The 72,089-nt window shown below is 37.0% G+C and overlaps 1 protein-coding gene and 1 pseudogene across 1 annotated transcript; one reads left to right on the top strand and one right to left on the bottom strand.

The window, feature by feature from the left end:
- Positions 1–29,391: 29,391 nt before the first annotated feature.
- Positions 29,392–33,227, top strand: LOC145620414 (zinc finger protein MAGPIE-like). Its single transcript, XM_081675088.1, has 3 exons — positions 29,392–29,726; positions 29,960–30,356; positions 31,802–33,227. Exons 1-3 carry the CDS (start codon positions 29,618–29,620, stop codon positions 32,868–32,870), a joined length of 1,575 nt encoding a protein of 524 aa, XP_081531214.1. The 5' UTR covers positions 29,392–29,617; the 3' UTR covers positions 32,871–33,227.
- A 3,012-nt stretch (positions 33,228–36,239) lies between these two features.
- On the bottom strand, positions 36,240–36,338 carry LOC145621649 (small nucleolar RNA R71; annotated as a pseudogene).
- Positions 36,339–72,089: the final 35,751 nt, after the last annotated feature.

The following is a 72,089-nucleotide window of genomic DNA, read 5'->3' as shown; positions in this document are numbered from 1 at the left end:
AGGTCTATCATTAGACGAGGTCAAAGTGGTGTATCAAGAAAGGAATTATTTGAAAGGTGGGAGGTATGATATGTCTACAAGAGGTGCCTCTAATCATGGGTATACCTTGTGCTTAATTTGTTTTTTTTTTTTTTTTTTTTTGGTGTGCAATGCAATGATCATATGCAAGGAAATAAATGCTCATTTTATTAAAAGAAAAAAACTTACAAAATAAAATCTAAGGGAAATATAAGGTGCCTATTCTAGACTTATTGGGGAAAGGATAAAAAAAGATAGAAAAAAAGGTCACGAAATCTTGTCGTTGAAGCTCGCCTCGTGTTTTGTGCTTTATTATCATCACTCGGTCTTCTTGCTAGCTAGAGGTATGGGAAACTTGTTATCATCAATCAAATATTGGATGGCCTCTTTTAGCTTCCAACAGCTCTCAGTAGTATGATCTCTACTTTGATGGTACTTTTAATGTGCATCTGGATTCCAACTAAGCAATCTCTTTTCAGGTGCGGGATCTTGAATAGGCCCAATGGGAGTGATGAGTCCCTTGGCATGGAGTCGATCAAAGGCAACATCATAGCTCATCCCAATAGGAGTGAAATATTTCCTTAGTTTCTTCTTAGTCCTTGGTTATCCATGGCTAAGAATTCATTGAGGTCAAAGGTACTAACATTGTTACTAGAGTGGGCGTTTTCAAAAGAAGAAGGCTTGTCGTTCTTCTTTCCTTTCCAGCCACTGTGGTTACTATTGTTAGTACCTTTTTGCTTTCGAAGGTCATCTTCGATTTCAATACCTATGTCAAAGACAGCCTTGAAAGTATTCAAATTATGTTGATATTTTAGATGCTTTGAATATTTTTCTTAAAGGTTTCTGATAAACATCCTTACGAACTCCTTTTCAGTAGGAACTTCAATCGTATTAGCGGAAGTTTCCCTCCACTTGTTGAAGAAAGAGGTGAACCCTTCGTTTTCTTTTTGTTTTAGCATCTCAAGCTGTCTATGGTGAGTTTCAACTTAAATGTTACACTTATATCTATCAATGAAAGCGTTTATTATTCCATCCCAAGTAGAGGTTTTCTCTTTATCAAGAGAAAAGAACCAATGTTGACAAACAATTTCTAGAGATAGTGAGAACAAAGAGTGAAAATATTCTTATCAATCCCTTTAATGTTCATTACAGTTTCAAAGGCCCTTAAGTGAAAGTAAGGATTGTCTGTTAGCTTGAACTTAGGGATGTCATTGGCATTGAACTTCTGCAAAAGAAGTTCCTTGTCCACTGAGACCCCTTGTGAGCTAATGCCCCGAAACCTATAATCATTAGAGAGTTTGCTCAAGCTTTCTTGCATAAGCTCCATTTGTTGTTGCCTTACAAGGTCATTAATCTGAAGGGTCAAAGCCATCATCACCTCAGTCATGTTAGCCACCTCCTTCCTAAGTTTTTTGACTTCTTCTTAACTTGCCATTGTCTTCTTAGCTTTCTTTTTTGACTGACTGGTTTATCAAAAAGTAGTACTTGAATAAAGGTGTTATCCTTGATTAATCTCCCTTCTCTCCTTGACCAAGTGCGGTGGAAAGGGAAGTTAGGGGTGAGTTATTAATTATTTTGACTCAAACTCTATTCAACATGCAAAGGATTGGACCCCCCACTCGAATGACAAAAAAATAACTCATGCATGAACCTACGACATGGTCTAGTGGGGTTTGGTGAGTCCGACTCACCGCGGAAGAAACCCGAGCCAAGGATCTTGCTCGCAATAATTAAAATCACATAAGCATAACTAAATAAACACAAAGGGTAGAATATAAATTATACCTTTGTCGCGTGCTTCGCCCAACCACTAGGGCTCTTACTTGAAAGCGAGCCTCGATATTACGACGGCCTCCGACGAAGATCCACCCGCAACACGACCACCGACTTAAGGTCCGTTGCCTTGGGGTTAGCAAGGCCCGACCTAGCCCGAGTAATTATACGAGTTCGGCTTCCCATATGTTGCTGCAGCCTTCCTCTCGGCCCAGCCAGCCCCGCACCAAAATACGGGCTACCGCTGCTAGCTTTCTCGGCCAGCACGCCCAAGCACATGCGTGCGCGATGCTGCTGCTAGCATGCCACACACCTAGTGCGGGCTGGTAGCTGCAGCATGCTAGCACACCACGCACTTGGTGCGGATTGCTAGCCGCAGCTTGCTAGCAAGGCTCGCACTCGGTGTGAGCTGCTAGCTTGGCTATACCCCCTAGCACTCGGTATACCGATGCTAGGGGTATTTTGGTCATTGTTGATTTATTATTGTTTTCTCGTCTCGTCTTCTTATTATTTTCGACTCGACTTCCAACGCTCGGTTTCGACGCTCTAACCTCGAATTTCCGACGTCTAAATATTTATTATTCGGTTGACTCATTAATTCCTTCCGAATTAATTCGTCGTGTCGGCTCGTTAGTTGCTTGGGTGTGACCCAAAGGGTTCAGTCAAGATTAAGCTGTAATATAAATTACGCATTAACATTACTGATCGGAATCGGCCTCCACCCAGGCATTCTGATCACTTGACCTTACTGAATATATTAGCTTTCTAATAATTCTGAACCTATTATCAGAATAATACACTTGTTCGAAGGACATCATTTCTTTCATGGTCATGGTGACATATACAAAGTGTGTGGTAAGGCTAATGAGTATAGGTGACATGTTAAGACTTGTTTCATGACCACGTGGCTAGACTATGTGACTAGACTCAAGTAAAGACTAAGTTAAGACCTCACGTATGTGCACTAAACTGGACATGTTGTAGTATTTTAGTCATAACTTTTTCTATGTGACTCTGATTGGGACGACACCAATGCCAAATTAAAGATAAAACTCAGGGCTACAGATCCATAGGTTTTACGACTCGTAGTTCTTCATAGAACTCCGACTATCACCAAGACAAGTTGACGTTTGTGCAGTATACGAAAATAAAAATTTGGGTTGACTCAAAGGAACTATGATTCCATTTAAGGTATATTTATTAATTCAAATTAATTAATCAATTAATTAAGCAAAGTCCTTTAGTCATTGATTAGTTTAATTAAGCATATTTATGATCATAAGTCAAACCAAATGGTTAGTGTAAACACACATAGGTTATGCACAAGCAAAAAATGCACAAGTAGTCAAGTAGTCACAAAATGATGCAATGAGTTTGCAACCTAACCATGGCTCTAGTTCTCTAAAGTTCAAGGATATAGATTAGTCAAAGAGAGTCCATGGTTATGAGTCCGAATGCATCGCGCGGAAGCTTTACCTTTGGAAGGGTTGGCGCGTATGGATGGGAACCCGCAAGTTGAACTTGCTTCCACGGTTTGGTGGATTCACAAACTCGGACGTACCCGTCGTTGCCAGGAGTGTTCGATTGGGTAGATGGAGCGTGAATCCACAGAGGGTTATGGCCATATGTAGAACACATATGGGTTCAGATTAGAGAGAAAAACTCAATCAGGAAGTAGAATCGAGCCAATAATGCTAGAACTAGTAAAAACAAGAAGGCAGAGTTCTATCTCGGTATTGGAAGAACACGGCACGAGACAACAGAGTTTGTCGCCAGATGACATTGTTGTCGCCGAGCGACAAAGCCATTTTGCAGACGACGGGCTCTGTTTTCTCAATGCTAGTTCCTATATCCCTCAGCAGCTTTCTGTGTTCTTAGAATTTTCCAATTTTCGCAGTATTATTTCGATTCTAATTGTGAAAGATATTTCTCAAATTTCCTACGTGTAAAAATCCTATGTTTTTGACTCATTTCGGATGGTCTTTCCAACGAGGACCTTTTTTTATGCATATGTGTTGAAGCATAAAGGTTTTGATGATGAGGAACTTAAACTAAAGCAAACTCGACTAATAAAGGTTTTCAAGTGTTTGATTAGTTTAGGTGAAGTTCATCATGGTGATGGAAGAAGTAGCTGGAACTAAGAAGACATGAAGAGATCTTTATTAGAGAAGTTAAACAAATTAGAAAAAGAGTTTTCTAACAAGAACTGAGTTCCCTAACAGGAACGTTCCCTAACAGGAACTTGAAGACAACAAGCTTAAGTTCTTTGGTGGAACTTAATAAGCTTGGAGCCCAAGTAATCTACCTGAACAAAGGCGCAGCGCAGCAATTATTTTAGTTAAGGTTTTTATCTTTTAGATTATTGTTAATATGTTAAGTAGGTTATTGCACGAAATTTATTAGAAGAGTGACAAGTTGGCATGGTAAATAAAATAAAATGGAAAATAATAAAAGATAGATTTTAGGAAAAGATTTTCTAAAAGTTTTATTTCCTTTAAATCGGTTAACAAAATATCTTTCTATCTTTATTTTCCAGAAAAGATTTTACTCCACTTGATTTACATAAAACCGTGTTTTAAAGATAATTTAAGTTAACTAATTATTTGTCTTTTAGAAAACCTACTTTCTATACGAGTGTTACTTGTATAAATAGTAGAGAGCAAAATGGTTTTAGATTTTTGTGAGTTTATGCGTGGAGAAATCATTGTGCTATAATTGTGTAAGTTTACCAAGCTTCTAACTTGTCATATTAGTTTCGGATTTCGTGCATTGCTTACCTATCATACTAGGTGTCGTACACTTGCATTGGGTTAGGTTATTTGGGTGAGTTTGTTGTTTACTTTACATACAGTTTAGTAAGCTTCTTGGTGAGGCTGAGAGTTTTGTACTTAGGTGGTGCATGTAGGAGTTTATAGGTACTACGCAGCGGAAATAAACATGAATCATATTCATACAGTACCTAATCCAGGGATCTAATGCATAACACATAAAGAACAAATAATTGTACCTTTGAAGCGTGATTCCACGTGCGATCGAGCAAGAACAATGCGAGATAAAAAACCCCAAGCGTGATTCCTCTACTTGGTCCACGGGCATAAGTTAAACCTCCACTAATGCTAGTTAGTCGTGATTGAACGCTTCAAGCAACCTTCAACGGAGAAGAGAGACACGAGCTAACCACAAACCACCACGACGAACACCACGAGCCACCATGAGGGGCGCCGCACGTACGGACGTGAAGGGGAGAGAAGAGGGTCGTGAGTGAGGAGAGTGTTTAGGGTTTTGGGATTGGTTGCCTTGATGTCAAAATTCACAGTGTGTGAATTATGACTACTTACTACAAACCCTAGGCATGGATCTTATTTATAGATCTCATCTCTAAATAAGAGCCCATGTCAAAAACCCAAAACCCTTATCCTAAACACACTACTCTAGCACAACACTCTACATGGTATGTCATAATCTCATGAGGCCCATTAATGGGCCTCTTACTTGTTTAACCCAATACCCTTGTCGTGTGACCTCATAGGATCCATTCTATAAGGCTTTGGGCTATTTAACTAACCTAAAGATTAATTATCATATCTAGCACCAGATATTGACGACCCTATAGAATGAACTTATTATCTCCATAATAGTGATCCTTGATATATCTAATAATTGCACTTATCGAAGACATAACTCCTTCAATCTCCCACTTGTCTGAGACAAGTGCGCAATATTCAAATTCCTTAAGTCAATGTGTGTCGATTTGATAATATGATTGCATCTCATGTTGTGATCATATCAATCTACAAATCTTTTTTGAAATCTGAGTTAGAATTACAAAACAAATGGTTACAATGTAATCCGTTTGAGCACGGCCATGCATTTTCTGAATTCTCCCTCTGCAAGGGGCCAAGACACATTCCTAATTAAATAGGTAGACTCAATCCAATCTTATGGCAACCAAAGCTCCCACTCAACTTCTGAAATAACCAGGAAAAACACCCTTTATAATCTCCAGTTACGGGAAGACGTTTGAATGTACCACAGTTATAACATCCATTGAATGAGATCAATGTTCCACTCATGTCAAAGGAATCCACTAATATATCCGGAAGCTCTATACTTGAACTTCAAGGTAGGTCTATAGTTCGATCATGCATCATTCATGCATATCCATGTGATTGACCGAGCATCACTACGCTCCTATAGCCCATGAAACTGCGCTATCCAATCAATCTTTAACATGCTAGTCCAAATAGAAATCATTTATGTCCACTTTAATGATTCCGAACTAGGAACTTAAATAATATATGAATTTAGTTCACCTGTGGGGTTTCATTCAAAAGGTCATCAACCTAGTGAGCCCATCAATTCATAATTATTTTGGACATTTTATTTAATCTTGAAACCACGATTAAATAAGATTGAAACTTTGTTTCAATTGATAAACATAATTCTGCAAGCTAATGTATTTACTTTTGTAATATGCTTTCTCAAAACATACACAACTAAAATTACATAACTTGCTTCAATCCAAAAACCTAAGTATGACTCTCATACCTTGGTCATGGAAGGGGTTCAGTAAGTAGAGTTCATGAGACATTCTCATAAACATGAATTTTGCAATTTCTAAATCTTATAATCATTTTCATCTCCATACACTAAGAATTTTCCTTCGCCCTTTCGCAAGGAACTTAGGAATTTCTAATTTGTATTCCAACATCACATTGGATTTCGATTGAAATCTATCATCACTTGTTCTTTAAAACATGTGAATCAAATAGACGAGTATAGTCCATGGTATGCATGATGCATCCTTTGCAAATTGCATAAGGATCATCACTCAAAGTCTTAATTTCATCAATCCTTTCTCAAGGTATTGAATCATTAAGCAACGTGCCATGTCACAAGGGATTGAAACTCTTTTCAATATAATGTTGAACCTTATAAGAATCTTATCAATATAAGCTTCTTAACCAAAACTCAAACATCCTTCGAGACTTATCTCTATAGATCTTGAATCCCAAATGTACTCATCTTCTTCTTCAAGGTTTTCATACAAAATGCATTAGCCATCACTTGACCCTTCAAGAAATGAATAATTGCTCTATGTACTAGACTAAGAAGACTTCATAGCTCCCACTAAACATCTTGTACACACAAGACCTTTTCTTCATTTTACGAGAACATCAAACGATTTGATTAACTCACAAAATTAGGAACACTAACTCCCTGATGCTATGGATCTTTTATGCATCCTTAGGATTATTGGATCTCCAAACTTTTTATTGTATCATATACAAATCTTATTTCATGAACAATTTCAAGAAAGCGTTTTGAAATCCATCTACCAAATCTCATAAGGTAGAAATCACTAAAGTATCTTTAATAGATCTTTGCAACATGACTAATGTAAAGGTTTCATCGTAATCATAGTCATACTATGAATTAATTGAATCCTTTAACAAGTCTTTGCTTTAGTTAGAAAACATTTTTCTTTCTTGTCTGTTTTGCTTACAATGGTTTTCACCCAATTTAGGCAAATTATTCAAGTGTCATACACTTGCTTACAGACTTAGAATCTATTTCAGATTTCCTGGTTTTAAACCACTTGGAGTCATAACTTGTCAAATCATCTTTATTACTTGCATAAACATAATGTTCCAAAATCAATATTTTAGAACTCTTAGTCAATATGAAATCATATTTCTTTGACTAAGTTTTACATATGTTAGTTATCATTGTGGGTTCTTATGCAACAATTGAAACTCATACAACAACTTCGTTTAGTTTTCAATGAGAAACGACAGTAGAGGATTTGCACTTGGAATGTACTACCTTCGACACATGGTTATTAATCCCATTACACTTAATGAGACCACGCGTTGTCATTTGTAACATGAGGTGAATCATGCTCATATTGTTGCTTTTATTCGATAACTTCTCAAATTTCTTCGAGATTTTCGAAATCACTTTTCTTGAACTCTTTCAAGGCTCTCGAAATTTTCGAGATTCTTATACTCCCACTTGCCTTTTGAGGAGGCATATTTAGCATAGGGTGAACCAATCATGGTTTGAACCACGTTTGTTTGTTGCTTTTCTCAAACTCTTTTGAGATTTACACTACTCCCACTTGACCTTTTGGAACAATTTCCATAAGGGCACCTACTTGAGCAACAAACATTTTGTGCTAAGTATGGTTCTATAGTAGTACCCAGTGCTCTATGTAGGAATCGAAAGTGCATCAAACGGTTTAATACATGTTTTATTCCTTGCTTTGTAGAAAGACTTAATAAGAACTTTTCTTATCCATGTCACATATGAAGCTATTGCTACATTTGATTTGACGTATGTAGTTTGTTTAGTTTTGTAGCTTATCTTAAAAGTATATTATCCCTTGAACAATGGTTGGAAGATAGGTAATTTACATCCATTATCAAAATATATCTCATATAGATTGATAGCTTCCTTCATAAACACTTCACAAGGTTTGTTTTCGGAGTTTGTTGTAAAACGATTTCACGACTCTTGGATGTTTATCAAGGTCTTGGCTTAAATTCTCATTATTACGATCATATTGCAATATTTTGAATGTGTTGCCAAGTACATGTCTTGACTTAAATTTTCACAATCATATTGTAGTGTAATCATTATCTTGTCAAGTTGATACTGAACTCCATACTGAACATTTTGAATATTTCAGAATTTTCACCCTTATATTTCAACTAAGCACAAGTAGTGATCATATCACAAATGAAGTTTCATTGTCTGTCTCTAGCCTTTGAACCTTTGGTTTTCTTACATCGATATGTATTCGACCTTGAGTTCTCATCATCATTTCTCTAAATGGTGACTTTTTTAAAATTTCAAATTAGAATGATAATTACATATATCAATGGATTCATAATTCAATGATATTGAAAGTCCATCCCTTTGGATCTTCCGCATGAAATTTTCATTTTCATTCGAATTAATTGACATGTTAGAGACAACTTATATATATACAAATGATTTAACTATTTCTATCATATAGAACTTTAAACCTATTTAGCAATTCAAAACACATTATGACTCAAAGAAGCATAGAATAACATTTATTCCACGTTTTTGAATCTTCGATGCTTAGTCATTACTAACATTGAATGGTGTTTTGATAATGGCAAGAATGAATAACATTTATTTAATTCTAGCCAATTATTAGTGGTGAAATACTAGTTCTACTTGTAAAGTTGCAACTTTTGCTTCCAAACTTGTAGATTCTACTTGTGAAGTAGCAATATTTGCTTCTAAACTTGTAGATTTATTTCTCCTTTAGCAATAACTTCTTCCTTTAGTTCAATCACATTGTGCAATGAGTGATCTAAACAAGACATCATATGTCCAAGAAGTAGCAATATGCTAAATCAATTTCTATAATATAATTATTAAATTGGAACATTTCCATTCTTTTACCTTCCAACTATATGAGGTAGTGTCTAATCAATTGGAATTGGTCCATTTAATTGGAAACATTTGTTGTTCATAACAACTTTTAGCATGTAAGTAGTTCTAGGTTTGAGAAGTAGCAACTTGTTTGCATTTCTTGGCCTATAACTTCTTAATGCAATCCTCATACATTCCTAAACCTTTCCCTTTGAGCCACTTAGAACATTTCTCTTAGGTTCAAAATGATACCTTGCTCAACTACTTTAAGCAATTTTCATGATTTTGCTAAGTCTATTCTATCATTATTTATATTTGAGTTTAATAAAGTATTAAACTCTATATAAAGTAGATGAAGAATACTGTCATTTGATCAAATTTTGATCATAGAGATTTCCAATCACTTTCTTATTTTCAATCATATTGAAGATAAGAGATTTTATTGGATTTCTTTATTTGTCTTTAAGAGTGTTTGTACCTCCCATCTCATTATATCCCTTGAAACATTTTTCAAAATGAAGATGTGTTGGTATTTAACTCAAACATTTTGAATAAACCAACCTTAGACATGTGACTTGGATTTCTAAAACTTGCCTTTTAGAACAATCTTAGCAAAATTGGAATATAGGTTTATGGATTATCTTTTAAACCTTTTGAGAACGTTTCTCAACTTTATTTTCAATCGAAGAGATTATATATAATAATGAAATTAGAACGACATGTTACTTATAAGTAAACGCAAAATTCAATTATGTTTATTAAAATTTAAAGTACCATAAGCGAATTAAATTGGTAACTTTAAAGCATTTATTCAATGTTAATTGATCCCAATTGAATTAAATGATTCCAAGATCCTTTATTCGTGCAATAATTAACTAGAGTGAGGCTCTGCAATCAACCATTACATTTTCAAGGTGAGTAAACTCTTTACTGATTACAACTCTTGTAATTCTTGGTTGAATAATTAACCATCCCACTACAAGAAAAATCACTTTTCGTAGCGATTATTTCGTAGCGATTGTTCATTCGCTACAATATGCAAGTATGTTTGTGAAATAATTAAGGATGTCGTATCATTTTTACAATCGCCATGGTTTTCCCATCTAAAATCGATACGAAAAGCATAATAATACATATCCACACTATTTTTACACATTTATATAATTTTGAGAAATCGTATCATTTACAATCGCCACTAAATCCTAAAAATCGATACGAAAAGCCTTTTCAACACTAGATATATAAATATTGTTTGAAAAAGAATATATAAAATATGTCATAGCTTATTGGTGAAACATTTAATATAAGAGTTTGAGGTTGCATGTTCGAATCTTGTAAAGATCATACGCATGTTTTTTTTTTGAAGAAAATGAGTTGAACATTTATAGCGATTGTAATCGCTACAATAATCACCACGATTGGATGTAGTTTTTCGTATCGATTATTGAGGCCAACCCCAGCGATATTGAAAACCACTACTAAAGGCTAAGGCAACGGGGGATATTGTATCGAATGACCATTCGTTGGGAAAGCTTTTTGTTGCAATTACAATCGATACTAAAGGTTAAAATAATCGCTACGAAAAGGTTATTTTCTTGTAGTGCTCGCATGTTTAATTATTACTCTTAGCTTCAAGGTTCTAAACGCTTTAGGTAACCTTGTTGAATATAACCAATTAAAAGTGTAGTTATGCGGTCCTACCCCCACTTCCCCAAGATATATTATGATGCTCTGCTGAGGGCTGACCCATCACAAACGATCAAGGTTTTCGTCGGGTTTTTAATTGGAAAAGCTGCATCAATATTACTGGGATCTAGATTTATTATGTTGTGATTAAATAGTGAACTCTAGCGCATCATCACAAAACATCAATAAAATCTAATATGCATAAAATACTGAATGCATAAATAAGACATAGCATGGTCCCTAATCCTAAGAAAACTAATAAAGTAAATGCTCCCACTTGAATCATCATGGATCGCATCCACCTTGCTCCTTTGGGCCTTCACTTCATGGGCTTCTTGGATTATCTGCAACCTGTAATTCTATTCTATTCTATCTACTACTTAAATAAAATGAAATAAAATTACAAAATACTTTATCGGTACGTAGACCGTACTAAGATTACAAAAATACATCACGATGCGCAGATCGTATTTAGCAATCTACTGGGCCATACTAGTCATTATATAGCAATAAACAACATCATATATTATAAAATTGCCACATAATAAATCACTCATCATGCTTTCCTAAACTACAACATCGAATGTTCATAATTAAGGAAACATGGCATCTAAATATCTCATATTTTAATTAATGCAATTAGATAATATCATATATTATTCATGATCATCAATAAAATATCATATATTCTAAATTAGTCATGAGATAGAATCAAATCTTATTGTAATCTTAAAAGATAAATCATATTTATCCTCAAAGATTATCCTAACAAAGTTAGGAAATTCTATCCTAATTAATTACTAGCCAATCACAATATTTTAAATCAATTATATCCAAAAATAATTATGGGATAATCACATTATTTAAATCAATTATTATCCTTTTGGAATATGCTCAGAATATCCTAACAAATCTTATCCATAATTAACCACTTTAATTTAGGATAATTACTAATTTAACAACTTAAATATGGATAATATCAAATATAACAAACTTTGAATATTTGATTTTATCCTAAAATAAAAGATTTTATCCAAATAAAACCAATTTTATCTTTTAAAATAAAAGATCATATTTTGAAAATATTTTAACTTATCCAAGATAAAACCGATTTATCCCAAAATAATTCGTAATTATCTTGAAATAATTTTTCAAAACTATAATTTTTTTTTTTAAATATCGCAACCACCAACACCGGCCACCGTGGTTGGCTAGCCGAAGCTAGCCACGGTGGCTGGCTGCCGTGACAGCAGCCACTGCCGCAAAGGGCAGCAGCGTGGAGCTGCTTCCGCTGGGCTGCAGGCCACCGTGCGTGGCCAGCCGAGGCTAGCCACGGTGGCTGGCTGCTTTGTAGCAGCCACTGCCGCGCAAGGCAGCAGCAGCGCCAGCTCTGGCAGCCGCGGCAGCAGCCGTGCAACGGTTGCACGCTGCTGCCCACAGCCACCATGGACCACCGCCCTCCCTCCCCTCCCTCTTGGACCACCACCTGGTCGGCAGCCGCCGTGGCTGCGCCACCCAGCCGCGGTTGCCGGCCTTAAATAAATTTTTTTTTTTGTGTTTTCAATTTAATTAAAATAACATTTATCCTAATTAAATTAAATTAGTCCATAAGATCAAAATTAAATCACATTCAACTTTTAAAATTAGGGTTCATCATAAAATTAATCCCAATTTAATTATAACTTTTAAAATTAAATCTATGATCATACATAAAACATTTTTATGCATAAATCAACCCAATTAAAATTATAAAACATAAAACAATTCGAATTAAATCAAAATCAAGCACAAAAATCATATTTTAGGGCTATAAATTTCGAAATTATTCGAATAATTAGGGTTAGGGGTTCGAAAATTCGAACATATTAGGGCATAAATTCGGTCCTTTCATGGCTATTTGAGCATAATTAAATCGCATTTAGTCGATTCCAAAAGTTTAATCACATTAAATATAATAATCGAACCATAATTAAATTAATTTCTCCCTCTTAATTGAATTAAAATTGTGGATTGTCAAAGAATTATTGGCAATATGCGTAAATGCAATAGGCTATCTGATACCACTGTAGGAGTTTATAGGTCGCAGCGGAAATAAACATGTATCATATTCATACAGTACCTAATCCAAGGATCTAATGCGTAACACATAAAGAACAAATAATTGTACCTTTGAAGCGTGATTCCACGTGCGATCGAGCAAGAACAATGGGAGATAAAGAACCCCAAGCGTGATTCCTCTACTTGGTCCACGGGCACAAGTTAAACCTCCACTAATGCTAGTTAGTCGTGATTGAACGCTTCAAGCAACCTTCAACGGAGAAGAGAGACACGAGCTAACCACAAACCACCACGACGAACACCACGAACCACCATGAGGGGCGCCGCACGTACGGACTTGAAGGGGAGAAAAGAGGGCTGTGAGTGAGGAGAGTGTTTAGGGTTTTGGGATTGGTTACCTTGATGTCAAAATTCACAGTGTGTGAATTATGACTACTTATTGCAAACCCTAGGCATGGATCTTATTTATAGATCTCATCTCTAAATAAGAGCCCATGTCAAAAACCCAAAACCCTTATCCTAAACACACTACTCTAGCCCAACACTCTACATGGTATGTCATAATCTCATGAGGCCCATTAATGGGCCTCTTACTTGTTTAACCCAATACCCTTGTTGTGTGACCTCATAGGATCCATTCTATAAGGCTTTGGGCTATTTAACTAACCCAAAGATCAATTATCATATCTAGCACCAGATATTGACGACCCTATAGAATGAACTTATTATCTCCATAATAGTGATCCTTGATATATCTAGTAATTGCACTTATCGAAGACATAACTCCTTCAGTGCAAGCGTTTGTACTTAGGCAGTACGTGTAGTACTTTGGTGGTACGAGTGAATATAAGTGTGGTGCTTAGGTTGGGTAGGATAGGGTCCTATCAAGTAGCAAGTCCAGTGATGATCTTGTGAAACTCTTGTCCGTGTCTAATAGGTTGTAACTTGGTGTTTGCCTTATTATAGTGAAGTTTGTGTGTTTGAGATCCCTAAGGCAGGGTCGAGGTTTTACTTCTAGTTGGGCCCTAGAAGGTTTCCTCGTAAAATCTGTGTGTTCTAGCAAGTTCCTATATGCATTGTTTATTAATCCGCAAAAAGTAGTTATTAGGAACTCAATACAATTCACCCCCCTCATGTATTAATCGTCTCAACTAACAATTGGTATCAGAGTAAGGTTCTCACGTGTAAGCAGATAACTTTGCTGAGTAAGTTCATGGAGAGATGAATTACAAGGAGAAACTTGAGAAGGGTATTCCACCAACGTCCACCCATATTCAATGGTAAGTTTTACACCTACTGGAAGAACAGGATGGAGATCTTTATCAAGGCTTAAAATTACCAGGTTTGGCGTGTTATTGAAACTGGTGATTTTAAAATATGCAACCATTGACAAGAACGAGGTAGCTAGTTCCTAAACTTATTTCTAATTATGATAAGGAAGATTATCAGAAACTTGAATTAAATGCTTTAGCTATAAAGTATTTGCACTGTGGACTTGGACCTCATGAACATAATCGTATCATGGGATGCAAGTCTGCTAAACAGATTTGGGATATGCTAGAGGTAACTCATGAAGGTACTAATGAGGTAAAACGTTCTAAAATTGATTTATTGATGTCTAGATATGAAAGGTTTGAAATGCAATCAAAGAAATCAATAGAAGAAATGTTTACTAGGTTCAATGATATTATTAATGAATTGAACTCCCTTGGCAGACACATTCCTATTGAGGAACAGGCTAGAAAGATCTTAAGGAGCCTACCACAAGATGAACGATGGAGATCCAAGGTTACTGCCATGCAAGAAGCCAAGGATTTCACGAAGTTTAACATGGAACAACTAGCTAGATCATTAATGACTCATGCACTTCACTTGAGTTCCAAAACTAAAAGTTCCAAGAACAAGAACTACTACAAAAACTAGAATAAGAACGCAAGATATAGAACGGTTAACTTAGATATGCGATCTCTAGGATTATATAGAACGCCTATCTTAGTTAACCGTTCTATTTGATTTATTTATTTTATTTTAATAAATTGTGATTTGATTATATAGAACACATATCTTAGTAAACCGTTCTATTTGATATATCCAAATTTTACACTTACAATATAGATCGCCCCTGGCCTCTTAGTTAACCGCTCTATATGTTTAACATTATTTTTTTAAAAAAATAAAAAGAAAAAGCTAACATACCAAGAGGCCCGAAATTGTAACCCTGACTCCTCTTTCCTCTTAACATAGCCGTCATTCTCATTTCCTCGTTTCCTCATCTTTCACGCACTTCCCTCCTCTAAAACCCTTACTCTTTTCTCTTATACCTTCATTCCTCAATGTCTGATCCTAAAAAACTCCGAGCTGACATCCAATTATCTTCCTCTCCGTCGTCTTCTTCCTCTATTTACAACTATCCTATTCGTTTCATCTCTTTGTTTTTCAACCCCAACTCCAACTCCGATGCAGTACGGTGTGCGAAAGCTCGAAACAATGCAATCTCGGTTTTGCTCTGTTTATGGTCGTTGTTATGGTTTGAATAGAGTTTTACATTATCGAGGTAGGTGGTAGTTGCAAATGGTGGCATTGAATTGATTTTGGTGGGTCGTGTGAGGTGGTTGGAGAAGTCCATATTAATTCTCTATTATTAATTTTAGATCTATAACTCTTATCAATTGATTTTTATGTTATGATTTGGATTATATATAATTTCTGATTTTTCATCTTTCATTTGTGGGTGTTTGGTGCGGCTCACTGTTTGCGTGCACTATTGATGGAGGTGCTGCGGTGGTCGAGGTTGGTGGAGGCGTTGCGGTGGTCAAGGTTGGTGGAGGCGATGCTAGTGGTTCAAGTTGGGGAAGCGCTGCTAGTGGTCCAGGTTGTTGAAGCGCCGCTGCGGTTGAATTGCCTTTGATAATTCAAGTTGCAATTTCGAACTAGTTACTAGTTAGCAGTTAAGCACACTGATAATTATTAAGTTAGCAGTAGAATTGTATCAAATGTACTTGAGATGTAAATATTTGAATTTTTTTTTTTGAAAGATGTAAATATTTGAATATAAAGGATAATAAAAGTTCATTTTAATTTGATATTTGAGTTATACAATTTCAATTTGCTTTGATATATTAATTGATGGTGTTAATTAGTATATATGTGTTCAACCTGCAAAATTATTAAATTAATTATATTTTTTAAAAAAAATTAAAAAAAAATTAACAAAGAGAACGGTTATCTTTTGCATACAGAGCGCCTCTTATACCTGTTCTCTTTTGTCTTGCATATAGAAAGCCTCTTATACCCGTTCTGTAAGCTTTATACATCGCTTAGCAGAAGAACGCCTCTGATGAGGCGTTCTATAAGGCCTATTTCAACCATTCTCTATTCCCTTTTTTGTAGTAGTGAAGAGTCTTGCTCTTAAGGCTCAAGACTCAGAGGAATCGGAAGCTGATGAGGAAAAAATGGCAATGCTAGTTAGAAAGTTCAAAGGGATGATGAACTACAAGAAGTTCGATAGGAACAAGAAGTATGCAAGTTCCAGAAACACAACTTGTTTCAAATGTGGGTCTAAAGATCACTTCATCAAAGATTCTCCACTACCAGATGGTGAGAAAGGAAAGACAAAGGGTAAGGAGCAATCCAAAGAGTCAAGAGTCTATAAGCCTTACTTCACCAAGGATAATGTGAAGAAAGCCATGCTAGCTACTTGGGGAGATTCAGATTCAGAGGAAGAGGAAGATCAACCGTCAGAAGAAACTACACATCTATGCTTGATGGCAAAAACTGATGAAAAAGCAAAAACTGAAGGAATTATAATCTGAGGTATGGTTTTCTCTAAAAGAACTTAGACATTTCTCTAAAGAAAACTTAATATTTGCTGTTTTAGAAATTCAAGAAGAATTGAATTGCATAGAGCTAAATAGCAAAGTGATGAAGCTTTGGTAACTTTTAAAGAAAACAGTGAGTGGGTTGATAATATGAAATTTGACATTGAATATAGATTCTTTAATATGTTTGATGATAATAATTATTCAAAAGAAACTATAAGCAGGTTGAAACATGATAACCATAATGTTAAATGTGGAACTATCCTTGATGAAACTCTGTCTTGAAACTCCTGATTCTGAAGTTCCTCCAATTGCTCAATATCCGAATTTTGAAAAACTAAAATCTGATTTGGAAGATATAAAAGCGGATAGGGCAAGACTTGAGGGGGAACTTGAGAAAGCCAGGAAAGGTAAACAACCTATAGACTACAGAGTTCCAGATTGGATCACTAAAGCCCAAACTAAGAGAACAGAAGGTTTGGGTTTAAAAAAAAGTTCCAAAAGGAAAAGAAGTATGTTGACCTGCCTAGTAGTATTGTTTGTTATTTCTGTGGAAATACTGAACACAAACAGGTTAAGTGTCTAAAGAAAGAAAAGAGCACACAGAAAAATGAAAAACATGTAGAACATATTTGGATCAAGAAGAATGATGAACCTGCTGACCTAGGTTCCTGAAACTAACGTTTGGTTTCTCATGCAGGTTCCAGTGAGGGGGAACAACACTTAGTACCTCGACAGTGGTTGTTCTAAGCACATGACTGGAGACAAATCTAGATTTCTCTCACTAGATGCCTACTATGGGGGAACTGTGACCTTTGGTGATAACATGACAGGAGATATAGTTGCGATTAGCAAAGTAGGAAGGTCAAGTTCCCATGCTATTGATAATGTATTTTTGGTCGAGGGCCTTAAGCACAACTTGTTAAGTAGTTCACAATTTTGTGACAAAGAAAACTCTGTAAGCTTTACTTCCAATAAGTGCAGAATCATTCACAATGACACTGGGAACATTATTTTAGAAGGAACTCGTAAAGGGAATACATATGTTGTGGATCTTAACGAGGTTCCTAACAGTAGTCTAACATGTCTTAGTGTCATTGAGGATGATCCTCTATTATGGCACAAGAGATTTGGCCATGCAAGCTTTACTTTACTTGATAAATTGAGATCTAAGGAACTAGTGGAAGGACTTCCTTGCATTAAGTTTCTGTATGACAAAGTGTGTGATGCTTGTGTTAGAGGAAAAGAAACTCGAATTTCTTTTAAGTCCAAGAAGATGGTAAGTACCAAAAGAACTATGGAACTCATTCATATGGATCTATGTGGTCCTATGAGAATCCAAAGTAGAAGTGGTAAGAGATATGTTATGGTTATTGTTGATGACTTTTCAAGGTTTACTTGGGTTTTCTTTCTTGTCAGTAAAGATGAAACGTTTGATGAATTTGTAGCTTTTGTAAAGATAGAACATAGAAGAACAGGTAATCCACTGATTCACCTCTGATCAGATCATGGAACTGAATTTGAAAACTCAAAATTTGATGATTTTTGCACTGAGCACGGAATGGATCACAACTTCTCCGCCCCAAGAACTCCACAACAAAATGGAGTGGTGGAACGCATGAACAGAAGCCTTGAAGACATGGCTAGAACAATGCTGATCTCAAGTGGTCTGCCTAGGAACTTCTGGGCAGAAGCAGTGAATACAGCATGTTATATTCTGAATAGAGTATCAGTTAGAGCCATCACCAACAAAACTCTTTATGAGCTGATAAAAGGGAGAAAGCATAATATTTCTTACTTAAGATCTTTTGGTTGTAAATGTTTTGTTCATAATAATGGTAAAAGGAACTTAGAAAAGTTTGATGAACGTAGTGATGACGCTGTATTCTTAGGATATGCCTCTAATAGTAAAGCACGCATATAGAGTTTATAATAAAAGAACAATGTGTGTTGAGGAATATGTACATATTATATTTGATGAAACTGAACAATTGAATGATGTACAGGATTGTGATGATGATTTTGAAATTGGACTTGTACGCAGGAGCAGCAAGTTGAAATTGCAGAAGCAGCAAGTTGAAATTGCTGAGCAAACGAATCCTGAAGCAAATGAAGGTCAAGAAATGGAGAATGAACTAGTAACTCCCCCTCAAGAACAGAATCTAAATCAGAATGAGGTAGATCCTGTTGAAGTTCCAATTGAGACTCAAGAACAAGTTCCTACAGAAGAACCAGTAAAAAATGATTAGGAAAGATTGGAGAAGTTAACTGGCAAAGCCAGAAATTGTTAATTTACCCAACCCCTTGGCCGGTAAAGAAGTACAGCAAACACTCGGCACACAAGTCAGAAGATCAAATACATGGCCATTCGGCCGCAGAAGAAATTCATAAAAGCTTAAGTAGCCGGAGAGAGGTTTTCATTTGTGGCAGCCGTGCCCTTGTCGTCTGCCGGCTGCTCTTCTTCCTCTTCTTCATCCTCCTCCTGCTCATCTTCAGAGAAATCTCTCGAGGAGCCAGATTCCTCAGCAGCAGTCTTGGCCGCCTCCTCTTGAGCCTGCTGAAGGAGTTGGGCGTTAAAGTCCTTGCTGGCTTAATCAAACTTGGTTTTCACAGTAGCATAATCAATACCAGGCTGAGCTGCCTGCCATGCCATCTTCATGATAGCTTCATTATCCTCCATCATTTTCTTGACGAGGGCCTCCTTCTCCTCCTCGGCTTGGGACGTGAACATAGCCTTCAGCTGCCTATCCTAATTGGCCAGGTGCTGCTCTAGGCGGACCACCCTCTGATTGGCCTTCTCGGCTTCTTGCTTGGCCTGGGATTACATCATATCAAGTGTTAGTATCTCATTTTGAGCAATATCAAATTGGGCTCGGTCTAAAGTGGAGGCCGCCCGTTCTTTAGCACCCGTTACCTCTTTAGAATTCTCCTGGAGGGGCTTTCTAAGCCCATTAATGCGCAGCATAGCCTACATTCGGTTAAGGGTACAAATGAGTTAGAATTTGTAAGAAAACATTGGAAGAACAACAAAAGCATCAACAATATCAAATGGCCGACTAACTCTCGGCATCTGGTTACTAAGGCCACAGGCGGCCAGGAATACCCCGTCCTTAAACCACTTGTATAGGGGGATGTAACTCTGGGGGACAACTTCCTTGTCACCCTGTTCATCTGTCCAAACGGATTGAACAACCCCCTATCAAATATCTCCTCCTGGGCTCACCTAGGGAGAGGTGGCAGGGCACTCTTGCCAGCCAGGAGAGGCGAATCCTTATTCCACCTATTATATTTCTAGTTCAGTCGGTTGTCGGAAGAATGGACTATGTAAAATTTTGTCCTCTGGTCCTTCTATTTGTTCTCTTTGCCGACTACCATCATGTACCCCTTGTAGGTGGACAAGGTGTACCATCCGTCCCCGCCTTTTACCGGCGCTCGGCTAAGGTAGTGCATGTGGGAGAATGCCTCAAAGCTAGGATCTACCTCCAGCATTTCACATGCGGCAACAAACCCGATGATATTAATCCATGAGTTCGGGACAAGTTGCCAGATACCTAGTTGGTATCCATCCAAGATCCTCTCCACGGACGGATGGAGAGGGAAGCGAAGGCCCACTTGAATGGTTGCCTCGTAGCAACCAAAGGCAGTGTCACAATAGCTGGCCGTGCTCAGCCAAGTGACTGTGTCATCCTTACTTGGCACAGTCAATATATATCCATGCCCCATGACATGTTTGAGCTGAAAATCAGCAAGGGAGGATGCCATGGAGCCCTGCTTGCCCAAAGGAACTTTATGATAATAGGGCACATGCTCCTTGCGGCGAATAGCATACGCTTCGGCCCAACCTTTGCCCTTTTCCACCGAAAAGGACTCCCTAGCGGTGTTTATTCTAGATCGTGCCTCCTCTGAATCCATGGAGGCGCCTTCAGAAGATGACGAGACAAAATCGTCATCAGAGCTCTCGCTAGAGCCGAGGGACCGCCGGTTGGTGCTAGCGGGGTCCTCCCTCAAACTCTCCTCCGGCGCCTGTCCAGAAGGCCCAGGTCCCGACTGGTTTTCGACCGCCTCCAATATTGAATCACTGGGGGTGCCGCTAGAAATTGGGGAGTAATAATAAGTTGGAGTTGGAGGGGGGTCAGAAGAAGGGCTTGGAGGGTTATCAAACACCTCATCTACAGGCGTCCTAATTGAGCTGTCTGAACATACAGTCGACCCATCCAAATGGTAGAAAGACCCATCCGAATTATATTTTCTTGATGTTCTTTTCGTCCTGGCCATAGTGTCCTGCACAGACACAGAAACGGTCGGATTCGGGGAAGTTCGCAAAGCATGATCTTTGACCAAGCAGTCGGCACCGCTAGTTCTAGATTCAGCCGTCCCCGGTGACCAGCTGATCACTATCCTATGCCGTGGCGTGTGTGATTGGGAAACCATTTTTCAAAAAGAAACAAAAAATGCAAAGTAAAGAGAAGAGAACAAGCGGTTACCTTATAAGAAGGAACTAAGAGGCGCTTGGTTTCAGGTTCGCTGGTACAGGCGGACGAAAGGCCAAGTGTCGGATGCTTGAGAGACAAAGTCTTTGAAAGTCAAAAGTTCAGAGATCCTCCAAAGATTCGTGCAAAGGTGTGAATCTAAGGGGGGGTCAAACCTTTCTATTTATAGAAGGGGTAAAACCCTAATTTTTCCCTCCACAGTAAATTTGAAATAGGCCAACCAATGGCCGACACCTGTCACAGGCGACACGTGGCAAGCGCGTGCCCCCTGTGAAGGGCAAATGATTTGGGTATTTTACCCTGCCAAATGTTCCAACCAGAGCTTGACACGTGTCACTAGAAAGGCGCCACTTTGGACCTTCCGGATGGTAACACGCGTCTGGCAGATCCAGCCCCCTGGGAATGGCGGCTTTCAAGGCTCAAATCCCAAGGGGCCCTGCAAAAGTGGCGTGCCCTTCCCTAGGGCACCAAACCATAGGGAGGGCACACATCCCAAGGACCCTATAAATAGGGAACATTCCCCTCATTTATGGGGATCTGATCTTTTTTACAACTTTTATGACATAACCTTGATTGAATACCAATCATTGTTTGAACTGTCACTTTCAAGAAACAGTACACTTGAGCTTGGAATCTAAGAAGATAACCTTCTTTCCGCACGTTTTCACTCTGAACCTGTACTAACTTAATCTTCGGAGGCGGACCACCGACCATTCGGTGATCCGTTGTTTTGCAGGTACAGGCGCCTCTTACTGGATCCAGTCTTAGTGTTGTAACTCTCCCGAGGGATACAAAAAACTCCGAAACATTATCCTCTATTGGTTCCATGATATCATATCTTAGATGATATCATCTACTATGTATGTTTATGATCATATCATCTCGCCTATATATCAATGTCATCTGTTTGTTCAATGATATCCTCTATTGGTTCCATGATATCATGGATATGGTTGATAATATCTTCTATTGTTTACATGATATCATCTACAAAATGGGATTATTATATCACATATCCTCCAACAAGTTGTACATATCCTCTATTAAATACTACATACCCTTCATCAAATACTAAATATCCTTTTTTAACTGGATGATATCCTTCATTGGCTATATGATTATTATCCATCCATGATATCATATAGCCAATAGAAGATATATATCATTCAGCCAATAAAGGATAGCATCCAGCCAATTGAGGACATCATTCAGCCAACAGCATATTATTCAGCCAATAGTGGATATCAAAAACCCGCTGGACAGACGAAATATTTGGTCAGTCCAAATTGATACAATACCTTCTCTATCTTAAATAAACCCTTTTAATTTTTTTAATGACATCTTTAGGGGACTTCAATTATCCTTTTCTACCTTTGAAACTTGTAAAAGGCGTCATATCACACAAACACACAATCTAACAAAAAAATAATAGGATTAAAATTTTTAACTAAACTATATGTACCTTTTTAAATTAATTTATTTAACTTCATGTATACACTTGTCTAGTAAATTATTCAATTTCAAATTGGTTAATAGCATGAGTAGCTACTTAATAGGGGCCAATTAACGAGAAAAAAGTTTGCTAAATACGGAGTACTAACTAATTAGTAAAATAAAAATTAAAAAAAGTTTCCTAATCGAGATCAAATTAGAATAACAAACATCCATCTTTGTAAACAACGTAACAAAAAAAAAAAAAAAAATCTCATAACATTATATCAAGAAATAATAATAAGAATTGATAACATCCAAGTTTTGAGATTTGATGCAAATTATAAGACATTGTTTGAATTACATGCATAAATAAAACAGTACTCATAGTATATAATTATTTTAGCATGTATTATAGTCTTCATTGTAAAAGACAAGCAAGGAAAACAAACATGCCCTTATTGACAACAATATGCTTTTCCCCAAATCCTTCCATAAGTTCCATTCAAAAAAATTTCAACAGTTTGTAACTTTGCACAAGATCTATTGTCTTGGCCTTAATCTTAACCTATGATATTTTTAAATTTAACCTATGGTTATAATTACATAGGATGATGGAGATATGAAATAATATGATAATATTTATTTATTTATTTATTTTTTTTTTGCAACCAACTTTGCACAAGATCTATTATCTTGGCCTTATTTTTAACCTATGATAAATTATCAATTAACCTAGCTAGTTATGATTTATTTATTATTATATTATAAACTGTAGTTTAAGTATAGAAAGAAGATATGAAATAATAATATAATAATAGAAGATGTAAAGGAATCAGAAATCTCACAAGTTAGGCCTCGAAAGTTGATGCTCTTAGCTTGACAGTGTTGGAGAGGGGAAGAATATTCTAAAGGCTACCAAAATACAAGAAGAAAAATCCAAAGAAGAAATACTAAACAAAATTAAAGATTTAGAAAAGCAAAGCATCATTAGATTATGATTAATGTTAAGGATACCAGGAAAAGTCAGCTCATAAGGGGACGACTGCTACACATTTCCAAAAATTCACTGTTCTTTTCAGTTTGCTGTCTTTTTATCTGTCTCTCCTCGTTTTACCACTTTTGGATCGGATTTTAACCCCCTACCCGACCCGTTTACCCACTTCAAATTAAACTCGATGTGCTCGTGTACTTCCATTCCATAATAGTTAAAACAATGAAACTTAACACACGTCAATGTTTGTATTTGACCTATGTAATTTTTTTTTTTTTTTATATAAAATTTTTTTAAACAATATAAATGTCATTGAACATTGATAAAATGTTAATATTCCTAAGCCTCAAATTAATATCTTTTATAAAACATTTTACGTGACAATTTTTGCTTTCCATACATTTCTCGACTATTATATAGTCAAAGTTAGTTACTACCTTCGTTTCATATTTTTTGCAACTTTTGCCATAAATGGATGGTATACATAATTTGCAACTAATGTTTCTGAATTGTTGTCATACAGAGAGAATTACCTTTAATGTTTCATATGCTATTTTCATCTAAATCCCTTTGCTTTTCAAAAACTAATACACACAATTTGACTTTTGCATTATTCATCTATTAATAATTTATTTTATAAGAATATAAAATGTCAAATGCTACCATGTATAACGTTGTTAAATACTGCAATATTAAAACTTAAATTTATAATATCAAATTCATATAATTTTTATTAATGTACAAAGTATATTTCCTATGTCAACCGGTCCTGTGTGTGCCGACTGCCTACACTGTATGACCACTTGTAAGAAAACAAAGTGACCCAATACCACTGACTGAGTAAGGGCTTGTTCACAATTACTTAATTTAAGTTCAGTTTAGTTCAGTTCAGCTCCAATCAGTTCAATTCAGTTCAATTTAGCTCCAATAAGTTCAATTTAGTTCAGTTCAGTTCTTAATTTCCCTCTCTCATAAAATATTCATTTCAGCTTAGTTTAGTTCAATTCAGCTCCTAATTTCCTTCTGTCATAAAATATTCATTTCAGCTCAGTTCGGTTCAGTTCAGCTCCAATCAGTTCACTTTAGTTCAGTTCAGTTCAGCTCAGTTCAGTAAATGTGAACAGACCCTAAGTTCTGTAATACTAATAGAGTAATATAACTCATTTAACGCTGATCGGGTAACTCCTCTAACACTAAAAAAGTAAACTCTATAATGGTTGGTCATACGGTGTGACCAGCCACATATAAGAATTTGTGTTAATATGTTAATGATGAGCAACTTATATGTAGGCATAAGTGTCTCCTTAAACTGTGTCAATTATATTAAAACAAAAAGGGTATACAAGTCTCGATAATAATTTTAATCATGGAGTCATCTTTTTTTTTTAAAAAAAAAAAAATTTGAACAGTGTGTGTATATGTAATTATTTAAACTATATTCACAATTTCGGTTTATTTAATTTAATTAATAAACCATACACTTTTATTCATCGATAATTAATTATACAAATATACAATTATGCTGTATTGTGGCTATGTGCTCGTTGCAAAATGATAAAAGAAACACAAATTTACATTTGAATTCCCTAAAATTGGTCGAAGTAACTTTACAATACATAAGAATGAGAGAAAGGATGACCTATTCACCTTCTTCTATGAAACATAAAAGCACAAGTCCATGCAAAAATAAAGACGATTCCTAAAAAGTTGTACAATCACCTTAATCTTTGTAGCTAAGTCAAAATTAAGTAGGAGCAAATGAGTATTTAGTTTAAATTTTTATTTTACTACTATTAGCTTATAGCACCTGCTTAAATGAAAAAGTAAGAAATGTTACATCATGTGTTAATCTAAATTCTTTAAATTTTACGGTTTATCTTTTTTCACTAACTAATAATGGAAACTTATAATTATATATTTGTACGTATTATAAAATTTTAATATTACAATATGAAACAAATCTAGCAAGAGTGCAAGACTCACTTGTATCATTATTCGATATAAGCCTACCTTTAAAAAGTATGAGATAATTATTATGAATAGTGCTGTGATAATTATACCCTTTAAAATGTTAATTTACGTAAGTTTTGTTTTTAATTTTTTTTTTTTTTTTTATTATTTTTTTTTTTCCTTTTAAGAATAATGTGCGGCAATTTATACCCATAAACGTATTTGTCTACATATTTACCCTTATTAACGCTACTAACAACTAAAGTTGTGATGTAAGGCCAACCTTAAAGAGCTTCCCGGATATTGCTAGTAATGATGTGAGCATCACGCAAGTTAGCCACCCTAGTGACTATAAAAACTAATCATCCTTTTTACTCTGTAGGCTAAGTGTAAGATAGAAGTAAAAACAAGAAAAGAGAATTCAACAGTTATATATGATCTGATCAATCTCCGATGGAGTTGACTAAGGATCTTTTACAATATTGACTACCACTAGACTACCCTCCCGATCAACATCGTATGATCTTTAATGTCTTGTTCCAGTGCATGTATAATGACTTTTAATATGAAAGTTTTGTTATGAAAATTGATACTTTTAATATGAAAGTTTAGTAGTGTAACTATGGTTGTTAGAGATATAAAGAACATCTTTTTTTTAGCCCCTTCATGTCTACTCTAACTAGTTATTTCGGTAACTATAACCTCTGCTATATTTATAGGTCTAAGCAAGATACGACTTATTTGAAATTAATTGAATAAACAACTCAAGAAATCTTTCTATACTGTAGAATTCAGTCGATTTTAGAGTTCTTTACTGTGACAATTGAGAGTTTTTGGTTATAGAGCTTCGTGGGGAATTCAGATTCATATTTAGGGATAGGTATTACTTTTTTTTTTCCAAACGAATTGAAATGATTGAAGTTTTTGTATTTGGAATCATCTTAGGTCTAATTCCTATTACTATATATTTTTCGATATCTCATATATCTAACAATGGTTCATTTTTGGTGAGATTGTCGATACATCTTCAGTAATGACACACATTGTTGAGTGGTTCACCCTGAATATTGCTCATAGTTTCCAAATATTACTCACATGCTTTTTTGGGTAACAATAGAATGATCGATCTAGTGGAATTAAAAATTAACATTTGAGTTAAAGAAAATAATTAAAAAATAAAATAAAATATGTGTGTATAAATGTAACAATAATTGTAAAGTAAGGACTGAATTGCAATCATCAAGCACTTGTTAAGATAGTGGTGCAAAGGTATGATACTCAAAGGATAAGAAAAGACTTTGAAGTGCTATTGCACTTTTGACTAGCTAGCTAGTTAAAGACTTTGATCAAAGCTTGCTAGTTGCTAGTTTGTTGCCGCACTCAATTAGTGTTTTAAATAATTGTTATAACATACTTCTTCCATTTTCTTATACTTGCAACACATCCTTCAGTCACGTAATTTTAGGAAATGATCTGATTTGTGAAGGTAAACGAAGGATTTATTCAATATAATTTTAATACTAAGATAAAAGAAGGGTTATGTGCAATATATAGTATAATTTTACATTATATAATCTCGATCTCAAAATGCGTGCCACAAGTCTTTGCTGTAAATATATAAAAACGGAGAAAGTATTTACATTTCTACATTGTAATTTTATTTATAATTTATTTAATTACTATATGTGTTTGACAATTTTCTTTTAAAAATAATTGCAAATATTTGTGTAAGAAAAAAATAATAGTAAAAGGTAAAGTTTTGGGTGAGACGGACTCACGTGAGTCCACTATCATGTTTTTGGTGTTGCGGGCCTCGCGATCGGGTTTAGTTAGCCCACGCCTTTTTATTGGACTTTTGTTATTGAGCCCGGTCTCACGTGAGTCCGGTCTCACACAAAACCTTTTGATAATAAAAAAGCAGAAGCTTACAATTTTAATTTATTTCTATTTGGAAACTAATGAAGCTCTCCAACCCTAGCTAGCTTCCACCTTATCATTGATTGGCATCAAGAAGTGACAAAATTTCTTTCCCAAGGCTTACAGCTTATATATAGAATATCTATTTTCTTTTATCAAATTGGTGAAAGGATATATACCTCGAGAACCATATGATACCAATCATACCATCAACCATCCGACTTAATGATCCTCTATAGATTATTGTTTATAGAGAATAGTTACAAAGCATTGTATAATACATCAGATTAATCAACATTTTGAATTATTGATCTTCACTAGCACTACCTCTGTTTTCCTAAGTCTTAATTACTCTGTTAGTGTAGCTAGAGAAACCAAAGAAAAGTAAAGGTCGAGACCATGCATGGAATTTTTTTTAGCTTAAAAGAGGGTTAAAATAGAGAATAAGGGATAAACTAATATATTTGGATTCCACAATGCCGGGTTGAAGTTGATAGAAATCTAATAAAATATTATCCTACAAGAAATAAAGTAAAAGTGAGTATAAAAGTGAGTAGAATTTAGGAAAATGGAGGGAGAACTAATTAGCTTTTTCTTCTTTCACTTGTCAACAATTAAATATCTTTATTGAATTATTTAGGTAAAAAACTCACATTACAACCTAATAGTTGACAGTTGACACTAATGCAGCAAACAATTAAGAATTACCTTTAAAAATTGAAAAATGTAATCCATAACCTTAAGGGATATATATAATTATTTGCTAAAAGAGATAAATATTATTGAAATATATTCATTAATTACATAATTTAATTTGCACGTGATTTGTCATATATTTCTAAACTAATACAAAATAAAGAAATAGGATAAATGCTTATTTGTAACTCTAAGGGCTATTTAACATTACCCTTAAAATATTGATGTAGTGCTTTAGGATTGTAATAATACATGGTATGTTGAACGTAATTATTGTGAGTTGATACATACATATACATATGAATCACTGAAAAATATAAATTGAGTTCATTGAGTAAGATTTAACTCAACACTACTTTTGAAATGGATGATAATATCACCCATTGATCCCTATCAACTTCTTTTAATTATTATTTTACTTTAGAGTATTATATATACCTTTTTTTTTATTTTTTTTTTTTTATTTGGTTAAGGATAATAATTGATCGAATTTGTAGACCTCAAAATACTAAAACCTATTAATCTTTATTTTCTCTACCCTCCAAGATAAAAAAACAAAAATTTAATGTTTTGAACAAAGAGTTTATATGATACAATGATAGTAATAGACCTAAGTAGTAAAACGATAAAATAAGAAGAAAAAAAAAGGGAGTCAAATTATGGGGTAATCATTCCAAATGAAAAAGGATGAGGATTAGCTTTCTCATAGCCTCATCATATGTGTCATCATGCACACCTTTGTGCTTTCTTTGCCAATTTCTTTCTTTCTTTCTCTCTCTCCTCCCACTTCTCATACTCCCTTCAACTTTAACTTTTCACCGCCATCCACAACACTACAATTATATTATTCTCAAATATGTCCGACCAAAAGCAAAGGGTAAAACCACCACATTGTGTGTTTTTGAAGTTTGTGTATTTCTCACAAAAATATATATATATAAAAAAAATTATTTTATGCTAGTAAGAAAGAGGCAGCTAATTCTCAAAAGCCTCCATTTTTAGTTTATTATTACATATAACTATTTAATTATTACTATTATTATTATTTATAAAAAAAAATTTTCTTTAATTAATTAAACTATTGTACCTATATCTTTCAGCATATATAACAACGTGTAACCTTCTTTCCTAGTGTTAGTTTTCACTTAATCACATCTTTAATGTTCCACTTTATGTCTATATCATAGAGAAAGAAAGAAAGAAAGAAAGAGAGAAACTCTATCAATATTTCCATCATCTTTAGAAATTCAAATTTTAATCACAAATCTTTTTATCCTTCTTTTAATTTGATCCATGTTTAAGCTTCATAATTAAGTTTATTCTTCTATAATCTAAGCATCATATATAATTCGTTTTAGCGAAAACTTTCCTAAACAATGGCTGATCAAGAAGTAATTACAAATGGGTTTCTACTAACACCAGTGATTGGATCAACTAATGATCCTATCCCTCCTAAGAAGAAGAGAAACTTACCAGGAAATCCAGGCAAGTTTATTTATTTTCTTGATTTTATGTATTTTTATTGGAATAATTCTTTCTTTTATTATAAAAGTTGATGATAATATAAATCAACATATTTTTTTTGTAACTTTTGTTGGTCCACCTTTATGGTATAATGATGAAGGCTACCTAGGTATATTCATAGATGATAAACTCATAATTACCTAATAATAATGATAATTATATTATAATAATAATCTTTCTTTTGCATCTTTTAGATCCAGAAGCAGAAGTAATAGCTTTATCACCAAAAACCCTAATGGCAACCAACAGATTCTTATGTGAAATATGTGGGAAAGGGTTTCAAAGGGATCAAAACCTACAACTTCATCGTCGAGGTCATAACTTACCATGGAAGCTCAAGCAAAGGACTAGCAAAGAGCCAAGGAAGCGCGTCTATGTTTGCCCCGAAAAGTCTTGTGTTCACCATCATCCCTCTCGAGCACTCGGTGACCTTACCGGCATTAAGAAGCATTTTTGTAGGAAGCATGGTGAGAAAAAATGGAAGTGTGAGAAGTGTAATAAGAAGTATGCTGTTCAGTCAGATTGGAAGGCTCATTCCAAAACTTGTGGAACTAGGGAATACAAGTGTGATTGTGGGACTATTTTCTCAAGGTATGTGTTATTTCTCTTCTTGTAAGTTAATGATTTGAATTATGTTTTAGTTAATATCTTTAGTTAGATCATAGTATATATATGATGATAATCGCACGTTATAATATTAAAAAGGTTTCACTCAAGCGGCATCTAAGTATTATGTACATAAAACACAATAGTGCTCTTTTAAGAGCTATAATAGGCAGTGATGTAGACGTGATTCGATCTCGATTATGTCAATATCAAGTAGAGTATACTAAGTTAACTATCATAGCTGGAAGTCACTATTATAATTTTAAAATCTAATTATTTTAGAGTAAACTGTGTATACAAGATTTTTTTTTTTTGACAAGAAACTGTATATATACATGATATCTTCATGGTAATAAAAAGATCCAAGTTGTAATTTATGGAGTGTGGCACTAAGCATGATCTAAAGAAGAAAATTTTTAAGGTGGAGATGTTTTTAAGAAATGATGAAAAGTGATGCTATATGACAGTAACATCTATCTGTATGTATGGGAGTAGTGGGGCATGAAGGTGGGGGCAGATTTGGCAAGATGAGGACAAATATATAGTTACATGATTTTTTAGTACCATATTTATAATATGGTTTGTTGCATGATTGTGTTTTAATGTATTTTCATTGCATGGAGATTTGAGTCTCCTAAAATCATTGTTCCTTCCTATAATTGTCTTTTATATGTTGCAATAGAGTAAATTGGTTAGAAACATAGAATGTTTTCATTCTTGATCTAAACATGTCAATAGCATGGGCCAAATATGAATATTGATTGGTATAGGAACTATATAGTATGTCCCCTCAATAATAATTGAGTATTATGCAATATTTCTAACGAATAATTCTTTCGCCTTTCAATAATAGATTTGTTTGATTGAAGGTCATTTTCTTAATAATTTGATTTAGTATAAAAATCATATATATTTCGTTTTTCATTCTTATTATTTTTGCATACTTATGCCATTATTTTTACATTATTCTTATTTATTATTGTGTGAAAATAAATGTGACTAAATATAACAACTTATGAATTACAATCTTATATTATAATCCGTAAATAAAAATTAGATCTATTATTAGAGACATACATCTTAGGTTTGAAATATTATCATTGAAATTTATTCACTCTAGCTATATTACCTTAAGTGTAGCTTATCACATAATTTGATGTCCTATTATTGGTAATAGTGAAATCCAATGCAGTAAGTTTACTCAAGATTTTGACCATGCCTTTTCTTTTTACCAACTCTCAAGACACATTAGCTCAATATAAATATATCTCTTTAATTTAAGACAACACAAAATTCCAATAATCTAGGTTAGTCTAAGATCTAGTAATTTAATCACACAAAATCGTGCAAAATATCTCTAAACATTTTAGAATACTTAATTTTCATATGTAATTAACTAATCACAAATTATTGTCCCTTAATTTGAGCAGGAGGGATAGCTTCATTACGCATAGGGCCTTTTGCGACGCCTTAGCAGAAGAAACAGCAAGAATGAACGCAGCAAGCACCCATTTCAACCTTAATGCCGCGGTATCAACAAACAATAACCTCAACTATCATCATATGATGGGGTCTAATATCGGACCTGCAGTCGCCATGGCACCACATTTTTCTTCCATTTTTCGGCCTCTTTCATCATCAACTAAAGATGAAATTTCTCTTGATCAACATCAAAACCAAAGAGGTGGAGTATTTCCCTTGTGGTTAGGTAACCAATTAGCTCAACATGGAGGAGGGTATGATACAATTCAAAACTCTACTAATAATAATATATCCATCCAAGCCCATAATATACAACACCACCTTAGCTCCACTATCAACTCCTTAAATTCCCAAAATACCCCTCTAGGGGTCCTGGGTTCGAATCCTCACCAGCCTGAAGATAATAATTACCATCATTTAAATTGGGTATTTGGGAATAAAATATCTAATAACAATAATAATAATCCACAAAATAACAAAAATAATGGTGATGATTTAGGTGTATTAACCAATGATATTACTTCAACTACAACTAATACTACTACATCACTTCCTTCATTATATAGCATTCATCATCAAACATCCCCAAATAATTCTTCCCACATTATGTCAGCCACAGCATTACTACAAAAAGCTGTTCAAATGGGCTCTACTACTTCTACCAATACAAATGATGCATTTTTCCACGGAAACTTTGGGGTAGGGAAGGAAAATAATAGTGAAATAGATCACAACAACTTCAACCGGAGCGGTTCGGTTTTTGGTACTTCAAACTCAACCACCACCAATGCTGGGAGCGATGTCGAGGGTTCGGTCGATGATCTCTCTACCATGACAACCATGTACACTCCTAACCCCGCCAAGCGTCAGAAGTTGATCAATGATCATGTAGACAGTCATACTCATCAAAGAGGTGTTGGTGTAGGAAGTGGAGGGCAAACTCGGGATTTCTTAGGTGTCGGTTCGCAACCAGCGGCCGTATGCCAGCAGCCATCTTCCATCAACGGCTGGATTTGAAGCTTGAGAAGATAAAGGACAATGAAGATAATGGTTGAAGGGTTAGTTGTATCCTAAAGGAGTTTCTTTAGGGTGAAGGAAATTAAAGAGGTGTTTTGTAAAGTTGTTAAAAGAGTTATTTAGTTTATGGGTTGCCTAAAAAGTTTGATGATAATTTGTTGGAAAATTTTAGCTTAAAGGAAGATCCATGCATATTCTCTTGAACCCTCAAAGCTGCACTTATTAAGAAAATGGATGCTTTTTTTATTTTCCTTTTTAATATATAAATTATTTTTATTAGGATAATAATGGTTTTAGTGGTGGGGAAAAAGCAAATTATTCTTCCTTTACATCACTATTATTATAAGAAATGTTTCAATACTCTCACCCTATTGTGGGTGGTCTTTTCAGATTAAAAAGTGCACCTCTAAGTGGACTAAAAAGGCTCTACCGTATAACTTGCATTGTTCATGGGTGTCTATATGCTTAATCCTACCCTGCACTTTAAAATTACTAACCTTTGAGTTGCCTTATAAGAAGAAAAAAAAAAAAAAAAAGCTTATCTACTTAATCTTATTTTTGCTTATCTTGATCTGATATCTAATTTGGTCTGGTTTGATCTGATTTGATATGATTTGACCTATTCTAATTGTCTGACTTGACCAAAGTTGATATTACGAAGGGTCTTGTTAAATTCTTAATAATGCATTTTTTTAATTAATATGTAATTTTCAAAATTATTTTCATTACAAAATTTAATATTGATATGAACTTATTTTTTTTTTTATATGATTTGATCTGAAATTTATTTTCTGATTTGATATTATTTTTTCTGAAATGAGAAAAAATAAGTTTAAACTAAACAAGGCCTTAGTGTACAAGTAATATATTACTCTCTCCGTTTTTTTAAGTGCTCTATATGGGATTGACATTATTTTATTTATTTATTTTTGAAACCGATTGACACTGTTTTATTAAACATACTTAGACCAATGTTTGTGAATTATAGATAAGTCTTGTAGATTAAGAATTTGTAAATTACTACCTCACAAAGAGAGGCCTTGTCACTTACAACCCATAAAAAAAGTTTCTAATTACTACCCTGATGTGTGACATTTTTGGCACTCATTTGGTTCCTTTTTGGATGATTTTTATTTCATTTTATCTCTCTTTTCTTTAGTTTTCCTTAGTTTTATTCTTGTTTTCTTCATTTTATGCTTTTTGTAGTTAGTTTCTCTTTTTCATGTCTTTTTCTAGTTTACTTGTTATTTTTCTCTTTTACTTGCTTTTTATCTTTTGCTTGTAGGTGGTAATTGATTGTCCAAGAATTCCCGGGCTTCCTTTCCATAGTTTTCCATTGATTTTCATGCCTAAAGCTTGTGCAAGAAGTTTCAAGTCAATGAGAGGTTCAAGGAGCATGCTTCAAAGTCTTGTTTATGCCTTCCTCATGGCTCATTTCCTTCAAGAAATTCAAGGAAGTTGCTGCCTACCTTGTCCTCCATCATCATCATCTAGGATGCGTGCACCTCGTGAGCAAGGGCAAGGAAGAAAGGAGGAAGTTGCAGCTATGTGCGGGCGCACTCAAGGAGTGTGCGGCCGCACATCTGTCGTGTGCGGCCGCACATCAGGTTTGTGCGGGCGCACATTCCTGGGTACACTCCTTCGAGCGCCCGCACTTACGAGGGTCTATTTTTGGGCGTCATTGCCGACCTCTCCTTTGTATATATAGTTATTTCTACCTATTTTTGGGGAAGAAAGTTTTAGTTTAGATTGAATTTGATAGTTAGTTTTTGGGGAGAATTTTAGAGAGAGAAACTCAAGAACTAGAGAGAGAAACTCATGATTTTTGGTGATTGCTCAAGGATTCCTCATTGTGTTTGATCTTTGGATCAAAGTTTTGTAAGGATTTTCTTCTTGATTTAAATACAAGTTTGATTTTAGTTGATTTCATTAGTTTTTCATATTGTTGATGATTGATTTGGTTATTGATTGAATTTTGATTGATTGTTGGTTTAATCTTTGAATTCAAGCATGTTGATAATGAATTCGATGAATGTTGTAGTTTTGATCTCCATTTCTATGGCTAGTGAGTAGTTTTCTAGCTAGGGAGATGGTGAAGCATGTATGAATGATGGAATAGTGTAATTTGGGGATAATTGATGGAGTTGATGATATGATTAAATTTGGTTGATATTTCATGTGCATGTGTGTGATTAATTGAGGTTTGGCCATCTTTGATTAATACACTAGATTGCATTGTAAGCTTGCTATAATACGGACCATTGATTAGTGAACTTGCAATTTCACGATTGAGGTGCTTTGTGACGTTCCCTAGTTAGTGTTTAGCGTAGTTGACGCTAGTTAGACCTCTAGGTGAACCACCTTAGTATGCTCTTTTGGATACATGATGATTTTCCTTCATATCGCTTGACTTAGTCGGTTTGACTTCCCAAATTACCGTTTCCATTATGATTGCATGTGGATCCATTACCCTAGTGTCTTAGATTGATTTAATACAAGTTTGCATACCTAGTTAGCTATACTTCTACCTCAAACCCCTTCTTGATTCCGAAATAGCTTGATCTAGACTTCGTGCACTTGATATCCATTCCCTTGGGTTCGACCTTGACTTGCCACTACGCTAAATAGGGGTTAGTTAAGCTACAAATTTTGTTTGATAGGGTGGGGTGGTAGACCAACGACCTACCGTTCTCCGTCCCATCAAAATGGCGCCGTTGCCGGGGAATGGTGCTTGAGTGTATGTTGTTTTTGAGTCTATTTCATTTTGATAAAATACAAAAAGATTTTGTTTCTCTAGGCTACATTTGTAGCCGTGCTACTAACATTTTTGTGTGAGTTTTGCATGCATAGAACCCGTGATCGTCCCCTTGTTCCCCTTGATCCGGAAATTGAGAGGACTCTTTCAAGAAGAAGAGTGGATAATAGATCCTTGGCTTATAGCTCTTCAAGTGAAGAAGAAATTCAAGAAGAACAAGGAATGGGTGAAAATCCTAGAATAGCCTTGAAGGAGCTTGGAGTGCCCGGGGCATATAGGTTTGAGAGTGGAATAGCTCCACCTACTACCCCGGCAAATGACTTTGAAATCCGGCCGGCAATGATCACCTTGATTGAGAGAAGGCAATATAGTGGGGCTAAGAATGAGAGCCCATTGAACCATTTGAAAGAATTTGAAAAATATTGCAACATTATCAAAGTCAATGGGGTCTCTCAAGAATTCATCCGCCTCAAGTTGTTCCCTTTCTCTCTATTAGGAAGATCTTTGGAGTGGCTAGACAAGGAGGTGAAGCCCAACTCCTTGAGAACTTGGGATGATGTTACAAAGGCTTTCTTGTCCCGTTTCTATCCCCAAAAGAAGACGGCGGAGGCAAGAGCCTTGATTCAAGGGTTCAAGCAAAGGACGAATGAAAGCCTTTATGAAGCATGGGAGAGATTCAAAGAGTATCAAAGGGAGTGCCCTCACCACGGAATCCCCACATACCAAGTGATCCAAATCTTCTATGGCGGTTTAAGTCCCCAAGGCAAGTCATGCCTTGATGGAGGGGCCGGGGGCCCTATCATGAACAAAACCGAAGAAGAAGTTGTGGACATCATTGAGGACGTGGTGACATATTATAGGGATTGGCAAGATGGGGAGAGAGACTCTTCAAGCAAGCAATCTTCATTGTATTCGGTGGACCATCTCAATGCAATCAACAACCTTTCCTCCCAAATGACAAACTTAGGAAAGGAGGTCACCGCAATCAAAGCTAAGTTGGAGAGCACTTCTACCTCTTCTCAAGCTTCTAATCTTCCCTCCCAATTTAAGGGGAGAGGTACTCCTTCTAACTCTCAACCCCCTCCCTCTTCACATAATATGCCTTTGGGTTGCTTGTTTTGTGATGCATGTGGATCGTATGATCATGACTCTAGTGTTTGTCCTAATGAATGTGTTGATGAATTTGACAACAATGAGTGTGAACATGTTAATTTTGTGTCAAATAACAATGTTCAAAGGTTTGATAATCAAAAAGGCCAATGGAATAGGAATTACCAAAACCAAGGCAATTTTGACAACTATAATCATAATGGTGGTTATAGGAACCAAGGGAATCAAGGTTCTCGTGGTAACCATAACCAAGGTTATAGTAGCCAAAATCAAAGCCAAAACTATGGTAATCAAAATCATAATTATGGTAATCAAAACCAAGGTTATGTAAATCATAACCAAGGTAATGGAAACCATAATCATGGTGGTGGTAACCATAATCAAGGTTATGGTTTAAATCAAAATAGGAGTAATTGGAACAATCAAGGAAGGGGAAATTTTCAAAACAATGCTCAAAGAGGTCCCCCACCCGGTTTTGTTCCAAAGACTCAAAATGAAAATTCCTATTCACAACCTTCTTCTCCTAAGACAACCTTGGAAGAGTTGATTGATAATCAAACCAAGATCATTAACACCTATATGGCGGTTAGTGATAAGAAATTCAATGAGATGATGACCCACAATAAGATGCTTGAGACTCAAATTACTCAATTAGCAAACACTATTAAGGATTTTGCTAGTCCTTCATCTTTGCCTTCCCAAGGTGTTGAACCAAAGAAACCCGTGTACTCTATTGCTACAAGTGGTGGAAATGATTTTGATGAGGGAGTTTCTTGTTCAAAAGAGGGAAGAGATGAGAGTGGTGCTAAGGAGAATGAAGTGGAAAGGGTTGAGTCTAAGGAAATCTATTGTGAGGTTGACAAAAGAGAAGAGTATGTTGGTGAAAAGATGAGTGAGATAGAGAGATTTCCCGATCTACCATATCCCCAAAAATATTTGAGATTCAAAATGGATGAGCAATTTGGGAAGTTCCTTGAAGCTTTTAAGGATGTTCATGATTCTACACCCTCAACCGAACCAATTCCCGACATGCCTAAGTACTCCAAGTTTGTTAAGGAGATCTTAAAAGAGAGAGAGGATTTTGATGAGGGTAGTTCGGTGGAAGGAGGGAAGTGCTTTAGTGCTCTTATCCATGGTGAACTCCTAAGGAAGATGGAGGATCCGGGGAATTTTTCAATCCCTTGTCAAATTAAGGAAATGGTTTTTGAAAATGCTTTGTGTGACCTTGGTGCTAGTGTTAGCATTATGCCTTTCTCGGTTTTCAAGCGGCTTGATCTTGGTGAGCTTCAACCATCCAAGATAACACTTCAATTGGCCGACCGTTCTATTAAGTTTCCTAAGGGAAAAATTGATGATGTCCCCTTAAGGATTGGAGAGTTTGTTTTTCCGGTGGATTTTGTTGTTCTAGAGATTGAGGAGGATGAACATATTCCAATCATCTTAGGGAGACCTTTCTTAGCTACCTCGGGAGCTTTAATAGATGTCAAAGGAGGTCAAATTACTTTGAGGTGTGGGAAATTAGAAGAGAGTTTTAAGTTAAAACCAATGAATGAGTCTTTATATTGTGTCCAAGATATTGCATGTGCTAGTCTTTCTCGTTCCATTGATGGTATGTGCATGATTGATTCTCCTACTAACAATGTTTTTGAGATTGTTGATGATGTTTGTGCAAGTATTGATGATGTTAGTGAAGAAGAATTTGTGATTCAAAAGCCAAAGGATGAGAAAGACATTGGTTTTCCAAATTGGTTCAAGCTTAATTCTCATGAGGAAGAGAAAGCTTCCATGATTAAGGATGTTGAAGTCAAGCCGAAGAAAAAGGCCCGTGACTCAAAGAAGGCAAGAAAAAGGAAGAAGTTGAGAAGTGAAAAAGAAGAATTTGAAAAGAACTTTGTGAGAGTTTCATCAAGCAACAATGAGAAGTTGCCAAAGGTTGAAGAAGAATTTGCTCTATCAACCACTTTGAAGAAGGTGGTGTTCTTTGATCCTCCATGATTAGGAGGAAGGGTTGAGCTTAGGACCTTAAGCAAGCGCTTCCCGGGAGGCAACCCGGAGTTTCTAACTTTTCTCTTTGATTTTTGAATTTTCTCATTTTTGTTTCTTTTATTACTTTGTCTTTTCTTTTACTTTTCCCCTTATTTGGATCTTTAGGGTGTCCGTTTGCGGGATTGGAATTCAACAAATATGCATGATGGATGGAAGGTGTTCATGGCACAAATCATATTTTGTTCGATTCTAATCGAAATTTGAGGTAAAGGGTAAGAATTTTTAGAGAGGTGAGATAGGAAATTCATATTTTGAATAATGGAGGAAATTGATACTTAGTGAATTTTTGTGGTGTGTACATGAATTTTCAACTTTGAGGACTTTAAAAATGATTTTAGCTACTACCTATGTTGTTCCTCATCACCATCATGATTCATGTGCGCACCCAAATAGGCAGTAAGTATCAAATTTTTGGGAAAAAAAGAAGGAAGAAGCACGCACAGGTATGTGCGGCCGCACACGAGGCATGTGCGGGCGCACAGCCTGCGTGTGCGGGCGCACATCACCTCTGTGCGGCCGCACATGAGCTGAACGTGCCATTTAACCTTCTTCTTCCTCCTTTTTCCCTTCACTCCTTCATTCATCATCTCCTAACTCACGAGCATCATCCTTCCAACCCTCCTCTTTGTGTGCACTCCTCCACCCTCATTCATCATCCAAAACACTCAAATCCTCACCAAAACCACTACATTCTTACTCAAAATCACTCACAAATCTTTCTACACTACAAATTCCTCACAATTTGACCCAAATTTCACTCACTCTCTCTCCTACTCTTGGTGGCCGAAAATTGGGGGTTTGTGTGGAGTTGGAATTGCTTGCTCAAAATTGGTTTATCTTGCTTCTTTTATGGTATAATCACTAATCCTTGCTTTAATTTTGCCAATTATATCATAAATTTGCATGAATTACAAATTTGTATGAGCATGAATAGTGTAGTATTGATTTTGTGAATTTTGATGCTTGTTCTTGATTTTGGTTGTGATTTGGTGATATTTGTTGATTGATTTTGTATGACATTGTGTTGTTTGTTGATTTTGTAGCAATTTTCATCAATTTTGGTTGAATTCTTGTGAGTTGAAATTTTGGAAAGTTGGTAGTAAGTGGTGATTTCGGTATTGGCTTTGTGTTTGCTCTTGGATTGATTGAAAAGGAATTTTTCTTGGTTCATTGATATTGTTTATTGGTTTGGAATTGGTTTGATTGAAGGGAATTGTGAAATTGGAGTTTGGTGATATTGGTAGTAAGTGGTGAATTTGGGTGTGGTGCTCTTGGTTCTTTGGTTTGCTACTTGATTGTTTGTTGGTGATCTTCTATACTTCTCACAATGTCTAAATACCTCAAGAAACTCACCAAAAAGCGAAAAGCCGATGTTAGCATCGAGGAACCTCCCCGCCCAAGTACCTCCACTAGGCCTAGTACATCTTCTAGGCCTAGTACTTCCAACCCATCTTCCACTCAAACACGACCTCCTACCTCTCTTCCAAAGAAGAAAAATTTCACCGATAAACAAAAAGCCTTTTATCAAAATCTGAAAGATGAAAGAACCCTCAAACAAACCCGCCATTACTTTCAATCTGATATGCTGAAGTTGGGGATAGATAATGATGTGCGGTCATTGCTTTTGAATTTGAGATTGGGGACTTTCATCGCCGACGCCTACCGCACCTACAAGGAGCCTACCTTGGAATTCTTGGCTACCTTGGAGCTTGTACCCATTGGCGGGGTATATAGGGTGCGGTTCCAATTGTTCAACAACATATTTGACCAATCTTTAGAAGAGTTCAACGCCGCTTTGGATTTTGATCCCCATGGGGATATTATTAACGTTGAACACTTCATCTTCCCGGACTATGATCAAGATTCTTGGTGGGAAGACATCTCCGGTGGTAGTGAGTTCATCGCCAACAAGGCCAAGATCTCGGATGTGTACCAACCTTGTCTTAGGGTTGTACACCGTCTATTGGGCTATGTCTTGTTCCCCAAGCAAGAGATGGGGAAATTGAGTAAATTGGAGCTCAAAGTCCTTTGGCTATCTACTCGCCCGGAGTTTGTGGGCCGGTTGAACTTGGGCTACATCTTTGCCCAATATTGCTTGGACCTTCGCAAAAGGAGGACGGGAGAGATCCCTTGTGGGGGTATGGTAACTAGGCTTCTGACTCACCTTCGCCTCGATGATTATCTCCCATTTTGTAAGGAGATCGGGGATGCAGATTCCATCTACCTCGATATGCAACAATTGGGTCAAATCCAATTTATCTCCAAGGGTTTTAGTGAAGGGAGATATGAGTGGCTAAGGGGCAACGAGCATTGGTGCTTCTTGCCTAACCCTAGCTTGACTTCTTTGGCTAGGATTGCCAACAATGTTTGGCATGTTCCAAGGTCCTTCCGGCATCCCAACTTTGATTCCGAGGAGGATGAAGAAGAAGAAGATGAGGAAGAACAACAAAATCAACAACATCAACAACAACAAGCTCCTCATGAGCAAGAACAAGAGCAAGGACAACATGCTTTTGCCAATGAAGATTTGAAGGCTCTTAGTGAGCAAATGAGTGGATTAAAAGTTCACGTAGACGACATGTATGATCAAGACTTTGGGGCCCTCTATGACCAAATAAGAGGTATTCAAGAGATGCAACAAGGTATGTTTATACAACAACAACAACTTTATGATGCGGAAGTTAACCGTGGGAACATTACTCCCCCGGTTAACTATCCGTATTTCCCGCCCCAACAAGGTCCTCTACCTTCGTTTGGGCATCCTTATTGGTCGGGGCCTCCTAACCCCGACACCGAGCGTCACTATTACCCGGACGAGCATGGTAACTATGATTACAAGGCTCCGGGTGGTAGTGACTATAGGGGGGATCCTAACTACCCCCATGTCCATCCCAACCACCCTTTTGAGCTCACTTTGCCCGATACCTACACCCCTCTTGCTTCTTGGCAACACGATCTTTTCAAGGGGCATTATGGGTGGCCCGAGGGGTACACCGGAGGATGGGAGCCTTATCCTCATCCTTTCGATGACCCCGAGCGCAACAGAGACCCCGATGGGGCCGGGCCAAGTGGGAGTGGTGGTGGTGATGGTAGTAGTTATTTGTTCCCTTTAGCTTCTCATGCTTTTTACCTCCATCCCTCATATTTTTGATACTTGCTTTGTTTTGATCGGGATGTTGAGATGTATTTTCTATCTAGCTTGGGGGAACTAGTAACTTACTCGGTGACCTTGTTGTTGTTGTGTACATATCTTAGTTGCTTGCATGTTTATTTTCATTCCTCTTTTTGGTTTCCTCATTTTCTTGATCTCTAGGCTACTTTTCTTGTAGCTAGCTTGTTTGCCCTATTTTCTTGGATGTTTGTTGTTTGTGGAGTTGTTTTGCTTGCCATGTTGTTGTTGATGATCCCTTATATCCAAACCCCTCAATCCAAATCCCTTAAATCCAACTCTTGTAGTTTAGAGTAGTTCTTTAGTTAGTCTAAATTTTATTTCCTTTATTCTTTATTTTCTTTGGTAGTTTAGCTTTTCTTTCCTTTAGTTATATATACTTCTTGCTTTGTTTATTTTCTTTTATTTGTTGTTTTCTTTTATTTATTTTGAAGTTACTAACCATTTTCTTTGTTCATAGTTTCTTTTATTTCTTTTTCTCACTTGGTTCCTTGAAGAGCTTATGGATATGGAATGCTACGAGGTGGTTTCTTATTGCTTCGTTTATTTTTGCTATGCTTGGAATCCCGGTGAGACCTTTCTTATTTTTCTCTTTATTTTCCTTGGTTGCATAGAATAGGATTAGTTTAGGAGAAGTTGAATGGTTCGAGGATGGATGCTTGTTAACACGTAATGTGTTTGGGATCGGTGACTTTGTTGTCTATCGATCACTTGTTTGTCGATTGGGATTTTTATGTGTTTAACATGCTTTCTAGTCCTTTGCATGCTTTTCTCCTATGTTTTCCTTTCCTATGTCTCCATTTCTTTTCTTTTACTCTCGTTTATTTTACCTTTTTTTTTATCTTACTTTCTTTTATTTTTCTTCTTATTTTTGATGTGATTTTGAGGCATTGTTTTTCATTTCTTTTCTTTTGAGATGAACCTTGTACATTGGACTTGTCTTTTGCATGACTTTCTTCCTAGGTTGTAAAGGTATGCACGGTTTGAGATTATGTTCGGTTGACTCTAGGATAGTGTATGCTAGGGTAGTTGGTTTGAACTAGGAGGATCATGAAGCCGGATTCTACTTGTTTGTGGTATGTTGGAAGTTGCTTCTTATAGTTGATTTGACACCATTGGTGAGTTTTTGCCACAACCTTGTGAGGGTACTTGTTTTTCTAGCCTTCAACATTCCTTGTATGAGCGGCGTGGATCCTTGACTATGCAAACCTAATCTAATAAAGCTTGATGTATGATTCTCAAACACGAGACCGAACTATCTAGGAAGGACAAAGGCACATTTTTCGGGGTGGTATCTTTCATTTTTACTATATTTTGTTATTTTCTTTTGTTTTGGGTTTACATTTGCCTTCTTGCAACCATTTGAGCCTTATCCTTTCTTTTCAAGCCACATCTTTAGTTATTTGACCTTTTGTTTCATTTTCTACCTTTCTTGATTTTTGTGAAGCAATATGATCATTTGAGATGAAGTTTGTGGTGGTTAAGTTGGAATTTTGGTTTTTATGAAAGCAAGATTGTGTTATGATTTCTTTGTGAATAATGGCAAATGAGTATGAGTAAAAGCCGTCCTTTATAATAAAAGGCATGGACAAATAAGTGCAAAAGTTATAAAAGCCGTCCGAATTTAGCAAAAGGCAAGGACTTTGCAATTACAATATAAAAACACAAAAAAAAAGTGAAAAGTAAAAATTCAAAAATATTTTGATGTCTTCTTTTCTCTTTCTAAGCATTGAGGACAATGCTCCATTTTAGCTTGGGGGAGAAGCGTGTACGCTTTTTGTATATATTTTTGTGAGTATAGCTTCAAGTAAGCTTGGGGGTGTTGTTTTTGTTTGGTAATTTCTTGATTGTGGTGTTAAGGATTGATCACCCTTTTGCTTCACTTTTAGGAAAATCACCAAATTTTAAAATTTTTGCCTACCTTCACCCTTTATGCCTTACGTTACAACCTTGGGGAAAGACCTTTCGACCTAGATAGTTGAGTCACTATTCGGGGGAGGGCATCATGGGTCATTGCCTAAGGAAAGGGGATGCATAGTCAAGATTGTCGAGTAGCCTTAAAATATTTCTTTTCCGGTTCCTTCGAGGAATCATTGGGACACTCACCAAGGGGAGATTTGAGACTAGTGGGAAGAACGCGGTAAGATTGTTTGGGATGAAAGTGAATTGTGATAACTAGTTCCTATGCCTAGCATACCCTATGTTTCAATCAACCTTGGATATCTTGAAACGTGCATACCTTAACTACTTGAGAAAGATTGTCATTCACATGCTTTATAGTCTTTATGTTGATTCATTTCGCAAAGATTCGTTTCTATTTCATTTTCTTTCTTTTAATTCTATGGTTTGCCTCATTGATGTTTGGTGGAGAGTTATGGGTCAGACTCTTAGGATACCCTTACGAGACCTCACTCGTCCTCATAGGCGACTTTGGGGTTTAAAGGGCTTGTTGTACCTAAAAACAACCGTGATTCCTACGACAATGAGTTTTAGTGTATATTCTTATCTTGAGTCTTTCTTTTTCGTTTTTAATAAAATTTTCATCCTCTCTTTTTCTTGCTTTGTTTTGCTCGAGGACGAGCAAAAGTTTAGCTTGGGGGAATTTGATCTGTGACATTTTTGGCACTCATTTGGTTCCTTTTTGGATGATTTTTATTTCATTTTATCTCTCTTTTCTTTAGTTTTCCTTAGTTTTATTCTTGTTTTCTTCATTTTATGCTTTTTGTAGTTAGTTTCTCTTTTTCATGTCTTTTTCTAGTTTACTTGTTATTTTTCTCTTTTACTTGCTTTTTATCTTTTGCTTGTAGGTGGTAATTGATTGTCCAAGAATTCCCGGGCTTCCTTTCCATAGTTTTCCATTGATTTTCATGCCTAAAGCTTGTGCAAGAAGTTTCAAGTCAATGAGAGGTTCAAGGAGCATGCTTCAAAGTCTTGTTTATGCCTTCGTCATGGCTCATTTCCTTCAAGAAATTCAAGGAAGTTGCTGCCTACCTTGTCCTCCATCATCATCATCTAGGATGCGTGCACCTCGTGAGCAAGGGCAAGGAAGAAAGGAGGAAGCTGCAGCTATGTGCGGGCGCACTCAAGGAGTGTGCGGCCGCACATCTGTCGTGTGCGGCCGCACATCAGGTTTGTGCGGGCGCACATTCCTGGGTACACTCCTTCGAGCGCCCGCACTTACGAGGGTCTATTTTTGGGCGTCATTGCCGACCTCTCCTTTGTATATATAGTTATTTCTACCTATTTTTGGGGAAGAAAGTTTTAGTTTAGATTGAATTTGATAGTTAGTTTTTGGGGAGAATTTTAGAGAGAGAAACTCAAGAACTAGAGAGAGAAACTCATGATTTTTGGTGATTGCTCAAGGATTCCTCATTGTGTTTGATCTTTGGATCAAAGTTTTTTAAGGATTTTCTTCTTGATTTCAATACAAGTTTGATTTTAGTTGATTTCATTAGTTTTTCATATTGTTGATGATTGATTTGGTTATTGATTGAATTTTGATTGATTGTTGGTTTAATCTTTGAATTCAAGCATGTTGATAATGAATTCGATGAATGTTGTAGTTTTGATCTCCATTTCTATGGCTAGTGAGTAGTTTTCTAGCTAGGGAGATGGTGAAGCATGTATGAATGATGGAATAGTGTAATTTGGGGATAATTGATGGAGTTGATGATATGATTAAATTTGGTTGATATTTCATGTGCATGTGTGTGATTAATTGAGGTTTGGCCATCTTTGATTAATACACTAGATTGCATTGTAAGCTTGATATGATACGGACCATTGATTAGTGAACTTGCAATTTCACGATTGAGGTGCTTTGTGACGTTCCCTAGTTAGTGTTTAGCGTAGTTGACGCTAGTTAGACCTCTAGGTGAACCACCTTAGTATGCTCTTTTGGATACATGATGATTTTCCTTCATATCGCTTGACTTAGTCGGTTTGACTTCCCAAATTATCGTTTCCATTATGATTGCATGTGGATCCATTGCCCTAGTGTCTTAGATTGATTTAATACAAGTTTGCATACCTAGTTAGCTATACTTCTACCTCAAACCCCTTCTTGATTCCGAAATAGCTTGATCTAGACTTCGTGCACTTGATATCCATTCCCTTGGGTTCGACCTTGACTTGCCACTACGCTAAATAGGGGTTAGTTAAGCTACAAATTTTGTTTGATAGGGTGGGGTGGTAGACCAACGACCTACCGTTCTCCGTCCCATTATACCCCAAATTCACCTAAATTGCACCGATTACTACCCGAGTGTACTTTCCGGTGATTTAACTCACCTTATGACGTCATAACCCACATTTAACCACAATTAAACCTAACTCTATTACAATTAACCTAACCAACCCAAATTTTAACCTTAATGAACCTAATTAATCTTAATTAACACAAATTAACTAACACAATTTACCCCAACCACTCATTTGATCTAAATCAAATAAGCAGACCCAATTCAACTTCTCTAACGACTCCTTCACCATTATCAACCCAAATCCTCTCATCCTATCCTCTGCAAATCACCAATTCGTTCTTCCTCCTGTCACATCGCACGCTTTAGGTCGCAAAAGGAAGGCTTTTGAGAAGATAATTGATTAATTTCCTTCAATGTTGTGACAAATTGACAAATTTTTTAGGGTTTATTGTAAAGTTTGGGTTTTTTTTCATAATTGAAGAGTTGAGCTGAATTAAATCTTCAATAGCAATTGGTTTTGGTTTTTAGATGAGTATGCAAATTGCTCGAGCAAGTAGAAGGCATTGCAGGCGCTGTTTTCTTTACTCCTCCAATGTCAACTCCTTTGTTCTTCCGCATTTTTGGCAAAATACAATCCGAATGTTGTTTATAAGCAAATTACTTTGTTAGTTAGGGAAAATTGCGAGCTTTCAATGGGATTAGAGCGCACACGAAGTGCAATTCGATCTGGGTCTTAGGGGGGTTTTGCTAAGGAAGAAGAAGGAGTTCAGATGAGAGAGAGAGATGAGAGAGAAATTAGAATTACCTTTTTTTTTTTTTTTTTTTTTTTTTAATTTAGGCAGTTAGGTGAGGGTAAGGGGAGGGGGGTAATTAGTTTGGGGTAAATTTTTAAAATTTGGGTTGGCTAGGTTAATTATACTAGAGTTAGGTTTAAGTGTGGTTAAATGTGGGTCATGACGTCATAAGGTGAGTTAAATCACCAGAAAGTACACTCGGGTAGTAATCGGTGCAATTTAGGTGAATTTGGGGTAGTAATTAGAAACTTTTTGTTTTATGGGTAGTAAGTGACAAGACCTCTCTTTTTGAGGTAGTAATTAACAAATTTTCCGTATTAATATTCAATTATTGTAATTTATAGTTGATTATTATTTAAAGATATTATTGGTTAAAGTTTTGCATTGACATACGTAAAATGTCACTATGGGGCACTTAAAAACACGGAGGGAGTATTACTAAAGCAACAATAAAAGACAAGACAAATTATTGATCATTATACGCAAATACAATACAAGTAGGAGTTTAGAGAGAAAAACAAGCTTACTGATAGAATATATGATAGATATTCTAGGTATTCTGTTATAGTAGGAGATATATTTTGTGAATATTTGTAAATATCTTGTGAGTTTCCTAACGTGATTAGGACTCACGATTGTAACCACATATATATTGATTAATGGAAAACACTCCAATCTGAGGAGTTTCACAGTATCTAACATGGTATCACAGCTTTAGGTTTTTCGATCTAGCTTCCGCAAATTTTTCTTTTTTTTCCATTGAGTTTTCACCCAATTTCTTGTTCCAGTTCCGTCTCCAATTTTTGATTCTTTACGGCAACACTTTAATTCGGTCCACTCACTGCAACTAATTGGTGAATCAATTAGTTCTCTGCCCTTTTATTTCCCTTATTTTTCGATTACTTTGGTGTACCTAATTTTCTTGCTGCCATCATGGGTAAAGATGGAGAATCTTCTTCTTCCTCTTCTGACTTCCATCCTGCTCTAGGTGTTAATAATATCAAAAATATCATTCCACTTATTCTTGACCGTGACAATGTGCATTATTCAGATTGGGTCGAATTGTTTGAATATCATGCCCATGCTTATAATGTGCTTGATCATATTGACCCTAAAACAACGAAGCCGACGGACTTATCGGATGATATGTGGAAACGACTTGACTCCATTGTCAAAAACTGGATTTATGGTACAATTTCTAAGGATTTGTTGGAGACAATTCTGAGTAAAGGGGCTACAGCCCAACAGATTTGGGACAAACTCAAGGCTATTTTTCAAGATAATAAATCTACTAGAGCCGTTTATCTTGAAAATCAGTTCAATGCTCTGCATCTTTCTAATTTTGCAGACATCACTTCGTATTGTCGGCAATTGAAGATTATCAAGGATCAACTTGCCAATGTTGATCAACCCGTATCGGAACAAAAGTTGGTTATTCGTTTGGTTTCAGGGCTTGCAAACACCGACTTCGATACCGTGGCTGCTATGATTCAACAAACGGAGCCCTTACCTACGTTTGAAACAGCCCGATCCCGGCTCTTGCTTGAGGAATCTCGTCGTGCAAACGACACTAGTGCTGCACCTTCATCGTTTGTGGCGCAAACCGGTAGCCCTGTTCAATCGGCTCCTGCATCCTCCTCTCAACAACAGCAGAATTAGGGCCGTGGTAATAGCTCACCTGGTCGTGGCCGCGGCAGGGGACGCGGACGTGGTAAAGGACGGGGAAGAGGACAGCCACAGCAGCAACCCCAGCAGAACCAGGGGGCACCGCAATGGGGTGGTCCACCGCCGCCCTCACAGGCTCCACATGGGGCACCGCAATGGGGTCAAGCCCCCTACCCATATCCGCAGCAACAATGGGGCACTCAACGTCCTCAATTCCCTGCTTCACAAAGTACTAGGCCTCCTGCTGCTTATGTTGCTGGGCCAAGCCCATCTCAAAACACTTACCAGCAAGCCCAACAGCAGTCCTACTACACTCAAGGCCCAGACTACAATTCAGCAATGACACCTACGGAGCTCGGGAACGCGTTTTCAACAATGGGTTTTCAAAATTATGACCCATCTTGGTATATGGACTCCGGTGCTACCTCCCACATGACTAATAACGCTGGTAATCTCTTACCCCTTTTTAATTTAAGCACTCATAATTATATTCAAGTGGGAAACGGTCAACGCATTCCAATTACGGGTTACGGTCATTCTAGCATTGCTAATAAATCCCTTGCCCTTTGTGATGTTTACTTAGCTCCCCAAATTATTAAAAATTTGATTTCTGTCCGTAAGTTTACCAATGATAATTCTGTCTCTATAGAATTTGACCCTAGTGGTTTTTCTGTGAAGGATCTTCGAACGGGGAGAATTCTAACCAGATGTAATAGTTCGGGGGACCTATATCCAGTTACAAACACACCTTCAACGTGTTTAGCTACATCACTCACGGCCTTATCCTCATCTACTTGGCACAACCGCTTAGGACATCCTGGAGCACCCACTTTAAGCTTTCTTAGGAGTAGAAATTTGATTGATTGTAATAAGGAGCATGACTCCAATTTATGCGTAGGTTGTCAATTAGGAAAACATGTTCGTTTGCCTTTTCATAATTCTAATAGTACTACCTTTTCTGCGTTTGAAATAATTCATGCTGATTTGTGGACTTCTCCCATTCGTAGTGATAAAGGTCATAAATACTATTTAGTTTTATTGGATGATTATACTCATTATGTGTGGACTATACCTCTTGTTTACAAGTCCCAAGCGTTTCAAACCTTTCTCAATTTTCGACAATATGTATTAACTCAATTTGAACGCCCTATTAAGTCCTTTCAAAGTGACCATGGGTCGCGAATTTGATAATGACCCGTTCAAACTTTTTTGTGTCAAAAATGGATTGGTTTTCCGCTTCTCTTGCCCACACACATCATCCCAAAATGGCAAAGCCGAACGCATGATACGTACGATTAATAATATTAAACGTACTATTTTATTTCATGCCTCTCTTCCACCTTCTTTTTGGAGTCATGCCCTTGAAACGGCTACCTATCTATTGAATATTTTGCCTACCAAAGCAATCAATCATATTACTCCGTCTCAAGCTCTTTTTGGTGTTATCCCGTCATATAGTCACCTTCGGGTTTTTGGGTGTTTATGCTTTCCTAATCTTTCGGCCACATCTAAACACAAGTTAGCACCCCGGTCCACACCTTGTGTTTTTCTAGGCTATCCTTCTGAACATAGGGGATATAAGTGTTTAGATATTTCTACCAACAAAATCATAATTTCACGACATGTCACGTTTGATGAAAATACACTGCCATATCGAAATATTTCTAATTTTCGTAGCACTGATTATGATTTTTTGGATAATAATGATCCCTCCCCTTTGTTACAACGTCAGATTTACTTGCATAAACCCACAACCCAAAATGTGAAGCCCACTCCTCAGCAAACCCGTGGCCCAGACTCTCCTCTTACACTCAACTCCAGCCTAGCGCACGATGGGAATCCATCGGCTGGACCAGAAGCTGGGCCGCCCCTCACCATCATGGACCCAGCGCCCACTTGCTTCCAACAAGCCCAACCGCCCTTTGCTGAGCCCATTTTACCAATTACTCACTCCTCAAGCCTTTCTCCTAGCCCAAACACTTACACTCCACCTCCCCTTAGAGGCCTCACGCCTATTTCACCCACTAGACCACCTCCAACTTCCCCACAAATGCAAACACGGTCCAAACATGGGATTTGCAAGCCCAATCCTAAATATGGCTTAACCATCTTCACTCCTAACACCACTATGGATCGTTCTCCCTTACCCAAAAATCACAAACAAGCTCTTTCTGACCCTAATTGGAATGCGGCGATGCGTGATGAATATGGTGCTTTAATTGAAACGGGGACATGGGAGTTGGTTCCTAGGCCAACGGGGGTGAACATTGTCAATTGTATGTGGTTATTTCGACACAAATTGAATGCTAATGGTGATCTTGAAAGACACAAAGCTCGTCTAGTTTGTGATGGCAGGTCTCAGTTTGACGGTGTCGACTGTGATGAAACATTTAGTGCGGTTGTTAAACCGGCCACTATTCGAACGGTGTTGAGTTTGGCTATGGCTCGTAAGTGGTCTATTCACCAACTTGATGTAAAAAATGCCTTTTTACATGGTGATTTGAATGAGTGTGTTTATATGCATCAACCCCCTGGGTTTGTTGACAAGAGATATCCAGGTTATGTTTGCAGACTTCGCAAGGCTCTTTATGGCCTTAAACAAGCTCCACGAGCTTGGTATCAGCGATTTGCTAACTATCTTTTGCAGATGGGGTTTGTCATTGCTAAGAGTGACAATTCTTTATTCACCTTCCGGCATGGGAATGATATGGCATATTTGTTGCTATATGTTGATGATATTGTGTTGGTTACTTCTTCTGATCGGCTTCGTGAGAGTATTATCTCTCACTTAAGGGAAGCTTTTCCGATGACTGACTTGGGTCCTTTGAATTTTTTTCTGGGAATTGCTGTTACTCGTACTCCTTCATACTTGTTTCTATCTCAGCAAAAATATGCACAGGAAATTATAGAGCGCGCAGGTATGGGCAGTTGTAAACCTGCGGCAACTCCAGTGGACACTCAATCCAAACTCAGTGCAGACTCTGGACCACAATTTCATGATCCAACACTTTATCGCAGTCTTGCAGGTGCTCTGCAGTACCTCACTTTTACTCGCCCTGATATAACTTATGCAGTTCAGCAGGTTTGTCTATTCCATGCATGATCCAAGACAGGCTCATTATGATGCATTGAAACTCATCCTGCGATACATTCAGGGTACCATTGATCACGGGTTACATTTACATCCTTCATCTCCTACAAACTTGATTACTTATACTGATGCTGATTGGGGCGGGTGCCCGGACACTCGTCGTTCGACCTCAGGTTATTGTTGCTTTTTAGGTGACAATCTTATTTCCTGGTCTTCGAAGCGTCAACCTACTCTTTCTAAATCAAGTGCAGAGGCAGAATACAGAGGCGTTGCAAATGTTGTTGCCGAGGCATGTTGGCTTCGTAATCTCCTTTTGGAGTTACATTGTCCTCTCCGACAGGCTACTATTGTTTATTGTGATAATGTCAGTGCAATTTATTTATCTCATAATCCCGTACGGCACCAACGCACCAAGCACGTCGAAATGGACATTCATTTCGTTCGAGAAAAGGTAGCGTTGGGGCAAGTACGGGTTCTACATGTTCCATCTCGTTATCAGTTTGCTGACATCTTCACGAAAGGCCTACCTCGCCAACTATTTTTAGAGTTTAGATCCAGTCTAAGCGTTCGACCTCCTCCTGCTACGACTGCGGGGGTGTGATAGAATATACGATAGATATTCTAGGTATTCTGTTATAGTAGGAGATATATTTTGTGAATATTTGTAAATATCTTGTGAGTTTCCTAACGTGATTAGGACTCACGATTGTAACCCTATATATATTGATTAATGGAAAACACTCCAATCTGAGGAGTTTCACAGTATCTAACACTTACGATTGAATTAGATCTTAGGAGGAAGAGTTCCCTCCATGATTAATCACAATTGGAGATTATATATTTGCTCCAAGAGTTCATAACATTAATCAAGAAAAGGAAAATATAAAATTAATTTATTAGCTGTAACTAGCTTTGTAAAGTCCGTTACTACTAATATGGGTCAACAAGGTTTGACTATAAATTTGTAACGAGCCTGAGTTATGTGGGTTTCTAATGTTTTGTCAACTATATTTGACCAAATATTTGTAATTGACCTTAATAACGCCAGTTACAAGTGCTAATTTATTTGTAACGCAAACTAGTTATGTCTATTATTAATACTCTTATAGTAACTAGTCGAATTTATGCCAATTAGGCAATTACTAATAGGATGTTACTAATGAACATTTTTCTACTAGTGAATAGTGATTCTGTCGCTATCGCTACACCAATTTACGATAAGAAACTTAACTAGCTTAAGGAAACATAAAGTAAAGTTTGATTATATGATTGATTTGTTATTCTAAATTCTTGTGCCTCTTGTTAATATAGGCCTCTCTCATGGCAGTTACATGTGCCTATTCTTTAGCATCAATTATCCTTAGCTTCTTGTTTCTTATGCCTCTTGTTGCGATTATCCTTCCTGTTTGTTACTCCCTCCGTCCCATAATACTTGGGACATTAGGTTGAACACCTAATTTAAAAAAACTATAAGTGCTTCCATTGAAATATTTGTTTATTGTGTAAATGATTCTCTTTTATATTTTTATATCGTAAGAAAACAACAAAATGTGTGGGAGTGAGGTTGGTGAGGGCCGAGGAGAGAGAAAATATGAGAATTTTTTTTTATTAGTGGTCCAATTTCATTTTTAGTAATGTGTTGAATATTGTCGGATGGTCGAAATGAAAAATGTTTCAAGCTAAGTAGCATGAGACGGAGGGAGTATATTTGTTGGATTCCTTGTGGTAGTCTTTATTTAGGCTGCGTGACTTGATATTGGGCCCAACAGCTAAGTTAATTGGGCTTTACTCTTAAGTCAACAAGATAAAAAAGTGAATTGCTATTTGCCACAATGAAATTACTTAAGCTATAGTATTAAATGACTTTCATACCCCTTACAATTTTGAAAATTACATTAAATTCCAACCATTACTAACTTTGTCTTTGCTCCACCTTGACCATCAGCTCCACCATCCATACCACCACTCACCTTGACTGGTCCACCACCACGACTCCACCTTGACCATCGTACACCACGACTCCACCTTGACTGGTCCACCACCCACGAAATATAAAATGAGTCGACGACGGTCCGCGTTCATATCGGAGGCACTTGGTGGGGACGACGAACCGTCGACGCCGTCGAGTCAGGTATATGTCGGACTTTTCTTTTCAATTTCCGTTGTGCCCGGTCACGTGTTATATGCGACTATACCACGGTGCAGTCGCATCCTTATATGCGACTATACCACGGTAGTGTCGCATATAGCATGCGACTGTACCACGACGCAGTCGCATATAGCATCGATCAGGTACTTTTTTTTTTTAATCCGTTTAATTTGTGTTAATTAATTTTTGTTAATTATTAAAAATAACAAAATACACTTAATTTAATTATAAAGTTTATGGCAAATTTATGGCTTTAATAAAAAAAATTAGTAGTTTAAATTTGGCAAAAAAAAAAAAAAAAAAAAAAAAAAAAAAAAAAAAAATTGTAGTTAAATTTAATTTAAATTAACTTTGTATTTTTCTTTCTAATAGGATCCTATTGAAGATTTTGGCGGTGATGGGGTAAATTATTACCCACATTTTCAGACCGATCAATTATTTCCAACGTATCGAGAATTGTCACAATGGGCGAAAGACATTGCACTAACACTCAAATTTCAACTTGTGATTTCTTACAATTATAACGGATGGTTGTATTTGAGATGCAATCGTGGTGCAAGAGATAGAGGGAAAAATAGAGATCTTAGTGTTTCTCAAGGACTGAACACAAAAACTCAACATTGCGGTTGCAGATTGTCTTGGGTCCCGATGCATATGGCAAACACAACCATGACCTTATTGTCTATGAAGAAGGAAATCGACAAATGAGCAAGCTTAGTCCGGGTGCGAAGCAACTTGTTCGTGACCCGACTGATGCAAAAATGAAGCCACAAAATATCTTAGCGGCTGTGCAGAATCAGTTTCCTGATGATCATCCCAATCGTAGACATATTTACAACTTTAGGGATCGGTTGAGAGTTGAAGAAGCTGATGGTCGAGCTGTTGTTACATATTTCCTTGAACTTGGTATCGAGTCTCAGTATACACATTGGAGCTTGGTTAACCCGGATACGAATGTTTTGACCCATGTATTTATGGCACATCCTACGTCTCTAGAGCTCTTACGCACGTATCCATGGGTCATTGGCATTGATTCAACTTACAAGACAAACAGATACAAAATGCCTTTTTTGGAGCTCGTTGGTGTTACTCCATGCAACATGAATTTCTTGATCGGGTTTGCTTTTATGAAGGATGAGAGCACCGTGAGCTATGCATGGGTGATAGATAAGTTGAAGTTGTTGGTTGGTAGTGATGTATCATATCGCCTACGGATATCATAACTGATTGTGAGTTGGGTTTGATGTCGCCTATTCAGGAATATTTCCCGACACTGCTCATTTATTGTGCACATGGCATATTAACAAGGATGTAGAGCATAGAGTTGGGAAAATAACGAAAAATAAAGATCAAGGCAAAATTTTCAAGTTGACAAGGTGGAATCCAGTTCTCAATGCCACCACATTAGATGATTATAATAGAGCGGTTCGGCAAGTGGAGGAATCTTATGCAGCATTTCCTGCCGTGATTTCTTATGTGAAGCTAGAAGACTTGGTTAGACAATCATAAGGAGAAATTTGTGAAATTTTGGACCAATGGTGTACTTCACTTTGGCAATGTCACCAATTGTAGAGTGGAAAGTGCACATTCATCTTTGAAGGGGTGGTTGGAAACTTCAACTGGTTCTCTCGATTCTGTATGGGCCAAGGTAAATAAGGCTATTGAAGATCAAATCACATAGATGAAGCAATCACTTGAGCGCAGTCGACGCAGTCATGGCCGGATATATGATGTTATGCCATTACAACATCTTAATGGACGTACCTCCCACCATTGTATGTTGTCGTTGATGAATGAGAAGAAAAGAATGAGAGAGTTAAGTCATGAGGTGAATTTTCAGTGTGGATGCGTTTATAAGACGACTCATCAGATTCCTTGTGCATGTGACATACGTCGTGCCATGGATTCGGGGACATACTTTTACTAAGACCAAGTGCACCCCTTTTATAGGACACTGGTGATTGGTGAGGATGGTAGTGTTCCGACTCCATTGGATGACTCGGTCATCAGTCACAGGACAATCCATTTTTTGAGAGTCTTGTGCGTGAGGTGAGTAGAAGTGACCCGGTAGTTATGCGTTCCGTGTCTCGCCTAATAGATGAACATCTTCATTTCGATCAATTTGATGTTAATGAGCCGCTCAGGAACACGACTACTAGAGGGAGACCACCAGCAAATAGTACACGACGTAATCGTAGTGCATGGGAGTATACAAGTGGTACTCGTGGGCGTCGTGGTCGTAATGGGGGACGTTGTGATGGTGTTCGTAGTGGAGGTCGAGGTAAGTTTACTCTATGTTTTTCTATTTGTTGTTTATTTTTCTGTATTTTGATATTAAATTGAATTACAAAAATAATAATTCAATATTCATCAAGAGCAAAGACATTTCAGGTTTTCCTTACCTTTATGGGCTTCCAGATATCATCAAACCATTTGTGGAGGATTGGAACAATGTAATGGGTGACGGAAATTGTGGATTTTGATGTCTTGCAGACTTTTTCTTAGGTAAGCCTTTGCATAAAGTAAGTGTCACATTATATTCCAATGGTTTTACTTACAATTTTGTTGTTTAATTTTTTATTAGGTGGGCAAGACAATTGGATACAGGCTCGGTATCTAATTAGGAACGAGGTTAAGGCTAATCGACCAGAGTACATACATTTGTATCATGGAGGCTTGGATCAAGCAATTGATCGTATCACTTGGAACGGTGGACATTGTGGCGCGAACCATTACATGGACTTGCCTGATGATTTGTATCCAATTGCAAATTTTTGAAATTGTGCAGTTTTGGTTTACGGAGTTGGCCCACGAAGAGAGTTGTATCCGTGTATGACAGTTCTACCGTTGCGAGCCCCGTCTACTGATGATCGACCTCGGATTGAGATTGCCATTGCACACATTGGCCGCCATTATTATGTTCGACTTGATCATCGCCATACTATCCAGTACCTCCTATTGTTGATCCATGTTTTATGTACAGAGATCAAAGTGTGATTAGTTGGGAGCAACTTTATCAAGAAAGGAGGGCACATTGGGATCAATTAATAGCAGCATCTACTTCATCATCTTAGGATACGTTGAAATTAAATTTAATCAATTTCTTACATGTGTAATGTAGTTTATATGCTTAATGTGTAGAAATTGCTTATGTTATATGCTTATGTGTAGAAGTAAATTACCAATTTAGGCCAAAAAAAAAAAAAAAAAAAAAAAAAACACTAGCACACAAAAGTATCTAAAAGTTATAGTTTTATAGTCAAGTCCATCAATTACATAACAAATCTAAAAGATAAAATAGTAGCAAATCGTCCGGTACAAATTATAAATAACAATACACTAAAACATATCATCCAGCATATTCAACCCATTCTTTTAGCACTTCAGCAACACGTGGATGGCAGTCGACGCAACCCTCAATGGCCTGAGCAATCCGTCCCATCCACTGCAAATGAGGTATTAATAAGTACCAAAACTAGATATATTAGATAAATTAAAATTAAAGCAAAAGAATATTAACTTACATAAACTGGGAGTGTCCTATCAGGAACTACAGGAAATACCGCATCCACTTCTGGAACAACAAAGATATGTGACACTGTAGGCGTCGTTCGAAGTGCGCCTACGTTAAAAGCATGTGGTGAATATGCTTGGAACTCATAGGAAGTGGGAATTGACATAACGATTAGGGACACGATTAGGGACAAGGAAAGTAGGGAGCCGCCAACAAGTTTTTAAGGAACTTGTAAACCGTTCACGGATCATTTAAGGCAACCACGATTAAGGGACAACGAAGGCAACAACGATTGACCCGTGAAGGTTACACCCCATTCATAATCCATGAGATTACTAACTCCATATTGTTCGGAACCACGAAAGGAGGATCGGGGATGATGGTACGAAGTGAGTCATGGAGTCACATTTGACCGTATTGGCCTCTACTCGATTCTTATTGTGAAAAGTATTCCTACGATCTCAAAGGCTTACATACAAAATATTCAATTCGCTCCGAACTATTATTATGCTAAATTGGTTGAATATTAATGCAACACATTATTCTAAAATATTGGTGATCACTTGATTAAATAACAAGATTAAAGGAACCTAAACCGGTTGTTCAAATTATCTTATTAGGCGTTATTTTCAATTACATATTCCCTTTAACATGTAATATGGTAATCATAATAAATAATAGAATCAATTAATATAAAAACCAATTTAATCATAATTCCAACAACATAAAAATCGTTAGAAAAATAATAATAATAAAAAGAGCATGATCCTTACTTTGAATCTGTTTGTTTGCAACTACAAAATAATAAACGAGTTAGTAACTTCAAGGAAATAATAAAGCAATAACTAAATTAAATTAAATACGATAAGGTTGATTTTGGGGCCAAACCCTCAAACGATTCTACCTTTCACGCCTTGGCCTAAGGACGGAACCTCGAGTAAAATATGGACTCCTTTGAGTGCTTGAAGAAGGAATTTTGAAGTGAAAAGGGTAGGCTAGTGTTTAGGTTAATAGCATAGAAGAGAGAAAATAATAATAATCGAATTCTGGTTGCCCCGTACATCATAAATGAAGGGGTATTTATAAGTAAAATGTGCTGAGGGGGCACACGGAACCCTAAAATGATAAAAACCCTAAAAAAAGTATCCCGTGACACGGCCAGACTGTACCGTGAAACGGTCAGACTGTACCGTCAGACGGTACACTTTCCCGTGACGCGGTACAGTTTTGGAGTGACGCGGGAAATTTTCAGAAAACGGAACGAAAAACGCGTTAAGGGTTTACGGGGAAAGAACACGGAACATCCCGTGTCACGACAGACCTCCCGTGTCACGGGAAGTCCCACCGTCAGACGGGAAGGGTTCCCGTGACACGGTCAGACTGTACCGTGACACGGTCACTTCCAGTCCATTTTTCCGTCTAAATTCATTTTTAACCCTAATTTCTTTCGGCTTTTTAAGTGCCGATTGATAATTTCGGGCTTTTTTCTGACTTTTATTATTCGGGCTAAAATAAGAAAATAATAAAATAAAAATAAATAAAATGTTTGGGCCAAGAATAAATAATTAAACAATAAAATAAAAAGGTTTGGGCTTAAAATTTATTAACAAGCTTGGGCTAAAATTAAAACTATGCTTTTACCAAACATCAAGACTAATCCATAGACCTTTCAAAAATATGAATTTAATAAAATACGATTTTTTAAGCACTCTCGGGATTAAATACTAAACCCGACCAATAGTGGTGGTGAAAGGTTATTTATCATCGGGTTTGGTTTTGGGGAGACATTTTTAGGTGTCTACAGACACGTAAGTGAACCAGTCATAATACCCATCTACAACATCAGAGGAGCTTTCAGCGCGCTGGAACTCTGCAAGAATCAACCGGAAACCTATAAGATACACGGTCCAAGCATTCTCAACACTCGAGATATTCCACTTAACTTCATACAATTTCGAATCTGCGGGCCTGTACGCAAAATCTGGACGATTAATAGGCATAGGAATTGTCTCTACATCACCAAACTGTCGTAAGTGAAAGGAATGGTGTTCTTCGAACAAGTGTATCATTCTGATAACGGGTTCAGAATATTAGAAAGCTAATATATTCTGATCGGAATACCTGGGTGGAGGCCGCTTCCGATCAGTAATATTAATATAATTAATATTACAGCTTTATCTTGACTGAACCCTTCGGGTCACACCCAAGCAAATATATGCGAACCAACTCGACTTATTAATTCAGAAGAAACTAATTCGTCGCCCGAATGTTGAATATTTAGACGTCGGTAATTCGAGCTTAGAGCGTCGAAACCGATCGTCGGAATTCGAGTCAAAATGATAAAAGACGAGACGCGCAAAATAATAATAAATCGACCATATTCCCAATAATACTCCTAGCATCATAGTGTCCCGAGCATCCGAATGCTAGGGGCAAAATGTCCTAGCAAAGGTGGCTAGCAAGCACCAAGCCGAGCCATGGCTGGCTGGTGCAAGCTAGCGCACCGTGCTAGCAACCACGGCCAGCCGCGGCTAGGCACAGCAGCAGCCGCGCCGCGCCATAGCAGCAGCTGGGTGCGGGCCGAGCTCGGGCCGGGCTCGTGGCTTGGCTCGGGCCATAGGGCCGTGGGTTAAGGGGAAGTATGGAAAATGGGAGTAAGTGAGTGAGGACATGTGGCACAAGGAGAGTATTGAGTGGGAAGCAAGTATGGTCCCCTACTCTCCATGTGATCTTCACCAACCCATCTCACATGGTAATGCCACTTCTAGATTTATTATTAGTTTGCAATTTTAATTTAATTTAGCTTTAAATTAATTTGTGGAATTTCATGAACCCACATTGATGGGATAGAAATTCCCACTCATACTTTCCTCTATATATACCAAGCTTGGGATTTGGAGTAAAGTGCTTGAGGGGGAGTTAAAAAGAGCATTCCATAATTTTGGGAAAACTCTTAAACTCATATAACACTCGGGTTTTGGTCGGACCATGCTAACCCCAAGGTAGCGGACCTTAAAGTTGTGTTCGCCTTTTTGTGGGTGGATACCGTCGGAGGCGCGGCGCTTGACGTGCTCGTAGCTTTCAAGTAAGAGCCCCGGTTCTTGGGCGAATCTCGTTTCGAGGGTAAGATTCGATATCTTTTCTTTGTGATTAATTATTTATGCTTTATGATTTTAATTATTGCGAGTGGTTCCTCGGGTGGGGGTTGTTTTCGCGGTGAAGCACGGCTCGTTTATTTTTATAATCATGTTTTTTCAAGGTTTATTTTGGCTTATTTTTCTGGTTTATATTGCTAATTAGATTAGTAGCTCGGTTTTATTTATTTAATCCCGTTTTTAATGTCGAGTTTGGCCCAGAACCCAGATTTTCGCTCAAGACTAGTGAATTTTGGGTGGAAAATATGTTCTGGAAAAGATTTTACCCCTGGGGGCTTGTGATTTTAGCCAAATTCTGACCACAAATGCCTTTTTGGAGGGGTTTTTCGTTTTTGACAAAAACTTTTAAGTCTTTTCTAAGCTTGATATTAATGGCATAAATTGTTGATTATATGGTTGATTATTTGCATTATTTTCTTAATTTTTATGTCTCCTTAAAGCACACTTACTTGGTAGTATTGATGCTTAAAGGTTGATTTATTTTCACATAATTGCAAACTAATTGCTTTTCAGTGTGAAAATTTTATTTTTGAGGCTTCCTAAGTGTTAAAGATTCAATCTTTATTTGTGATAAGTGATTGAAACTTTAAAAACCACTAAATTCCATGTAATTTTGAGTTGAACTTTGTTGTTTTAATAATTTTGAGTTGATTGGAAACATAAAGCTTCGATTTTTGTGATAAAAATTTGGTTATCTTCATGTTGGAAGATATAATTTTCAAGGATTCACAAAATTTAGATGTTGGAATTTTTATTTGAACATTAAAGTTCATATTTTTCCAACTTCCCTTTACTTTGTCAAATTCTCAAGTTTAATTTAAATTGATTAAATTGAAAGTGAGAAATTGCCTCAATTTTATTTTGCACCAAGCTAAACCAATTTAATTAAAGATGGTTCTTGGAATTATTTTGGTTATTGCACTTTGAAAATTTTATAAAGTAAGACTTGTTTAAAATTTTATTTTGTTCTCTAAATTAGTTCTAAAATTAATTTAGAATTAATTATTTTTGTCTCGCGAAAAAGGGATCAAATCCCAAGGTTGTGGCACGCAAAACGAGGAAACGCACCACCATGGCGAGCCGGGCTGCACCAGCAGCCCGTATGTGGCTGCCAAGGTGGTTGCGCCGCCTCGCTTGCAGCCACGCACAGCAACAGCACACGCGCGGCAGCAGCACGCGGGCTGCAGCAGCCACGCGCGGCTGTGCAGTGGCAGCAGCTTTCGGCCGTGTGCCGTGGGCCGTGTGTTCGTGGTTTTGGCGTGTGCGTATGCTTCGTGCGGTGAGGTGACTAGCCGTAGTAGGCTAATATTATTATTTTGCCGTTTTATTTATTTTAATTAATTTTGTTTATTTTAATTAAAATTTTGGGAGGCTAGGCCTCGGTTTTGAGTGGCATTGGCAAAATTTCATTTTGACAAGTTTGGGTGCTACCGACTTAATTAATTAGATTAATTAAGGAAATGCGGAATTTAGTGGGAGCTTCAATTATTAATGACGTAAATTATATAATCGGTTAAACAACTTTGACTAGTTTTAATTAGGCGTGTTAATCGGATTAACCACCTAGATTAGTTACTAGTGCGCGCGTTGTTTAAATGCATTTACTTGTTTTAATTTTGCAAATTGCATGGGCCATTTACAAATAGTGAATGGATGAATGGTATATATATATATATTCTCTCTCACAGGTTTTATGAAATGGCAACTAGTGGGACCCGACTAGGATAGAAAATACGGACTACGTGCCGTTATGTATTTTTGTGAATCTAAATACGGTCTACACACCGTTAAGTATTTTTGTACTCTAATATTTAGATTATTCCTAGTTGTAGACACTAGTTTTTGCATAGTTTGGTTAAGTCTTGAAGACGGCGTATCTTGGAAGACAAAGCCTTGAATTGCAAATGAAGGCCTTTTGAAGACATGAAGATTTCAAGGGGTCATGCTAGTTGCCAATATGCATCTATAATTTCACTTTATATTTTATGCTTATATATATATATATATATATATATATATATATATATATATATATATATATATATATATATATATATATGTGTGTGTGTGTGTGTGTGTGTGTGTGTGTGTGTGTGTGTGTGTGTGTGTGTGTGAATCATTCGTTAGATGCATGTTTAGGTTTTCTTGATGTTGCGATGATTAGTTAAGTTCACTTAAATCAACCAACATAGAAATCCTAGGTCCCTGATAATATTGAGTCAAACTTGCCTTTCCAAAACAACACTTACTAACCGGACGATGGTAATGGTAGGCTACGCCAAAGCGAGGTGCCATCACTTCTCTAAGGGGCATAAGGCACACCGGGTGTGTACGTTGGTTTTGGTTTAACTCATCGGTATGAGTGAGGAGTCCTCACATACCGTGGCAAAAGAGATACATCGTCAAAGATGCATTAGATGCCACGATTGTCTAACCAAGAGTGGCTTAGAGCCATTAGCAAGGCAATGCTTACCCTAGAAAATTGAGTGTTTAAGACAAGCCAAAGCATGCTTAACCACTCTTTGTTTCTTCGGATCTTGGAATCGCCTTATTTTCGCCAAATAGGGACAACTTTTATGCGTAAATAAGACGTTTAATAAGATTGAAGTTTTCATGAATGCTATTAAATTTCAAACTTATTATGTTCTTGATAAATGGTCATACTTTGTACTTATATTTATAGTACTCTAAATAAAATAATATTGTTTCCATGATTGGTAAAGGAAATCCTTGAGAATAGTTCTCAAAGAAAGGAAAAGCATTTCTAAAAAAATACAATTCTAATAAATGACTTTTATAACTAAGTCCGAAAGGACGGTTGGACATTTGTATTCAAAATACTAGGTAGTTTTGATAAAACATGAGGTATTGAGTTGCAAACTCAAGATTGTAACTAAAACGTATCTTTTCGCATCACAATTGAGTAGGACCCATTGATGTAGTAATTCGAGTAAGAATTAATGGAAAAGATGTAACTTTGTTTAATGGTGCAGTAGGTGCTTGATTATGCCTAACAAAGTATAAGAGTCAAGGTACTTAAAGAAATGATTCTTAAAGTAAGATTATGAGATATTGTATGATAAGAAATATAGGAAAGAAGGAACGAAGAAAAGGAATTAGATTTCATTTCAACTCATGAGTTCATGTTATTGTAGTTTACTTAGCAATTCGTTATCTTCACAAGTATCGGATATTGCTTGAGTGTTCCACTATGATAGTGACCTCAAACTATTGAAGTTAAGCTAAGTTATCGACTTACAAGCTTAGAATGAAGCAAGAAGAGCTACATCAGTTGTAAGGTCGTATGTTTTGTTTAAAGACCTTTTAAGCCAAAGGTTGGAACAAGTAATGGTTACTATGTTCCATAATCAGCAATTGATCCGTTTACACACAGAATGACTCACATTCAAAGTAATGAGCAATAGTTGCGAGATTTATTTGAATGACATGGCTATCCAAGCGTTGAGTCAAGAATGCTTGATTATAAACAAACATTTCCCTAACATGATAAACTCACTAAGTTCAAGTCATGGGTTTGATTTGCGTTCCAAACATCTTTAGCAATGTCACGTCGACAAGAGCGTACTCAAGGCTCTATTAGATAGGCTCTTGATAGTTGCTCGAATTGGAATCGTTCTAAGACAAGAAAGTCTTACTTGTTGAAACCGACAAAGCAGAGAGCTATTGTTCTTGGTATAGACAATTGACTCCGAAGGCTAAAGAAGATTCAATTACTTCAACGTTTCACAAAGAATTTGAAAGGATATGGCTATATTCATCAAATGTGAACAAACTTGACCTGAGTAGCTCAAGAGTCCAGTGAAGTACATAATCGACTTGGCAAGATATCAAAACGTCTAGATTAGATCGAGCGATGTTTGCTTGAGCCAAGCGTGACTATCTCAAAGTTATGAATGGAAATTTTCATAAATAACTCCACAAAGAACATGGTGTGTCTTCACGGAGACCTCGGTGTCATTTGAAATTGACTCGAACGATGATGGTTCACAACCCTTCCTATAAAGTTCTTTAAGATTTGCACAAATGACTAATGTTACACTAAACAAAATGTCGAAGCTAAGAAAGGACTCCATATTTAGTTATGGATATAAATAACTTCTAAAAGTCTTTTCAAGTATATGTCTAAGGCTCTTAGTCTCAGTGGGAGATCACTAGCCTAGTGAGAGCAAAGTGGCTCAGTGGGAGCTAGGTGACTCAGTGGGAGCTGAATGGCTCAATAAAGACTAAGATAGCTCAAGTAGGAGCTAACTGTTTGTTTCACAACAAACTTTTACCCAAAGACAATATACATGTTTCTTTGTGAGCATTCAAGTGAGACTACGGGCATTACCTCCACATCCTAATTGAGAACATAATGGTTGTTGCTCTAAGTGGTGTCTTTCTGGAAAGTAACACGTTTCCAAAAACGACAAGTGGGAGGAAAATGAACTCGATGACCATCGAGCTTAGCATCAAACTAGAACTGAGAATTTCGGAAGACCTTAAAGGATTTCATGAGAATGCTTGATCAAGAATACTCAAAAGGACTTTACAAGTGCCTTAAAAGAGAATTCATTACTCACAAAATATTTAAAATGTTGGAGTAAGATCAACATAATAAAAGGGCTTTGTAAGCGCCTTAAAACTCAGTGTTTGATGCAATTACCCTGTATAGGTATAGAATTTACCAAAGGCTTAGATTGAATCCCATAAATTTTCTATTAAGTTAGAAACAAACCTAAGACTTACAAGCAAAGGAATAATGTCTTGTAAGATAGCTACGACAAATCCAAATTCCGAATGATGGTTAAAAGCCATGAAAATCCGAAATAGACTCCATGTTTGAAAATCATGTTTGAAACTTGATTAATTTGTATGAAAGGTGAAAGACCCATCGATTGCAAATAAGTTTTCAAGGAGAAAACTAACAAATGTGGAAATGTATATGCATACATAGCTAGATTGGTTGTAAAGGATATAATTAATTTCAAGGAGTTGATTTTAATAAAATCCCATTCACCAATCGGAATGCTCAAGTCTTTTCGTGATTGATCTAGCAAAATTGTGCATATGAAATATGGCAAAATAGATACCAAAACCGCTTTCCCAAAATAGAATTTTGGAAGTGACTATGGAATAGTCTAAGGGTTTTGAAAATCTAAATAATGCTAGATTTGAAAGAAAGCACATGGAATCCGTCATGGGATTAAAGGAAGCGTTGCATGAAGGAATTGGAACGTTTTTTCTCATAAAGTTAATAAGAGGATTGACTATGGAGAAACATAGAAATTCTGATGAACAAGAAGTTTAGTGGGAGCAAAAGTAATGGTCCTACAAGAAGTTTACGAACTCTATTGTGAAACAACTATCAAATGCTAAATGCTTAGATTTGAAAGTATTTTCGACAATGGACCAAGCTAAAGACGATACTTAGTACATGTTGGGAATTAAGTTCTATGGTATAGACTTAATTAAATGTTTAAATGAGTAAAACAAATTACCATGTTAAACATGAAGGACTTTGAAAGGCTTTCGACCCATATGAAGCTAAGTAAATGTTTGAACTAAGTATAAGCTAGGCTAAGTACTAAGTCAAACAAGAAAGACTCTAGTAAGAGACTTTCAACCATATCATACATCGAATAATTTGGCAAGACTCAGTGTGACTGTATGAGCTAAATGTCACATTGATGGAATAAGATTGAGAATAATTCTAAAATTAAATCCATCATGTAAAGCTATGATATGGAATCGTCAGATGACTTACATGCTTAGAGCATGTGAAGTACGTATATAATACCAATCGACATTAATCTGAGTATAGTGAAGAACATCCAAAGAACTTAGATAAGTAGTTGGATGAGTTCTTGACGCATGGAAACAAATATAATTTGAGTTTTGATGTTGCAAGCACAAACCTTAACAAGGATTAGATCCTTAGCAAGGAAGCCATTTATAAGCATGAGGCAAGAAGTGTCGTGGCTTGAGAATGGTAACATGGATGTGCATCCATGTATAATGTGCGGGAATTTAAGGAAAATTTCCATGCTAACAAGTGATTAGGGTATCCCAAATCGTTGTGAGTCGCTTGGAGTGAAACCCAAGCAAGGCATCATCAGGGAGTCAACTAAAATATATGTTGAGAATATTGTTGCCTTAAAGGAAATAATAAGGAAAGATGTTAAATGGAAAAGTTCGTTGTTGAACGTTGATGGTTGTAGGTTGTCAAGTAGAAGGTCTCAAATCATAAAAAAATGAGTGGGAGCCATTGCTTGGACAATAAATCCTGAATAACATGTAATCCATTAACACTCTCAAAATTTTATCATCTCATTATGGAAATGATGGATAATGAAGATGCTAAGGTTTGCAAAGTAATTATAACTAAACCTATGCAATAAGTGAACGACAACATTCATAATTGCATGAAAGAAATCAACCATATCAAATATGAGTGTGATTTCTATGAATGTTTTATGAAGAGTACTACTCTTTAAACATTTGGGAAAAACCATTTATCATAAGATGAAACTTTGTGAAGTTTCATAGTGGAATAAAATATTTCTAAATATTCCACAAAACTATTTAATTGTGGTTTAGAATTAAATAATGAGTCTTTTCGATTTTAATAAATATTCAAAATAGGGTATCAAGTCAATGGCTTGGATAAAGAAACACCTATTAAGTGAACGTTGAATATCTTAATCGAAAATTATCCCTAATCAAGGTCGTTTATTTGTGGACGATTAATGACCATTAGAGATTAGTGTGTAGTATGATTTATAGCACTGTTTCTTGTGCTATGAGGATATAAATAATTTGCACAGTTATTGGTTTAGAACCATACTGGATCGACCTATGAGAATACTTTAAGAGATTTAAAAATCGTCATAAGTATTTTTCTCATTATTACTATCGGAACTCTTTTCCTTTGACCATGAGTAGTGGGAGATCTCTTGTTTGAGTACTGGTCCGCTTTGGTATCCGCTAAACGTCTGCCGTAACTGGGGATTATAAAGACAGATATCAGGCGGGTGAGTCCTCTTAGTAAGAGAAGCTACATTACAAGACTGGAAATGTCCCCAGACTAACAATAGGGAACATGTCTTGTTGTTTACAAGGCCTCTCGAAGAGCGAAACTGTGAAAAATGCATGGCCGTGCTCAGATGGATTTTAGAAATCATCTGCTTATTGACAGTCAAACTCGGATTTCGAGAAACACTTCTGGACGTAACAGAGATGACTAGTAATCTTTTTCTGTAGTTCATGAAGAGACATGAAGAGACATAGGATAAGGGCTATACACTAAATGCACACTTGTCCGGAAGGACAAGTGGGAGATTGAAAGGAATGGTGTCCTTCGAACAAGTGCATTATTCTAATAGCGGGTTCAGAATTATTAGAAAGCTAATATATTCAGTAAGGTCAAGTGATCGGAATGCTTGGGTGGAGGCCGCTTCCGATCAGTAATATTAATATAATTAATATTACAGCTTAATCTTGACTGAACCCTTCGGGTCACACCCAAGCAAATATATGCGAACCAACTCGACGAATTAATTCGGAAGAAATTAATTCGTCGCCCGAGTGTTAAATATTTAGACGTCGGTAATTCGAGCTTAGAGCGTTGAAACCGATTGTCGGAAGTCGAGTCAAAATGATAAAAGACGAGACGCGCGAAATAATAATAAATCGACCATATTCCCAAAACTACCCCTAGCATCGGAGTGCCCCGAGCATCCGAATGCTAGGGGCAAAATGTCCTAGCAAAGGTGGCTAGCAAGCACCAAGCCGAGCCATGGCTGGCTGGTGCGAGCTAGCGCACCGTGCTACCAGCCACGGCCAGCCGTGGCTAGGCACAGCAGCAGCCGCGCTGCGCCACAGCCGAAGCCGCACCGGGCCACAGTAGCAGCTGGGTGCGGGCTGGGCTCGGGCCGGGCTCGGGCTTGGCTCGTGGCTTTGCTCGGGCCATAGGGCCGTGGGTTAAGGGGAAGTATGGAAAATGGGAGTAAGTGAGTAAGGACATGTGGCACAAGGAGAGTATTGAGTGGGGAGCAAGTATGGTCCCCTACTCTCCATGTGGTCCTCACCAACCCATCTCACATTGTAATGCCACTTGTAGATTTATTATTAGTTTGCAATTTTAATTTAATTTAGCTTTAAATTAATTTGAGGAATTTCATGATCCCACATTGATGGGATAGAAATTCCCACTCATACTTTCCTCTATAAATACCAAGCTTGGGATTTGGAGTAAAGTGCTTGAGTGGGAGTTAAAAAGAGCATTCCATAATTTTGGGAAAACTCTTAAACTCATATAACACTCGGGTTTTGGTCGGACCTTTCTAACCCCAAGGTAGCGGACCTTAAAGTTGTGTTCTCCTTTTTGTGGGTGGATACCGTCGGAGGCGCGGCGCTTGACGTGCTCGTAGCTTTCAAGTAAGAGCCCCGGTTTTTGGGCGAAGCTCGTTTCGAGGGTAAGATTCGATATCTTTTCTTTGTGATTATTTATTTATGCTTTATGATTTTAATTATTGCGAGTGGTTCCTCGGGTGGGGGTTGTTTCCGCGGTGAGTCGGACTCACCAAACCCCAACAGTAAGACACGATCGGGCATGTACGGCTCAATGACATCTCGATAACGAAGCCATCCAGTAAATACAGTCCTAGGAACATCTGAGGCTGGCTCTGGACCATAGGGTAGCCATACGACCTGCAAAGAATGAAGAAAAAAAATTAATAAAGTGGCATTAACCATTGTTTAATGAAAATATGTACAAAGTGTTATAATTTACCATGTTCGAATCGAACTCTACTAACCGCTGATGAAAAGATCTCAACTGAGCATCTGAAAAACCCTCCTTCTTGATACTCCAAGTAGAGGCACGAGCCCCATGAGATGCTCAAACTAACCGCTCCCTATGAGGTCAAAACAGTGGGAAATTCTCATATATCCAAGCCTGTAGTAATGTCAAACAACCAGCAATGCCTGAGCACGTACCCCTGCTCGCAATCCCTAACCGGCGATATAAGTTCGCCAAAGTGGCGACTCCCCATGCATAATCTGAGATATCATCCACACCATGAATAAGCTCGAGGATATCAGCTGGTCGTACCCTACTAGCACTATTGTCTACAAACAACGTAGAACCAAGCAATAGTAACATGTAACCCATAAGTTGCGTTTCAGGACTACGCTTTGAGCAAATGTTGATAATGGAATCAATGAAAATCGCACCACTACAATAGTGCGGTTTAGGAGGTGCCAAAAGTGTATCTCGATCCACTCCAAGCAACTGCATAGCATGTATGCGCAACTCCTCACTATTAGCCTGAGCAGAAACTATACGTCATCCACTGGGATGCGCAAAATGTGCCAGACATCATGTAGAGTAATAGTCATCTCTCCAAAAGGGAAGTGAAATGTGTTAGTGTCAGGTTGCCACCGCTCCACAAATGCACAAATAAGAGGTATATCAAGGTGTCCAAACATACACCGAGGCAAGTGTGACAAGCCTGTACCCTCAACCACTGCAACCTGCTCGGGTGAAAGCGTGGCAAACCATGACTGAAGCTGATAACATGCTCTTTCCCTATTATGACACCTTAGCAAGTTTCTCTCCTTTCCATCCCATATCATACGAGCAACATGACCTCTGAAACTAGGAATACCACTACCATCAAGGGGCCCACCGGGTATGTCCTCCTTCACTATCCAAGAATCATCATCAACTTGTCTTTGACGTTTATTAGTACGTCGTCTACTAGTGGTGCTACCAATGTCTGAGGCGACAAACCTAGCTACCATCTCTAGCCCTTCTACCTACCACTACACCTGATGTGTCATCATGCCCACCACTCTGATCAAAATGTAACACTACTAAAATTAAACGTTTTTGCGACCGCCTCTAACGGTCGCAAAAATAGCAAAAACGGTCGCTAAACATAATTGCGATCGTCAACGGTCGTAATGTGGTGGTCGTTATTTACATGGTCGCAAAAAAAATTATTACGACCGTTTGGCGGTCGCAGATTTTTTGTGACCGTTTTTATTAATTTCAGCGACCGGTTAGACAATGGTCGTAAATTTTACAAATTGCGACCGGTTACAAAAGCAGTCGCAAATCTAGATTTAGCGACGGTCTTAAGCGGTCGCAAAAATAATTAAAAAATAAAAAAAAAAAAAAGAAAAAAAACGCAGCCACTTCCTGAACTTCGCAACCTACCCCACCACCACTTCCCACCCAAACCCTCTTTACCCACCACCACTCGCCACCCTAAAACAGCACCGCCCAACCTCAACCACCTTTACCCACCACCACCCATATATATTCAACCAAAAAATTGTATAAATTTATCAAACAAATTAAACCCAAAAAAAAACCCACAAAATTTCAAACAAAATTACACAACTCAAACCGAAAATGTAACAAAAATTAAATAAAAATTCGAACAAAACAAAAACTAATTAAAATTTGAACAAAAATAAATCAAAATCAGACCCACAAAACTAAAAAAATCGAACAAAATCAAACCCACAAAAATTAACAAAAAAAAAATTAAACCCAGCAAAATTGAAACCCACAACGAACAAAAATCACAAAAAATTTCGAACAAAATTCGAAAAACAAAACAACAAAATTCGAAAAAAACTTCAAACCAAAATTCAAACAAAAATTCGAACAAAAACTAAAATAAAACAACAAAAAAGAAAATAAAACAAAATGTTTTTAAAAAAAATCAGAAAATCAACATACCTTTCCTAATATTTCTTCCTCATGGGGTTTATATGGTCAAATTCGACCATGAAAACTCCAGATCTGGAGTTTTCATGGTCGAATTTGACCATGAAAACCGAAATTCTTGAAAAGGATGGTGGCGGCGCGTCTCGTTCATTCGTTGCTTGCTTGTTACGGTGGGGCTTGATCTGATGTGATGGCTTAATGAAGAAAGGAGATGAAGAGAAAGAAAGAGGAGATGAGAAAGAAAGAAAGAGGAGAAGAGAAAGAGGAGATGAAGAGAAAGGAGGGCGTGAGAAGGGAGAAGGAAGGAGAAGATGGAGAAAATGAGGAAAAAGAAAATGATGAGAAGAAACGGTTGCTCCAACAAAAATTTAGGGTTAGGGTGGGTTGCGCAGCACTTTTATACTCCATTTTATAAAAAAAATCATTATTTAATTACGACCGCTCTTAGCGGTCGCAATTGGTCGCAAATTGCGACCGTTTATATAACGGTCGTAATAGTTATAATTTGCGACCGGTTTTGGTAGTCGCAAATGGTCGCAAATTGCGACCGTTTCTACAACGGTCGTAAATGTCGCAATTTGCGACCGTTTTTCACAGTCACAATAGAATTGTTTTAATTTAGAATTATTTTTGACATGTATATTATTTTAAAGAAATTTTTAAATACTTTTGCGACCGTTAAATAGCCTAAAAACGGTCGCAAATCTGTGACCGCCTTGAAAACGGTCGCAAATATTATATTTTGCGACCGTTTTGTATGACGGTCGTAAAAAAACGGTCGTAATTTGACCGAATTTTGGTAGTGTACCCTCAAAGTCCTCCATC

Source organism: Chenopodium album, chromosome 27, assembly GCF_948465745.1.
Source record: "Chenopodium album chromosome 27, dcCheAlbu1.1, whole genome shotgun sequence".
Classification (NCBI taxonomy): domain Eukaryota; kingdom Viridiplantae; phylum Streptophyta; class Magnoliopsida; order Caryophyllales; family Amaranthaceae; genus Chenopodium; species Chenopodium album.
This window is presented reverse-complemented; position numbering and strand designations above follow the sequence as displayed.

What these genes read in the sequence shown, in the direction of transcription:
- LOC145620414 (XM_081675088.1), top strand. Translation starts at nt 29,618, where the DNA reads ATGGCTGATCAAGAAGTAATTACAAATGGGTTTCTACTAACACCAGTG. An exon ending in AAACTTACCAGGAAATCCAG is followed by an intron (nt 29,727 to 29,959) that starts GCAAGTTTATTT and finishes TGCATCTTTTAG; the next exon opens with ATCCAGAAGCAGAAGTAATA. An exon ending in TGTGGGACTATTTTCTCAAG is followed by an intron (nt 30,357 to 31,801) that starts GTATGTGTTATT and finishes TAATTTGAGCAG; the next exon opens with GAGGGATAGCTTCATTACGC.